The sequence below is a fragment of the Coregonus lavaretus genome (assembly GCF_964263955.1).
Source record: "Coregonus lavaretus genome assembly, chromosome: 2".
Lineage (NCBI taxonomy): Eukaryota > Metazoa > Chordata > Actinopteri > Salmoniformes > Salmonidae > Coregonus > Coregonus lavaretus.
Window position 1 is genome coordinate 74,566,540 of NC_139989.1, and position 72,089 is coordinate 74,638,628.

General features: G+C 43.0%; 1 protein-coding gene across 1 annotated transcript; it reads left to right on the forward strand.

Annotated features, from left to right (window-relative positions):
• The first annotated feature begins 17,493 nt into the window (after positions 1-17,493).
• On the forward strand, positions 17,494-46,686 carry LOC311140459 (NACHT, LRR and PYD domains-containing protein 3-like). Its single transcript, XM_084175527.1, has 13 exons — positions 17,494-17,962; positions 18,546-18,662; positions 25,504-25,620; positions 25,954-26,038; positions 26,168-26,396; positions 26,823-28,620; positions 28,907-29,075; positions 42,577-42,746; positions 43,572-43,743; positions 44,223-44,242; positions 45,160-45,333; positions 45,522-45,568; positions 46,015-46,686. Exons 1-13 carry the CDS (start codon positions 17,583-17,585, stop codon positions 46,569-46,571), a joined length of 4,035 nt encoding a protein of 1,344 aa, XP_084031653.1. The 5' UTR covers positions 17,494-17,582; the 3' UTR covers positions 46,572-46,686.
• The last annotated feature ends 25,403 nt before the right edge of the window (positions 46,687-72,089 follow it).

The following is a 72,089-nucleotide window of genomic DNA, read 5'->3' on the forward strand; positions in this document are numbered from 1 at the left end:
TTCACACAGAACAATGTCAATTTGGATGGATTATTTAGATTCAAGGCTCCAATTGTCGTTTATTCTGCACAGATTGGCAGAGTCAATATCATTTCCTTATATTCATAGTTTCCTACGTCATAACGTATGAGTGGGTGTGAATACTTGTTTCAATACCTTTTGGTTATTAACAAATGTACATTGTTGTATTTCTATGTAATCACCTGGAGGAGTAGATTCTCTTTGTGGAATTCCTGTGGTGCCTCAATAAGACCTTCCAGTCTTGCAGTGGCTGTTGCTCCAGTGTTGTGTGATCTTTTACAGTGGATCATCCGCTCAACACTGAGGCCATCTCCACAGGACAGGTACCAAGGCCCCTATCCACAACCAGAACATACAGGTGGAGAGGCTCCATTATCTTCTCTGCAGATCCTCTCAAGCTCTGTCAGGTTGGATGGGGAGCGTCGCTGCACAGCTATTTTCAGGTCTCTCCAGAGTTGTTCCATCGGGTTCAAGTCCGGTCTCTGGCTGGGCCATTCAAGGACATTCAGAGACTTGTCCTGAAGACACTCCTGTGTTGTCCTGGCTGTGTGCTTAGGGTCGTTGTCCTGTTGGAAGGTGAACCTTCACCCCAGTCTGAGGTCCTGAGCACTCTGGAGCAGTTTTTCATCATGGATCTCTCTGTACTTTGCTCCGTTTATCGTTCCCTTGATCCTGACTAGACTCCCAGTCCCTGCCGCTGAAAAACATCCCCACAGCATGATGCTACCACCACCATGCTTCACCGTAGGGATGGTGCCAGGTTTCCTCCAGACCTGACGCATGGCTTTCAGGCCAAATAGTTCAATCTTGGTTTCATCAGAGCAGAGAATCTTGTTTCTTATGGTCTGAGAGTCCTTTAGGTGCCTTTTGGCAAACTCCAAGCAGGTGTCATGTGCCTTTTACTGAGGAGTGGCTTCCGTCTGGCCATTCTACCATAAAGGCCTGATTGGTGGAGTGCTGCAGAGATGGTTGTCCTTCTGGAAGGTTCTTCCATCTCCACAGAGGAACTCTGGAGCTCTATCAGAGTGACAATCAGGTTTTTGGTCAACTCCCTGACCAAGGCCCTTCTCCCCTGATTGCTCAGTTTGGCTGGGTGGCCAGCTCTAGGAAGAGTCTTGGTGCATCCACTTGGTGCAACTTCTTCCATTTAAGAATGATGAAGGCCACTGTGTTCTTGGGGAACTTCAGTGCTGCAGAAATGTTTTGGTACCCTTCCCCAGATCTGTGCCTCGACACAATCCTGTCTCGGAGCTCAACAGACAATTCCTTCGACCTCATGGCTTGGTTTTTGCTCTGACATGCACTGTCAACTGTGGGACCTTATATAGACAGGTGTGTGTGTGCCTTTCCAAATCATGTCCAATCAATTGAATTTACGACAGGTGGACTCCAATCAAGTTGTAAAGACATCTCAAGGATGATCAATGGAAACAGGATGCACCTGAGCTCAATTCCGAGTCTCATAGCAAAGGGTCTGAATACTTATGTAAATAAGGCATTTCCGTTTTTTTTTTTTTTTTATACATTTGCAAACATTTCTAAACCTGTTTTTTCGCTTCATGATTATGGGGTATTGTGTGTGTATATTGAGTTTTTTTTTATTTAATTCATTTTAGAATAAGGCTGTAACTTAACTATGTGGAAAAAGGAGTCTGAATACTTTCCGACTGCACTTATTTTGGGAAATGCCATTTGGAAGATATATTGTTGTTTTTACTGAACTATCCCAATCATAAATAGAATGTTACTGTCACGGATCCCCCTGGTACTGCTGCTCATTCCGTTCACCAGCTCCGGAGGTCTACGTCACCGGCTTTCTAGACGCCACTGATATGGATCATTACCACCAACCCCGGACTGTCTTGTCTCATTACCACACCTGGTTCCCATTCCCCCTGATTAGTATGTGTATATATGGGCCCTCTGTTCCCCATTCCCCCTGATTAGTATGTGTATATATGGGCCCTCTGTTCCCCATTCCCCCTGATTAGTATGTGTATATATGGGCCCTCTGTTCCCCATTCCCCCTGATTAGTATGTGTATATATGGGCCCTCTGTTCCCCATTCCCCCTGATTAGTATGTGTATATATGGGCCCTCTGTTCCCCATTCCCCCTGATTAGTATGTGTATACATGGGCCCTCTGTTCCCCATTCCCCCTGATTAGTATGTGTATATATGGGCCCTCTGTTTCCCATTCCCCCTGATTAGTATGTGTATATATGGGCCCTCTGTTCCACATTCCCCCTGATTAGTATGTGTATATATGGGCCCTCTGTTCCACATTCCCCCTGATTAGTATGTGTATATATGGGCCCTCTGTTCCCCATTCCCCCTGATTAGTATGTGTATATATGGGCCCTCTGTTCCACATTCCCCCTGATTAGTATGTGTATATATGGGCCCTCTGTTCCCCATTCCCCCTGATTAGTATGTGTATATATGGGCCCTCTGTTCCCCATTCCCCCTGATTAGTATGTGTATATATGGGCCCTCTGTTCCCCATTCCCCCTGATTAGTATGTGTATATATGTCCCCTCTGTTCCCCATTACCCCTGGTTAGTATGTGTATATATGGGCCCTCTGTTCCCCATTCCCCCTGATTAGTATGTGTATATATGTCCCCTCTGTTCCCCATCCCCACTGATTAGTATGTGTATATATCTACCCTCTGTTCCCCATTCCCCCTGATTAGTATGTGTATATATGGGCCCTCTGTTCCCCATTCCCCCTGATTAGTATGTGTATATATGGGCCCTCTGTTCCCCATCCCCCCTGATTAGTATGTGTATATATGGGCCCTCTGTTCCCCATTCCCCCTGGTTAGTATGTGTATACAGTGGGGAAAAAAAGTATTTAGTCAGCCACCAATTGTGCAAGTTCTCCCACTTAAAAAGATGAGAGAGGCCTGTAATTTTCATCATACGTACACGTCAACTATGACAGACAAATTGAGAGAAAAAAATCCAGAAAATCACATTGTAGGATTTTTTATGAATTTATTTGCAATTTATGGTGGAAAATAAGTATTTGGTCACCTACAAACAAGCAAGATTTCAGGCTCTCACAGACCTGAAACTTCTTCTTTAAGAGGCTCCTCTGTCCTCCACTCGTTACCTGTATTAATGGCACCTGTTTGAACTTGTTATCAGTATAAAAGACACCTGTCCACAACCTCAAACAGTCACACTCCAAACTCCACTATGGCCAAGACCAAAGAGCTGTCAAAGGACACCAGAAACAAAATTGTAGACCTGCACCAGGCTGGGAAGACTGAATCTGCAATAGGTAAGCAGCTTGGTTTGAAGAAATCAACTGTGGGAGCAATTATTAGGAAATGGAAGACATACAAGACCACTGATAATCTCCCTCGATCTGGGGCTCCACGCAAGATCTCACCCCATGGGGTCAAAATGATCACAAGAACGGTGAGCAAAAATCCCAGAACCACACGGGGGGACCTAGTGAATGACCTGCAGAGAGCTGGGACCAAAGTAACAAAGCCTACCATCAGTAACACACTATGCCGCCAGGGGCTCAAATCCTGCAGTGCCAGACGTGTCCCCCTGCTTAAGCCAGTACATGTCCAGGCCCGTCTGAAGTTTGCTAGAGTGCATTTGGATAATCCAGAAGAGGATTGGGAGAATGTCATATGGTCAGATGAAACCAAAATATAACTTTTTGGTAAAAACTCAACTTGTCGTGTTTGGAGGACAAAGAATGCTGAGTTGCATCCAAAGAACACCATACCTACTGTGAAGCATGGGGGTGGAAACATCATGCTTTGGGGCTGTTTTTCTGCAAAGGGACCAGGACGACTGATCCATGTAAAGGAAAGATGAATGAGGCCATGTAACGTGAGATTTTGAGTGAAAACCTCCTTCCATCAGCAAGGGCATTGAAGATGAAACGTGGCTGGGTCTTTCAGCATGACAATGGTCCCAAACACACCGCCTGGGCAACGAAGGAGTGGCTTCGTAAGAAGCATTTCAAGGTCCTGGAGTGGCCTAGCCAGTCTCCAGATCTCAACCCCATAGAAAATATTTGGAGGGAGTTGAAAGTCTGTGATGCCCAGCAAATAAATTCATAAAAAATCCTACAATGTGATTTTCTGGATTTTTTTTCCTCATTTTGTCTGTCATAGTTGACGTTTACCTATGATGAAAATTACAGGCCTCTCTCATCTTTTTAAGTGGGAGAACTTGCACATTTGGTGGCTGACTAAATACTTTTTTTCCCCACTGTATATGGGCCCTCTGTTCCCCATTCCCCCTGATTAGTATGTGTATATATGGGCCCTCTTTTCCCCATTGTCCTTGTCCATTATTGTCCCATGTCCGTTGGTCTCCTGAGTATCGTGTATTACAGTTTACATACCGAGTATTGTGCATTCTCGTCCTGTGTAGAGGTTACACCTCGCTCTTTGTTTGGGTTACATCCCTTTTGTATATATATAAATGTGTTTGTGTTGGGTGGAGTAAATAAAGCCCCTAATACCCACAAAGCACCAGTCTAAACATCAACAGTGAAGAGGCGACTCCGGGATGCTGACCAAGGCAGAGTTACAAAGAAAAAAGTCCAGTGTCTTTGTTCTTTTGCCCATCTTAATCTTTTCTTTTTATTGGCCAGTCTGAGATATGGCTTTTTCTTTGCAACTCTGCGTAGAAGGTCAGCATCCCGGAGTCGCCTCTTCACTGTTGACGTTGAGACTAGTGTTTTGCGGGTACTATTTAATGAAGCTGCCAGTTGAGGACCTGTGAGGCGTCTGTTTTTCAAACTAGACACTCTAATGTATTTTGTCCTCTTGCTCAGTTGTGCACCGGGGCGTCCCACTCCTCTTTCTATTCTGGTTAGAGCCAGTTTGCGCTGTTCTGTGAAGGGAGTAGTACACAGCGTTGTACGAGATCTTCAGTTTCTTGGCAATTTCTCGCATGGAATAGCCTTCATTTCTCAGAACAAGAATAGACTGATGAGTTTCAGAAGAAAGTTATTTGTTTCTGGCCATTTTGAGCCTGTAATCGAACCCAGAATTGCTGATGCTCCAGACACTCAACTAGTGTCAAGAAGGCCAGTTTTATTGCTTCTTTAATCAGCACAACAGTTTTCAGCTGTGCTAACATAATTGCAAAATGGTTTTCTAATGATCAATTATCCTTTTAAAATGATAAACTTGGATTAGCAAACACAACGTGCCATTAGAACACAGGATTGATGGTTGCTGATAATGGGCCTCTGTACGCCTATGTAGATATTCCATTAGAAATAAGCCATTTCCAGCTACAATAGCCATTTACAACATGAACAATGTCTACACTGTATTTCTGATCAATTTGATGTCATTTTAATGGACAGAAAAAATGCTTTTCTTTCTTTCGAAAACAAGGACATTTCTAAGTGAGCCCAAACTTTTGAACGTTAGTGTATATATAATGTGTAAAACTAGCAGTGTAAATGTTAAAACAATAAAGGTTATAGAATAAGAGTTTACTGAAAATAATAAGTAATTAAGTTAATAATGGAACAAATGTAGTGAATGTGTCTGTTTGTAAATTAAATCTAGGCTATACAATTATTGTAATATGTAAAATAAACATATTGTCACGTTCGTTGAAGGACAGGCGCAGACATGTTTATTATAACGAATAAACAACAAACGAAACGAAACGTGAAGTCCAAGGTAGACACAAACAACATACCTCATACAGAACAAGATCCAACAACCCACTAGTGCCAATAGGCTGCCTAAGTATGGTTCCCAATCAGAGACAACGAACGACAGCTGCCTCTGATTGGGAACCACACCGACCAACATAGAACCATACATACTAGATCGTACAACATAGAACATACACAACAAGGAATATACACACCCTGACTCAACATATAAGCGTCCCCTGAGTCAGGGCGTGACACATATATTTCTATGATTTATCTTTCCTGGTTGTTATTTCTCAAAATCTCTGTCAATAAAGTTATGCACCAAATTTTGAGTTGTGAAATGTGTAAGGTTAAGCTGATATACAGGTCGGGTTCTGAATTGTGAAAAGGAAGCCACATCCCTACGTATAACAGTCTGTATAGTTTCTGACACTGACTCCAACTGAGGTTCCCAATGTGAGGGGTTTGGAAATAGTATATGAGGAAAATCTGTTTCATAATCAAAATGATCTAATAACTTCAATCTTCTATGATGGAAGTGTAGATTCCTCCGGAGCTCCCTGCAGTCCACCTGTTTAGGAGTTGGTATGAAAGTCAGTCCTCTTTCTAGAACCTCACTCTCGGCTTGGTTGAGCCCAATGGGACATTGCAGGTCAAGACCTCAAATCGGTTGTGAAGTAGCATGGACATATTGATGGAACAAGGTCACTAAACTGGTGGTTAGACAGGGTAGATCCAAGAGCAGGCCTCTGCTGTCATCTAGAGGGCGTTTCTCTGTACTGCTTGACACGTGGAGACTCAATGGAGGCACAGTGCAAAGTGCTCAAAGTAAGGCCCAAACAATTGTTTGTCAGGCTGGGATCTATAAAGCAGTATGTTCTTCAATTAGATGCCAACTAATATTCATAAAGGGACAATAGGTGGGGCAGGAGGAAGAAATGCATTTTTTAAAGCTTCAGATTGAGATTGTTGTTATTCTCCAATATGTTTTTCTTCAGTGAGCCACTCTGGATTCTCCAAGGGGAAAACTCCCTCTATTCTCCACTAGAGAGTTGTAGCTCCATGCTTTTGCTGGGAATTGTCCACTGTTGGTATACATTTATTTGGTCCCCAAAATACCAAAATAAAAAGGTGTATTTGTCTAGTTTTACCTGAGTACCCAGTTAGCATCCATGTGGCTCATTTAAAAGTTTCAACTAAAAAAAACGTACTCCTGACGTTTCACCACAATAGGCTTCTTCAGACAATGGTACAAAAAGTAGCCAAACAAAGCCAAAGGAGAGTGATGAGCAGCAGCAGCATCATCAAACCAGCGAGGCCGCCGGCAAGCCCAACAGTGATGATGCTGCCGAGCTCCAGTTAGCTCCGTGTGCAGAGCCTACCCACCCTTCCACAAGCACCGCCAGTAATCACTTTATTATCAGGGTGAGGAGACGGCTGAGCTGAAACTGAAAGTACAGCATCCATTTGGAGATGACAGAGCAGAAAACCCTATATGGAGAGAACTGAAAAATAAAGTAAGTATTTCTGAACAATAATCTGAACAATAATCTATTCTAAAGGACAGAGTAAGAGAATGAATACCTGGAATGAGATATTACTAGTTAGTAGAACTGCTACTTGTGCTTAGTTGCTGGCAGACAGCAGTTTTCAAAGTGGAAACTAATCAGTAGGTCTATGTGTTATCAGGTAGGCTATTATCATTGTCATTATGGAGACACCTATTTTACAACCCTTATTCCATAAAACATATTAACGCTGTAGAACTGATGCACATCAAGAAATAAGGTGACAAATCACAGGAAAACTACTTTAGGCGCTCTAGAGCACGTTACATACATTCTGTCGGAGGTGGTTTAAACTGCATTCTAATGTCGACTTTGCTTATGGAAAACCATATCATGCAAAGGTTTTTACTCATGCTCAGGTCTTAGGTTTTGTTCTTGGGTTTTGTTATCAGTGAAACGTCTGGTAAAGATGGTGGAGGAGCTTTTAAATGATATGGTTTGATGTTTATCTCAGGGTTTCTAAATCCTTTTGTTCTTGCACAGGACCTACACACCTGATTCAACTAATCATCAGATATGTTATGACAGTTTATTTGAGGACTGTTAACAATTATTATAGGCCTACAGTAAATCGTTTTTTGGAGAGAAAAAAACAGCTAAATCTGTAAATTATAAGTTTAGCTAAAATAATGTAAGAGATGTCTTGAAGAAGCACTATAAAAAAATTGAATCAAGATTTAGCACAATGTCAGGAGTTACTGCAATCACATGCAACTGACTGTTAGCGCCACCCTCTGGTTACTATTGGTATAATATGGGGTGAGGCCATGACTGCAGTTGAAACTGAAAATAACAAAGATTCTGTACAGGGGCCATTTTGAGATGACAGAGCAGCTCATAGTTTAATCTCTAAACTGCAACGCAGTTTCAAAGTAAAGTGAGTATTTCAGGTTAATAATCTAGAATGAAGGGAACATTTGGAATTCACCAAACTAGTGTTGGAGTGCTGCTGGGCCATTCCTACCATGCAGAGCCTTTTCTGACCCTAGGAAATATCACTTATTATTTAGTGTAAAATGTGGATTCCAAAAGGCTTTAAATATAAAGTCAGGTGTCCTTTACCTTAAACTGGAGGCGAAAGAAACGCACACCTGTTTAGGAGAGGTGCTGGGTAGCAGAGTAGAAACCTGTTTAGGAGAGGTGCTGGCTAACAGAGTAGAACACCTGTTTAGGAGAGGTGCTGGGTAGCAGAGTAGAACACCTGTTTAGGAGAGGTACTGGCTAACAGAGTAGAACACCTGTTTAGGAGAGGTGCTGGGTATCAGAGTAGAACACCTGTTTAGGAGAGGTGCTGGCTAACAGAGGAGAACACCTGTTTAGGAGAGGTGCTGGCTAGCAGAGTAGAACACCTGTTTAGGAGAGGTGCTGGGTAACAGAGGAGAACACCTGTTTAGGAGAGGTGCTGGCTAGCAGAGTAGAACACCTGTTTAGGAGAGGTGCTGGCTAACAGAGTAGAACACCTGTTTAGGAGAGGTGCTGGCTAACAGAGTAGAACACCTGTTTAGGAGAGGTGCTGGGAAGCAGAGTAGAACACCTGTTTAGGAGAGGTGCTGGCTAACAGAGTAGAACACCTGTTTAGGAGAGGTGCTGGGTAGCAGAGGAGAACACCTGTTTAGGAGAGGTGCTGGCTAACAGAGTAGAACACCTGTTTACGAGAGGTGCTGGCTAACAGAGTAGAACACCTGTTTAGGAGAGGTGCTGGGTAGCAGAGGAAAACACCTGTTTATGAGAGGTGCTGGCTAACAGAGTAGAACACCTGTTTAGGAGAGGTGCTGGCTAACAGAGTAGAACACCTGTTTAGGAGAGGTGCTGGGTAGCAGAGTAGAACACCTGTTTAGGAGAGGTGCTGGGTAGCAGAGGAGAACACCTGTTTAGGAGAGGTGCTGGGTAGCAGAGTAGAACACCTGTTTAGGAGAGGTGCTGGCTAACAGAGTAGAACACCTGTTTAGGAGAGGTGCTGGGTAACAGAGTAGAACACCTGTTTAGGAGAGGTGCTGGGTAACAGAGGAGAACACCTGTTTAGGAGAGGTGCTGGCTAACAGAGGAGAACACCTGTTTAGGAGAGGTGCTGGCTAACAGAGTAGAACACCTGTTTAGGAGAGGTGCTGGGTAGCAGAGTAGAACACCTGTTTAGGAGAGGTGCTGGCTAACAGAGGAGAACACTTGTAAAAGAAAAGGAGAGTCTCACTCTATGAGCTCAGATGAAATAATGTAATAACCTGATAACCAATGTTTCGATAGACAGCAGTCTTCATCATTTACCTTAAAAATACCAAAATATGGATCCTGAAAGGGAATTCGATGCATTTTCATATGGGTTAAATGGAATAGTAACTGAAATCTGGACACTGACTGTAGGCCTGTAACCTAATATAATATGAACTCCTGCAGAATTATGGATTTCTTGCATTTAAATGATACAACAAATGTTAATTTTGTCTGGGGAACAGGGGTGGATAAATGTTATTCATTTCAGTATCTCTTGAGATAATGTAAATGAGACTGTAAGGTGTTATTTTTGACACTATTATGCAAACAGTATTTTCAACCTTATCAACCTTATTAAACCGTTCAAACCGATTACATTTGGACATTTTGCACTGGATCTGGCTGACTGGAGGAAACTGCACAGGTGGCCTACTTTTTGAAGTGATTTGTTTGACAATCAGATGAAAACATAATCACACATGATATGTGAAACTGAGCCTGAGCAGACCTCAGAAACATCTGTAACAGGGATAAGATGTGTACATGCATCATCTCAAAAACAGAATACTGAAGTATCCTGAATAATAACGGGATATTGGTGTGCATGTCAACGTGGTTGCTGGTACAGCAGGGGTTTACTGCCCTCTAGTGGAAGATACTAATAAAACACTTTATTATCAGGGTGGGGAGGCGGCTGAGCTGTACAGGATCCATTTGGAGATGACAGAGCAGAAAACACTATATGGAGAGAACTGAAAAATAAAGTAAGTATTTCTGAACAATAATCTATTCTAATGGACAGAGTAAGAGAATGAATACCTGGAATGAGATATAAGGTAGACTATTATACATGTTTTTTAGATTGTCATTAAGGAGACACCTATTTTACAACCCTTATTCCATGAAACATATTAACGCTGTAGAACTGATGCACATCAAGAAATAAGGTGACAAATCACAGGAAAACTACTTTAGGCGCTCTAGAGCACGTTAGATACATTCTGTCGGAGGTGGTTTAAACTGCATTCTAATGTCGACTTTGCTTATGGAAAACCATATCATGGGAAGGTTTTTACACATGCTCAGGTCTTGGGTTTCATTCTTGGGTTTTGTTATCAGCAAAACGTCTGGTGAAGATGGTGCAGGAGCTTTTCAATGATATGGTTTGATGTTTATCTCAGGGTTTCTCAATCCTTTTGTTCTTGCCCAGGACTTACACACCTGATTCATCTAATCATCAAATATTTTAAGACAGTTTATTTGAGGACTGTTAACAATTATTATAGGCCTACAGTAAATCGTTTTTTGGAGAGAAAAAAACACAACTAAACCTGGTTTCGAGTAAATTATAAGTTTAGCTAAAATAATGTAAGAGATGTCTTGAAGAAGGACTATTAAAAAAAATTAAGCAAGATCTGGCACAATGTCAGGAGTTACTGCAATCACATGCAACTGACTGTTAGCGCCACCCTCTGGTTACTATTGGTATATAAATGGGTGAGGCCATGACTCCAGTTGAAACTGAAAATAACAAAGTATCTGTACAGGGGCCATTATGAGATGACAGAGCAGCTCATAGTTTAATCTCTAAACTGCAACGCAGTTTGAAAGTAAAGTGAGTATTTCAGGTTAATAATCTAGAATAAAGGGAACATTTGGAATTCACCAAACTAGTGTTGGAGTGCTGCTGGGCCATTCCTACCATGCAGAGCCTTTTCTGGCCCCAGGAAATATCAGTTCTTCTTTAGTGTAAAATGTGGATTCCAAAAGGCTTTAAATATAAAGTCAGGTGTCCTTTACCTTAAACTGGAGGCAAAAGAAACGCACACCTGTTTAGGACAGGTGCTGGGTAGCAGAGTAGAACACCTGTTTAGGAGAGGTGCAGGCTAACAGAGTAGAACACCTGTTTAGGGGAGGTGCTGGCTAACAGAGTAGAACACCTGTTTAGGAGAGGTGCTGGGTAGCAGAGTAGAACACCTGCTTAGGAGAGGTGCTGGCTAGCAGAGTAGAACACCTGTTTACGAGAGGTGCTGGCTAACAGAGGAGAACACCTGTTTAGGAGAGGTGCTGGCTAGCAGAGGAGAACACCTGTTTAGGAGAGGTGCTGGGTAACAGAGTAGAACACCTGTTTAGGAGAGGTGCTGGCTAACAGAGGAGAACACCTGTTTAGGAGAGGTGCTGGCTAACAGAGGAGAACACCTGTTTAGGAGAGGTGCTGGCTAACAGAGTAGAACACCTGTTTAGGAGAGGTACTGGGAAGCAGAGGAGAACACCTGTTTAGGAGAAGTGCTGGGTAGCAGAGGAAAACACCTGTTTATGAGAGGTGCTGGCTAACAGAGTAGAACACCTGTTTAGGAGAGGTGCTGGCTAACAGAGTAGAACACCTGTTTATGAGAGGTGCTGGGTAGCAGAGTAGAACACCTGTTTAGGAGAGGTGCTGGATAACAGAGGAGAACACCTGTTTAGGAGAGGTGCTGGCTAACAGAGTAGAGAGGTGCTGGGTAGCAGAGTAGAACACCTGTTTAGGAGAGGTGTTGGCTAACAGAGTAGAACACTTGTAAAAGAAAAGGAGAGTCTCACTCTATGAGCTCAGATGAAATAATGTAATAACCTGATGACCAACATTTCAATAGACAGCGGTCTTCATCATTTACCTTAAAAATACCAAAATATGGATCCTGAAAGGGAATTTGATGCATTTTCATATGGGTTAAATGGAATAGTAACTGAAATCTGGACACTGACTGTAGGCCTGTAACCTAATATAATATTAACTCCTGCAGAATTATGGATTTCTTGCATTTATATGATACAACAAATGTTCATTTTGTCTGGGGAACAGGGGTGGATAAATGTTATTCATTTCAGTATCTCTTGAGATAATGTGAATGAGACTGTAAGGTGTTATCTTTGACACTATTATGCAAACAGTATTTTCAACCTTATCAACGTTATTAAACCGTTCAAACCGATGACATTTGGACATTTTGCATAGTACCAATCTTTCCACTGTTTTGGAGTTATTGCGTTTTCTCCCGGTATCTAAACGAAACGCTGAACTTTAGCAGTTTTAACTAGATTATTAATGCATTCATTCTGTCAATGTATGACATTATTCTGCTGAACACTATTAGTTATTTATTTAGTCTTCTGGGGCAACACGTTATAACAGAAGAGAAGCTGCATGTATCAAACTATAGTTGACAAACAAATGGCTGACCAAATGTGGCTAATTATAAGCAGAAACGTGTCTAAATTAGGGGTGAAAGTAGCCAGTAGGCTATACGGTCCTGTACAGAGAATCAGCTAAATACATTATTACCGTGGATCAAACTGAACAGGTGGCCTACTTTTTGAAGTGATTTCTTTGACAATCAGATGAAAACATCATCACATATGATATGTGAAACTGAGCCTGAGCAGACCTCAGAAACATCTGTAACAGGGATAAGATGTGAACATGCATCAACTCAAAAACAGAATACTGAAGTATCACGAATAATAACGGGATATTGGTGTGCATGTAAACGTGGTGGCTGGTACAGCAGGGGTTTACTGCCATCTAGTGGAAGATACCAATAAAACACTTGATTATCAGGGTGGGGAGGCGGCTGAGCTGAAACTGAAAGTACAGGATCCATTTGGAGATGACAGAGCAGAAAACACTATATGGAGAGAACTGAAAAATAAAGTAAGTATTTCTGAACAATAATCTGAACAATAGTCTATTCTAATGGACAGAGTAAGAGAATGAATACCTGGAATGAGATATTACTAGTTAGTAGAACTGCTACTTGTGCTTAGTTGCTGGCAGACAGCAGTTTTCAAAGTGGAAACTAATCAGTAGGTCTATGTGTTATCAGGTAGGCTATTATCATTGTCATTATGGAGACACCTATTTTACAACCCTTATTCCATAAAACATATTAACACTGTAGAACTGATGCGCATCAAGAAATAAGGTGACAAATCACAGGAAAATTACTTTAGGCTCTCTAGAGCACGTTAGATACATTCTGTCGGAGGTGGTTTAAACTGAAATCTAATGTCGACTTTGCTTATGGAAAACCATATCATGCGAAGGTTTTTACACATGCTCAGTTCTTGGGTCTCGAGTGGAAATTTGAAATGGAAGTTATGGAACTCCATCATGTGCTTCTGTTATGAGAAAAACCTCCACAATGAAACAGACATTACATGTGGAGAATGATAGACCTGTTGGCCATCAAGTAGCCTATTCATTGTTATGCCTGTCTAGGCTACTGTAGCCTGCCGTTTTATACTATAAATATGTTGAAATGACTGGAGTCGTTGCAAATCATTTTGTGCCACTTGTGTAGCCAACCTGGAGCAGGCAAACAGATGTAATAAATAGCCTTTAACTTCAGTTTATTGTTGTTGTAGCCTTGTGTTATTATGCAATTAATAATGGCCGTGTTTAGTTAATTCAATTGGAAGTTATCAAGTGTCACCATGGTCACAGTTCTATCTCAATTGCTGATCAGATGTTAGAATGCATTAGATTGAAGGTAACAGTCAGCCAGATTAGGCTACAGGTATAAAAATAACCTGGCTGTTGTTGACAAGCATGGACCTATTCAGTTCATATCCATATTATTAATATTTTATTCATTGATTGAAATTACGACCCCATCCTCAGTAGCCTATTCCAGCAGGCTACTGGGCAACAGAAGCACTTCCTACCTCAACATCGTCTTGCTGTTCATGTTAAATAAATGAATCTGTCAATTTGAACTAAGCAAGCTGCTAAATCATTCAGCTTACATCTTGCCTACATCTTGCCCAGGCTACTGGAGGCTATCTGAAATAAGATGTTGGCCTATCAGGGGCTATGTTTTGGCCTAGTTTTCAGGCCTTGTGGGTGGGTTTTGCGTAGTCATTGGGCTAGAAAAGGTCATTGCATTAAATCACCTGACTGTTTGGATGTGTCTGTTAGTAAACTGTTTTATTTCTAAGAGATCATGAATAAAAGAGAACAATTGACATTCAATAATTAGTTGTCACTGTGTTAACCACAACCAACATGCTGCATCTCTGTTTAGGGGTCAGTGCTCTAAAATGAGTCTCTCTGGGGAGAGAGAGGAGGGGGGCCCTGCCTCTAAAATGAGTCTCTCTGGGGAGAGAGAGGAGGGGGTCCCTGCCTCTAAAATGAGTCTCTCTGGGGAACATGACACCAAAACTAAAAGGTGAGCTGACAATATTGTTTAAGAATTTATATTCAAAAACGCTATATAGGAGATTAGATTTTAGATGTGATTTAAAACCATTGTTTAGTTGGAATGTAATGTTCGTATCCTGTATATTTGACTGTGATACGTGGTTGTCTCACCTAGCTACCTTAAGATTAATGCATTTACAGATGCCATATCTTAATTTGACCCAGTTTCTCACAGCAGGAATATAATCCTGCAGCAATAGCAACTGTGCATTTTTATGTGGATTATAAATAAGGGATCTTTTCTTTAGGGGTTCATACATTTTTCATCAGGGCAAATCAAGTCTGACATTTGTAAGTGGAAATTACACTTCAGACACCTTTGTAAAGCCTTGTAGTGGTTTAATAATGTCTTTAAGCAATAAAAGCTAATTGACTAACATTTCTGAAAAGGGATATATAGCGTTTTGGAATGAAACTCTTGTTTCCCCATCTGAGCTCAGAGTAGATGAGAGATGTAATGTTTGACTCTGTTGTGTTGAAGCCCAATCAAGCAGGAGAGACCAGCCTCCCCTGTACCCAGCTGTGTGTCAATGAAGAGTTACCGGTCTATGGCTCCACCTCTAAAATTTAGGTAAGAAGAACTCATGGGTCATGGTCATTGAGTTAAACAACACTGTCTCCAGTCATTTCTCCTCTCCCATTTTACCATTTATTTTTGTTGTTTTCATAATCCATAGACTAATACTTTTTTCAATTTTCATAGTCCTGAAACAATATTAAACTAACACAACATTCCCTCCCTGTGTGTGTGTGTGTGTGTGTGTGTGTGTGTGTGCACTCCCTGGATGAGGAGATGTAATCTCTATTTTTTATTTTTTTTTATTTAACCTTTATTTAACCAGGAAGGGCTCATTGAGATTTAAAATCTCTTTTTCAAGAAAACTACAAGTAATCTAGTAAAAAACCATTCATGAATTCACAAGAGTATAACAATATCAAAAACAGCAAATTAAAAACATTGACAGGTCAGGGAATCCGCCTCAAAATCCTTCATCAGAGATTTAAAAACACCAATCGGGACAAGTTCTTCCAGTTTAAAATTATTTTGTAAGGTGTTCCAAGACGATGGCGCAGAGTACATAAAAGACCTTTTACCAAATTCAGTTCGGACATTTGGAACAGTTAGCAGGATAAAGTCCAGTGAACGAAGAGAGTACCCACCACATTTCTGAACAATAGAAATGGCCAAATAAAAAGGTAGTAAACCCAAAATGGCTTTGTAAATAAAAGTATACCAGTGACTGAGCCTACGAGTGACTAGAGAAGGCCAGCCAACCCTGGTATACAAAGTACAGTGGTGCGTAAGGGTTTTGCAGTTTAAAATAAATCTCAAAGTACCATGATAAAGAGTGTCAATTGATCTCAAACACTGAGCGGAAGCATTCATATATAAAATATCCCCATAATCTAGTAAAGGCATAAATGTAGCTGATACTAGCCTCCTTCTGGCTTCAAAAGAAAAACAGGCCTTATTCCTAAAATAAAATCCCAATTTCAGCTTAAATTTTTTTGTAAGTTGTTGAATATGCAATTTAAAAGAGAGGCCGTCCTGATTGCCGAGTCACTTTTACACCTACCTATATGTACATATTACCTCAACTACCTGGTACCCCTGCACATTGACTCAGTACTGGTACTCCTTGTATATAGTCTAGTTATTACCGCAACTACCTGGTACCCCTGGACATTGACTCAGTACTGGTACTCCTTGTATATTGTCTAGTTATTACCTCAACTACCTGGTACCCCTGCACATTGACTCAGTACTGGTACTCCTTGTATATAGTCTAGTTATTACCTCAACTACCTGGTACCCTGCACATTGACTCAGTACTGGTACTCCTTATAGCCTCATTATTATTATTTCATTGTGTTACTATTTACTTTTTCTTTGTTTTTAACTGCATTGTTGGGAAAGGGCTCGTTAGTAATCATTTCACGGTAAAGTGTACACCTGTTGTATTCAGCGCATGTGAGAAATACAATTTGATTTGAAGGTCATTGGCTCTAACGGTCGTCTCGTGCCGAACAGCGCATGTTCGGATGTTGAAGCACTGTGGCTAGGAAAAACTCCCTAGAAAGGCAGGAACCTAGGAAGAAACCTAGAGAGGAACCAGGCTCTGAGGGGTGGCCAGTCCTCTTCTGGCTGTGCTGGGGGGAGATTATAACAGTACATGGCCATTAAGGCCAGATCGTTCTTCAAAATATTTAAATGTTCATAGACGACCAGCAGGGTCAAATAATAATCACAGTGGTTATAGAGGGTGCAACAGGTCAGCATCTCCGGAGTAAATGTCAGTTGGCTTTTCATAGTCGAGCATTCAGAGGTTGAGACAGCAGGTGAGAGCGAGAGAGAGAGAGCGAGAGAGAGAGAGCGAGAGAGAGAGAGCGAGAGAGAGCGAGAGAGAGCGAGAGAGAGAGAGACGGAGAGGGAGAGAGAGCGAGGGTAACAGTCAGCCAGATTAGGCTACAGGTAAAGAAATTACCTGGCTGTTGTTGACAAGCATGGAACTATTCAGTTCATATCCATATTATTAATTTTCATTTCAGAGATTGAAATTACGACCCCATTCTCAGTAGCCTATTCCAGCAGGCTACTGGGCAACAGAAGCACTTCCTACCTCAACATCGTCTTGCTATTCATGTTAAATAAATGAATCTGTCAATTTGAACTAAGCAAGCTGCTAAATCATTCAGCTTACATCTTGCCTACATCTTGCCCAGGCTACTGGAATAAGACGTAGGCCTATCAGGGGCACATTTATGGGGATAGTTTTCAGGCCTTGTGGGTGGGTTTTGAGTAGTCATTGGGCTAGAAAAAGTCATTGCATTAAATCACCTGACTGTTTGGATGTGTCTGTTACTTAATGTTTTATTGCTGAGAGATAATGAATAAAAGAGAACACTGTGTTAACCGCAACCAACATGCTGGATCTCTGTTTAGGGGTCAGTGCTCTAAAAGGAGTCTCTCTGGGGAGAGAGAGGAGGGGGGCCCTGCCTCTAAAATGAGTCTCTCTGGGGAGAGAGAGGAGGGGGGCCCTGCCTCTAAAATGAGTCTCTCTGGGGAGAGAGAGGAGGGGGTCCCTGCCTCTAAAATGAGTCTCTCTGGGGAGAGAGAGGAGGGGGGCCCTGCCTCTAAAATGAGTCTCTCTGGGGAGAGAGAGGAGGGGGGCCCTGCCTCTAAAATGAGTCTCTCTGGGGAGAGAGAGGAGGGGGGCCCTGCCTCTAAAATGAGTCTCTTTGGGGGACATGACACCAAAACTAAGAGGTGAGCTGAAAATATTGTTTAAGAATTGATATTCCAAAATGCTATATAGGAGAAAGAAAATCACATTTGTGTTTTTTCATCAGAAATTATTACTAATGGGTACCTTCAATATAACTATTGTAGATTTGAGATGTGATTTAAAACCATTGTTTAGCTGGAATGTAATGTTCGTATCCTGTATATTTGACTGTGATACGTGGTCGTCTCACCTAGCTACCTTAAGATGAATGCATTTACAGATGCCATATCTTAATTTGACCCAGTTTCTCACAGCAGGAACATAATCATGGAGCAATAGCAAATGTGCATTTTTAGGTGGATTATAATTAAGGGATATTTTCTGTAGGGGTTCATACATTTTTCATCAGGGAAAATCAAGTCTGACATTTTAAAGTGGAAATTACACACGTTAGACACCTTTATAAAGCCTTGTAGTGGTTTAATAATTTATTTAAACAATAAAAGCTAATGGACCAACATTTCTGAAAATGGATATATAGCGTTTTGGAATGAAACTCTTATGTTTCCCCATCTGAACTCAGAGTAGATGAGAGATGTAATGTTTGTCTCTGTTGTGTTGAAGTCCAATCAAGCAGGAGAGACCAGCCTCCCCTGTACCCAGCTGTGTGTCCATGAAGAGTGACTGGTCTATGGATAAACCTATAAACTTCAGAGAGGGAGACTTTTCTAATGAACAAAGGTAAGAAGAACTCATGGGTCATGGTCAGTGAGTTAAACAACACTGTCTCTAGTCATTTCTCCCATTTTCCCATTTTCCCATTTATTTTTGTTGTTTTCATAATCCATAGACTAATACTTTTTTTTCATTTTCATAGTCCTGAAACATTATCAAACAAACACAACATTCCCTGTGTGTGTGTGTGTGTGTGTGTGTGTGTGTGTGTGTGTGTGTGTGTGTGTGTGTGTGTGTGTGTCAGTGAGTGTGTGTGTGTGCACTCCCTGGATGAGGAGATGTAATCTCTATCCTGATTGCCTAGTCACTTTTACCCCTACCTACATGTACATATTACCTCAACTACCTGGTACCCCTGCACGTTGACTCAGTACTGGTACTCCTTGTATATAGTCTAGTTATTACTTCAACTACCTGGTACCCTGCACATTGACTCAGTACTGGTACTCCTTGTATATAGTCTAGTTATCTCCTCAACTACCTGGTACCCCTGCACATTGACTCAGTACTGGTACTCCTTGTATATAGTCTAGTTATTACCTCAACTACCTGGTACCCTGCACATTGACTCAGTACTGGTACTCCTTGTATATAGTCTAGTTATTACCTCAACTACCTGGTACCCTGCACATTGACTCAGTACTGGTACTCCTTGTATATAGTCTAGTTATCTCCTCAACTACCTGGTACCCCTGCACATTGACTCAGTACTGCGACTCCTTGTATATAGTCTAGTTATTACCTCAACTACCTGGTACCCTGCACATTGACTCAGTACTGGTACTCCTTGTATATAGTCTAGTTATTACCTCAACTACCTGGTACCCCTGCACATTGACTCAGTAGTGGTACTCCTTGTATATAGTCTAGTTATTACCTCAACTACCTGGTACCCTGCACATTGACTCAGTACTGGTACTCCTTGTATATAGTCTAGTTATTACCTCAACTACCTGGTACCCCTGCACATTGACTCAGTAGTGGTACTCCTTGTATATAGTCTAGTTATTACCTCAACTACCTGGTACCCCTGCACATTGACTCAGTACTGGTACTCCTTATAGCCTCATTATTGTTATATCATTATGTTACTATTTCCTTTTTTTATTTAGCTAATTTTTCTTACGTTTTAACTGCATTGTTGGGAAAGGGCTCGTTAGTAAGCATTTCACGGTAAAGTGTGCACCTGTTGTATTCAGCGCATGTGAGAAATACAATTTGATTTGAAGGTCATTTGCTCTAACGGTCGTCTCGTGCCGAACAGCGCATGTTCGGATGTTGAAGCACTGTGGCTAGGAAAAACTCCCTAGAAAAGCAGGAACCTAGGAAGAAACCTAGAGAGGAACCAGGCTCTGAGGGGAGGCCAGTCCTCTTCTGGCTGTGCTGGGGGGAGATTATAACAGTACATGGCCATTAAGGCCAGATCATTCTTCAAGATGTTCAAATGTTCATAGATGACCAGCAGGGTCAAATAATAATCACAGTGGTTATAGAGGTTGCAACAGGTCAGCACCTCAGGAGTAAATGTCAGTTGCCTTTTCATAGTCGATCATTCAGAGGTTGAGACAGCAGGTGTGTGTGTGTGTGTGTGTGTGTGTGTGTGTGTGTGAGAGAGAGAGAGAGAGAGAGAGAGAGAGAGAGAGAGAGAGAGAGAGAGAGAGAGAGAGAGAGAGAGAGAGAGAGAGAGAGATAGATATTAGGCAACAGGTAAAAAAAGAAATTACCTGGCTGTTGTTGACAAGCATTGTCCTAATCAGTTCATATCCATATTATTAATATTTGATTCATTGATTGAAATTATGACCCCATTCTCAGTAGCCTATTCCAGCAGGTTACTTGGTAACAGAAGCACTTCCTACCTCAAAATTAGTTAAATAAATTAATCTGTCAATTTGAACTAAGCATCATTTTATACGTCGCTTGTTTGCATCAATTGCAAAGACATTTGCAACTTTGTATTTGTAGTCAACTTTGTTCTGAATTTATCTGCGGTCACAGAGAGACGGATAAACCATGTGATTCTATGTTTAGCGGAGATATTCTGTGTATAAAGTGACGCGGGAGGGCAAAAAAGCATCTAACGATGCACTTGGCTGTTCTACAAGTGGTCTGAGGCAGGTGTTAGGTTATGAGCGTTTTCAAGTGCAACGTTAATAACGATGGTTTTGGGAAACAGCTCAGAGATTTAACAATGCTCCTACGAAGGTTCTAACGATTAACTTAGCCTTAAGATGCTTTTGGGATACCAGGCCCTGGACAAAAACATCTGCTAAATGTTTTACATACAGATCTCATACTACTGGATTTATTTTTATAAACAATTTTTAATATTGATGTTACAAATGTATCATGTGTACAGTTCTTTATAAATTTTTTTGTTATTTGTTACATTTGACTGTGTACAACCTAGCAGTACTACTTATTTCTCTGAGAGTGAGGCAGATGTACATTCAAGAATTAGTTGTCACTGTGTTAACCACAACCAACATGCTGTATCTCTGTTTAGGGGTTAGTGGTCTAAAATGAGTCTGTCTGGGAGAGAGAGGACCAATTTTCTACTCTGAGACTCTTTGTGGATACGGGCCCAGATCTCAAAATATTGTTTTCAAAAACGATTAATTTTTGTTTTACATAATAAAAAATGAATATTACTAATGTACCTGACTTTAAAGACCTGGTTTAGTTTATTGTGTGGCAGTGCTCATGTCCGCGTTCTGGAACTGTCCGCGTCCACGTACAGAACTGTCCGCGTCCACGTAAGGTTTGGCGCCAAGCATATTGTCCAGTTACGCGCAGAGTGGGCTGAGGTGATGTTGGGAAATAACGACGGAGTTCGTTACAGTGTTGAGACACCGAAGTTTATTGTTCAATTAGCTTTTTTGCGTAATGGTCTGTCAGGTTTTGGCCATGACTGTTCGGGTTTTGGTCACTAGATGTCCCCATTGCACCTTTTTGTACCTTTTGTTTTTCTTGCTCTAATCATTGTTTGCACCTGTAGGTCATTCCCTTGTTAGTATTTAAACCCTGTGTGTTCCTCAGTTCCTTGCTCAGTGTTTGTAGTTAGCACCCAGCCCCAGCCCAAGCCTTGTTTTATATAGATATTTCTCTGGTGGGATTTTCCAGAGGTTCTCTGGTTTAGTTCTTGTGTTTTGTTTGAGTAGTCTTTTGAGGTTTGTTTTTTCCCTGCTGTTTTTACCACTTTGTGGAGTTTCTTTTGTTTTTTGGAGGTTTTCCTCTTTGTGCCTCTTGGCTTTATTTTTGGACATTGTGGATTTAGTTTCTTTGCCTGAAGATTTTGTTCTTTAATTAAACTACCATCGCCAGTACAGCTGTGTCTGCCTCATCTTCTGGGTTCTGACAATTATTAGTGACTGTTTCTCGCACCGGGTCGTGACAATGGTCAGTGACAGTATGAGTGTAGCCAGATCCTTTTCACTCGCTATCCTTGTTTCATCTTGTGGTTCACCGGATTCGTCATCATCCTCGAGGGACAGACGAACGACCTGCTAGTTAGCCAAGCTAGTCGGTACAGCTAGCTAAGCTAGCTACTCTACCATCAGCATCCTAGTTATCCTAGCTACCACTACATCATCACCGACTGCCTGCATTTCTTGTGGACCGATGGAGCTCCCGGGTTGTTTCTTCCACCTGTTAAATACGGTGGAGGGCTTCTCCCTCTCTCGTTGACGGATGCTGGCTACCTACCATCCCTCTGTCCGGTTCTCCTCTTCACTAGATGGACGGTAACTTTAGTGTTCAACCCCTCTGTGTCCAAGGACTGAACCTTTTGAATATTATTTTCGGGGCGCCTCAAGATACATTTTTTACAACGTTTATTTCTGATAAAATTAGTTCATTGCATCCGCCATGGAGCCCAGTTTCATAATATTACCTTCTATCCCTGGTTATGAAGTAATCGCGAAAAAACAGGCCTTATGTTTGGGCATTTTTCACCCTGCCAGCTCCTATTAGTTCTACTGCAGGTTTACCTCAGGTAACCCACTGGCTATAGGGTGAATGCACCAATTTGTAAGTCGCTCTGGATAAGAGCGTCTGCTAAATGACGTGAATGTAATGTAAATGTAACGTATTATTTACAAGGTTATGGATACTTGGTGAGCGTTAACCCTGTAGGTTTACCTCAGGTAACTAATTGTTAACAAGGTTACAGCTACTTGGTGAGCGCGCTCAATGTTAACCTGAGTACATGTTGTGGTGAGCCACAGTCTAAGAGGTGATGTCTGGCGCAAAGCCATCAAACATTAAACATTTTCTGGTCAAAATTAACCATATTTGTTTTAAGAAAAAAGTGTACAATCTAAACAAAACGCATGTCCCTGTCCTCTTTTTCAAGATGTGGCAGATTTAAACAGCCAGAAGACATTTTTTAATTAAGAAATAACATTTTTTTTTTACGACTTGTTGTTTCTAAGTGGCTGCTGGGTAATTTGATATGCATCGAACTCTTCCTTCGTAGGCATCAAATTGACCGAATGCTGCGCAGGTTCACTGAGTTGCAAACCAAATGGGTATAATGGGGTGATTGTTGTCTAATCGGGTGGTCTAGCTAATGGATTTGTAGATCTGACGCAGTTGCTACCTCAGATTATGAGCCTAGCAAGTGTCATATAGCTCAGTTGGTAGAGCATGGCGCTTGCAACGCCAGGGTTGTGGGTTCGTTTCCCACGGGGGGCCAGTATGAAAATGTATGCACTCACTAACTGTAAGTCGCTTTGGATAAGAGCGTCTGCTAAATATGTAAAATGTAAATGTAAAAAATGTAATGAATGAGTTATGTAGTACCCACAGATGGCCAAAGGGAGATGCAAGAGTGCCATAAACCCATACAGTTTTTTGCCATAAAAACCCTAAACCTAACAATCAATCAAAGGTATTAATAAAGCCCTTTTTACACCAGCAGATGTCACAAAGTGCTATACAGAAACTCTTACCCTACTTATAACCTATTTTAGCCGTAACCCCTAATTCTAGGGTAGGGTAGCCTAGAACACTAAGCTCCTGAGTGGCGCAGTGCTAACTGTGCCGCTAGAGATCCTTGTTCAATTCCAGTGTTCAGAAACATCTTCTATTCTTACTGACAATACAAGTGAAGTTACTCCAAAATGACAGGACATTAGCCGGCTGCGACCGGGAGACTCATGGGCGGCGCACAATTGGTCCAGGGTAGGGGAGGGAATGGCCGGCAGGGATGTAGCTCAGTTGATAGAGCATGGCTTTCGCAACGCCAGGGTTGTGGGTTTGATTCCCACGGGGGGCCAGTATAGAAAAAATAAAAAACAATATGTATTCAGTAACTGTAAATCGCTCTGGATAAGAATGTAGTGACCTCTGTGTGAAAGTCCAGCAATTGGCGTGGGGCAGGATTGAGACTGATCTAATACACTTTATTTCTCAGCTGCCTCACCAATGTCTGTACGTGAATTAATAGCTGAATATTTCCAATAGATGGCAGCATAAGACCACGAAGCATCAGTTATAGGCTACAAGCAGCAATATGATTGACATAAAATAGGATGCAACCAAATACTATATGTCCCATGATTTTCTAAAATGGTCACTCATTACTTTAGTTAGCTATATATCTCGTATTAGGCCTGTGATGCTTTTGGAAAAGCAATTAAATAGTGACTATAGCAGGTGTTGAACCCCTGGTAAATAATCACTAGTCAGATGCTCCAACCTCAACCCTAGTATACATGCATTTTTAAATATCTAATATTACGATTAAACAACCTCGGAATAGACTAAATTAATGTTCAGGCTTATTGATAATCGTTATAGTAATGAAGTATAATTTCAAAACATGAGCATAAAAAGCTAATAATAAACATGAATCATCATTATATTATTTCACAGTAATCTGTTAAATGCTTTTTCAGTCGTTCCTCTTGCGTTAGCAGTGTGGAAAGGGACAGTAAAAAGCGTGTGCAGTAGTTTTCCTGTGAGGGGAAGTGGTGGTGTATCCAGGGAGAAAACTAAACTAACCTTCTGAAATGTCATTCATGGTCTTATGCTGCCATCTATTGGAATTATTTAGTAACTGAAGTAGTACTGAATAAAGTATATCCTTACTAAAGTAGTAATTACACAGAATTGCAAAATATGACATTTTCTAGATCATTTTACCACTTAAAACCATAACATAACCATTTATAGTATAACAAACAATGAAACTGACATAAACCAAAAACACCATACATTTAGTTAACTATATATATATACTATTTATTTAGATGGGTGACATTATCTGCCAAAGTAATACCACTGTAGATAAAGAAGAGCTCTCCAGTAGGTGAACCAAAACATTCAAAGGTCATTTTCTCAAAATTGAGGTTACAAGTTTATCATCTTTCAAAGCAGAATTACTTTCCCATTGTTCCTCAACTGTAGTGTATGATATACTTTTTTCTATCTGAGTCTTTACTTTTATCCAATGTAAAAACACAATTTCAAATTTTGCTACATAAGACCGAATCGAGCCGGTCGGCACATTTGACTGTGTAAAACCTAGCAGTACTACTTATTTCTCTGAGAGTGAGGCAGATATATAGCATTTTGCAAAAAAAACATTATTATTTGTCTCTCTGAAATGAAACCATCAAGTGATAGATTTTAAACAAATATATGTCTGTCATTGAACAATCCCATGCCATGATTAGATAGTGAAAAAACACACCTATCTCTTTCATAATTTCTTTAAACCATAAAAGCTAATTTACGAACATTTCTGAAAATGGATATATAGCGTTTTGGAATGAAACTCTTGTTTTCCAATCTGAGCTCAGAGTATATGAGAGATGTAATGTTTGTCTCTGTTGTGTTGAAGCCCAATCAAGCAGGAGAGACCAGCCTCCCCTGTACCCAGCTGTGTGTCCATGAAGAGTGACTGGTCTATGGGTCAACCTATAAACTTCAGAGAGGAAGACTTTTCTACTGAACAAAGGTAAGAAGAACTCATGGGTCATGGTCAGTGAGTTAAACAACACTGTCTCTAGTCATTTCTCCTCTCCCATTTTCCCATTTCTTTTTGTTGTTTTCATAATCCATAGGCTAAACCTTTTTTCCATTTTCATAGTCCTGAAACAATATTAAACAAACACTACATTCCCTCCCTGTGTGTGTGTGTGTGTGAGTGTGTGTGTGTGTGTGTGTGTGTGTGTGTGTGTGTGTGTGTGTGTGTGTGTGTGTGTGTGTGTGTGTGTGTGTGTGTGTGTGTGTGTGTGTGTGTGTGTGCACTCCCTGGATGAGGAAATGTAATCTCATGTTTTGTCCCCAGAAACCAACAGGAGATATCAGAGTCAGAGATTCTCAGTGGTCAGTCTTCCCAGAGTCATCAAACAGACCTGGCCTCCATATTCAGTGTATGTGGTCCTGTTATGTACATTTGTTTTTGTTTACCTCAAGTAAAGTTGATCTGTCAATCATTCATTAATGTGTTAATGAGAAAGCATTTTGTCTCTTGCTTAACTTATTGACTTTATTTATTTCAGTTGCTTGAAGAGAATATTATGACATTTGTGAAGAATGAGCTGAAGATGTTCAAGAGGATTCTTAGTCCAGAACTCCCAGAAGGCTTTGAGAGTCAGAAGAAGGATAAGGAAGTGGTGGATGCTGAAGATGAGAAGCAGGAGAGCAGTGCCAGAGAGGGGGCTCTGAAGATCACACTGCACGTCCTGAGGAAAATGAACCAGAAGGAGCTTGCTGACACACTGGAGAAAAGTAAGAGCTGTCTGCCTCATGTTGAATGCTGTTTTATAACAAACATTTAAAAGTTGTAGCTAAAGTACAGCTAAAGTAGCTGTGTAACTAAATGATATTGTAGCAGCCTTAACACAACACCTAGTGACCTCATCAACTAGCAGCAGGGATGTGGGTTGGTGATTAATTTAGACAGAGAGAGAGAGAGAGAGAGAGAGAGAGAGAGAGAGAGAGAGAGAGAGAGAGAGAACATTATTAATACCATCAATAATACCAATAATGATATAAATCAGTCACACCAGTGTGTAATGCATTATGAAAACATTTACACATTTATACAAACAGTTAAGAGAATACATGATTACAATTTAAACTTTATAAGACAGTCTTACAATACTGTAGGCATTAAAACAGATGTAATATTAATATCCTCTGTGTTGTTTCTAGATTCAGATGAGCGTGCTGTGATTCTTCAACGTGAACTCAAATCTAATCTAAAGAAGAAGTTTCAGTGTGTATTTGAGGGGATTGCTAAACAAGGAAACCCAACACTTCTCAATAAGATCTACACAGAGCTCTACATCACAGAGGGTGGAACAGGAGAGGTCAATAATGAACATGAGCTGAGACAGATTGAGACAACAACCAGGAAACAAGCAAGACCAGAGACTGCAATCAAATGTAACGACATCTTCAAACCCTTAACTGGACAAGACAAACTTATCAGAACTGTGCTGACAAAGGGAGTCGCTGGCATTGGAAAAACAGTCTCTGTGCAGAAGTTCATTCTGGACTGGGCTGAAGGAAAAGCAAATCAGGATGTCCAATTTGTATTTTCATTCCCTTTTCGGGAGCTGAATTTGATGAACGGGGATAAACACACTTTGATTAAACTTCTCAATCACTTCTCAATGGAAACCAAAGAATCAAGAATCTCCAACTACGACAAGTACAAAGTTCTGTTCATCTTTGATGGTCTGGATGAGTGCCGACTGCCCCTAGACTTCCAGAAGAACAAGATTTGTTGTGACGTCACAGAGTCAACCTCAGTGGATGTTCTGCTGACAAATCTCATCAAGGGAAATCTGCTTCCCTCTGCTCTCCTCCGGATAACTACCCGACCTGCAGCAGCCAATACGATCCCTTCAGGGTGTGTTGACCAGGTAACAGAGGTACGAGGGTTCAATGACCCACAGAAGGAGGAGTACTTCAGGAAGAGATTCAGTGATGAGGACCTGGCCAGAAGAATCATCTCACACATAAAGACATCAAGGAGCCTCCACATCATGTGCCACATTCCAGTCTTCTGTTGGATTTCTGCAACAGTCCTTGAACACATGTTGAGTACAGACAAGACAGAAGAGATGCCCAAGACTCTGACTGAGATGTACTCACACCTTGTGGAGTTTCATACCAAACAGAAGAATGAAAAGTATCTTGGGAAAGAAGAGACAGGTCCACACTGGAATAAAGAGAGCATTCTGTCACTGGGAAAACTGGCTTTTCAACAGCTTATGAATGGCAATCTGATTTTCTATGAAAAAGACCTGAAAGAGGCTGGCATTGATGTCAATGAAGCCTCAGTGTACTCAGGATTGTGCACTCAGATCTTTAAAGAGGAATGTGGGCTGTACCAGGACAAGGTGTACTGCTTCGTGCATCTGAGCATTCAGGAGTTTCTGGCTGCTGTATATGTGTTCCTCTCATTCATCAACAACAATGAGAATCTAATGTCAAAACCTCAATCAACCAGGAACTTTTTTGTACTGTTCAGAGACAAGCCTGAAGTTACTTTCTACAAGAGTGCTGTGGATAAAGCCTTACAAAGTGAGACGGGAAACCTGGACCTGTTCCTCCGCTTCCTTCTGGGCCTCTCACTGGAGTCCAATCAGAAGCACTTACGAGGTCTACTGACAAAGACAAGAAGCAGCTCACAGAGCCATGAAGAAACAGTCAAGTACATCAAGGAGAAGATCAGGGAGAATCCCTCTCCAGAGAGGTGCATCAATCTGTTCCACTGTCTGAACGAACTGAATGACCATTCTCTAGTGGAGGAGATCCAAAGCTACCTGAGATCAGGAAGTCTCTCAGAAGCCAAACTGTCACCTGCACAGTGGTCAGCTCTGGTCTTTGTGTTGCTGACTTCAGAAAAGGAGCTGGATGTGTTTGACCTGAAGAAATACTCCAGATCAGAGGAAGGTCTTCTGAGGCTGCTGCCAGTGGTCAAAGCCTCCAGAGCTGCTCTGTGAGTACATAAAATGACATTTAAGTACTAATCATCAGGAATAAATATTAAGTTTAGAGTAAAATATGTATTATAATATGTATGTAATATTCTATTGAAAAACATATTGAATAAATGCATTGATGTTCACATTAGTATAACAATATGACCATACAATTCTAGGAGACGGAAGATGAATCTATATGTTGTTTAAGAGAATAAACTAAATGCATCTGCCATTGTCCTTCTACACTACTGGTGTTAAATTAACAGTGTGTTTGTGAAATCATGATGATCTCTCTGTCAGGCTGTCAGGCTGTGGAGTCACAGAGGAAGGCTGTGCTTCTCTGGTCTCAGCTCTGAAGTCAAACCCCTCACACCTGAGAGAGCTGGATCTGAGTAACAATGACCTGAAGGATTCAGGAGTGAAGCTGCTCTCTGCTGGACTGGGGAATCCCCACTGTAAACTGGAGACTCTGAGGTCAGTATTCCTGTAGTTGGTCAACAAGTGAGAACTGTTCACCAGATCCACATGTGTTTACCAGGCACACATAGTCCACACCATATGTGTTTGGACAGTGAAGCTTACAGTTTTACATTTGGTGCTATGCTCCAGCATTTTGGATTTGAGATAGAATGTTTCATATTAGGCAACAGTACAGAATGTCACCTTTTATTTAAAGGTATTCATAAATATATATTTTTTACCGTTTAGAAATGAAAGCACTTTACGTATCTAGTTCTCCCATTTTAAGTCGTAATTATTTGGACAATTTCAATTAGTCAAAAGTTTATTGGGCTCCCGAGTGGCGCAGCGGTCTAAGGCACTGCATCTCAGTGCTTGAGGCGTCACTACAGACCCCCTGGTTTGATTCCAGGCTGTATCACAACCGGCCGTGATTGGGAGTCCCATTGGGTGGCGCACAATTGGCCCAGCGTCGTCCGGGTTTGGCCGGTGTAGGCTGTCATTGTAAATAAGAATTTGTTCTTAACTGACTTGCCTAGTTAAATAAAATAAAAATACAATAAAAAAGTGTTTGGTCCAATATTCCATGCCTGCAGTGATTACATCAAGCTTGTGATTCTACAAACTGGTTGAATGCATTTGCAGTTTGTCTTGGTTGTGTTTTGGATGATGTTTTTCCCAATAGAAACTGAATGGTGAATAATGTCCTGTCATTTTGGAGTCACTTCACTTGTATTGTCATTAAGAATAGAAGATGTTTCTGAACACTTCTACATTCATGTGGATGCTACCATGATTATGAATAATCATGAATGAATCGTGAATGATGATGAATGAGAAAGTTACAGAGGAACAAGGATCATACCCCCTCTGTTATTGGTAATGGTGAGAGGTTAGCATGTTTTGTTGTAGCCTCTGTAACTTTCTCATTCATTATGATTCATGATTCATTCATGATTTCTTAATCATGTCATCATCAGGATTAATTCAGTAGTGTTTAGAAACATGTTATCTACTCACTTAGACAGAAAATTACTCCAGTCATCATCCACCATTCAGTTACTATCGGGCAAAACATAACCCAAAACACAACCAAAACAAACTGCAAATGCAACCAACGAGTTTGAGTCAGAAGCTTGATGTAGTCATTGTGTTCAAGGAATATCAGACGAAATACTCAACTTTTAACTACTTTAATACACTATAAGTGAATTGGTCAGAATACTTATGACTTCTTCAAATAGGGGGACTAGATACATAAAGTGCTTTCATTTCAAAATGTGAAACAGATATGTATTAAAATACCCTCAAATAAAAGGTGACATTATATACTGTCACCTCATATGAAACATTTGATCTCAATACCAAAATGCTGGAGTATAGAGCCACATTTAAAATGTTAGCTTCACTGTCAAAATAGATATGGTGTGGACTGTATACTCAATACAATCTAAATCTGATACCTCACTGTCTGTCTTTTGACTGATACTGTTTTTTAAACTGCTCTGGTCAGTCTACTCAAATATTTGTACTATACATGTTTCTCTCTGCAGGCAATACTTTCATAATTTGTCATTTCTAATAATGAAACATCTATTTATGAATAGATATGGAAGGTTTCAGGACACATTTAATCAATGAATTGATTTTCACATTAGTATAACATTATGACCATACAATTCTAGGAGACAGAAGATGAATCTATATGTTGTTTAAGAGAATAAACCAAATGCATCTGCCATTGTCCTTCTACACTACTGGTGTTAAATTAATAGTGTGTTTGTGAAATCATGATGATCTCTCTGTCAGGCTGTCAGGCTGTGGAGTCACAGAGGAAGGCTGTGCTTCTCTGGTCTCAGCTCTGAAGTCAAACCCCTCACACCTGAGAGAGCTGGACCTGAGTAACAATGACCTGAAGGATTCAGGAGTGAAGCTGCTCTCTGCTGGACTGGGGAATCCCCACTGTAAACTGGAGACTCTGAGGTCAGTATTCCTGTAGTTGGTCAACAAGTGATAACTGTTCACCAGATCCACATGTGTTTACCAGGAACACATAGTCCACACCATATGTGTTTGGACAGTGAAGCTAACAGTTTTAAATTTGGCGCTATGCTCCAGCATTTTGGATTTAATATAGAATGTTTCATATTAGGCGACAGTACAGAATCTCACCTTTTATTTGAGGGTATTCATACATATCTGTTTCACCATTTATAAATAAATTGTGAATTGTGAATAATGATGATTGAAAAAGTTAAAAATAAATAAAGATCATACCCCTAAAATGCCAACCTCTCCTGTTATTGGTAATGGTAACATGTTTTGTTGTAGCCTCTGTAACTTTCTCACTCATTATTATTCATCATTCATTCATGATTTTCTTAATCTTGGCATATTTATTAATTTAGTTGTGTTTAGAAACATGTTATCTACTCACTTAGAAATACAATTATTCCAGTCATCATCCACCATTCAGTTATTATTGGGCAAAACATAACCCAAAACACAACCAAAATATACTGCAAATGCATCAATGTCACATCATATGAAACATTTGATCTCAAATCTAAAATGCTGGATTATAGAGCCACATTTAAAATGTTGGCTTCACAGCCAAAATAGATATGGTGTGGACTGTATACTCAATACAATCTAAATCTGATACCCCACTGTCTGTTTTTTGACTGATACTGGTTTTTAAACTGGTCTGGTCAGTCTACTCAAATATTTGTACTATATATTTTTCTCTCTATAAGCAATACTTCGATAATTTGTCATTTTTAATAATGATACATTCATTTATGAATAGATATGGCAGGTTTCAGGTCATTGGTATATCTGAAAATATTTCCGTTGTATTTTCACCACCAAAGAATAGCAGTGTAATTTGAAATGATTTTACCCTTTGCAGCCTGTCATGGTCTAGTCACAGAGGAAGGCTGTGCTTATAATATAATTTGCCATTTAGCAGATGCTTTTATCCAAAGCGACTTACAGTCATGCGTGCATACATTCTTTTTTTTTCTTTTTTTGTATGGGTGGTCCCAGGGATTGAACCCACTACCTTGGCATTACAAGCGCTGTGCTCTACCAGCTGAGCTACAGAGAACATTCTCTGGTCTCAGCTCTGAGGTCAAACCCCACACTTTATTTGTGCACGGTAACAGTGTAAACAGGGAAAGCGTAACATTTTAATACAACCTGTCTGTAATTGTATTTCTTCTGTGTTGGCAGACTCACTGGCTGTGAACTCACAGACACATCCTGTGAACTGTTGGCCTCAGCTCTCAGTTCAAACCCCTCACACCTGAGAGAGCTGGATCTGAGTAACAATGACCTGAAGGATTCAGGAGTGAAGTTGCTCTCTGCTGGACTGGGGAATCCCCACTGTAAACTGGAGACTCTGAGGTCAGTATTCCTGTAGTTGGTCAACAAGTGATAACTGTTCACCAGATCCACATGTGTTTGCCAGGCACACATAGTCCAAACCATATGTGTTTGAACAGTGAAGCTTACAGTTTTAAATTTGGTGCTATGCTCCAGCATTTTGGATGTAACTGAGTCAGGTTTGTAGGCCTCCTTGCTCGCACACGCTTTTTCAGTTCTGCCCACACATTTTCTGTATGATTGAGGTCAGGGCTTTGTGATGGCCACTCCAATACCTTGACTTTGTTGTCCTTAAGCCATTTTGCCACAACTTTGGAAGTATGCTTGGGGTCATTGTCCATTTGGAGGACCCATTTGCGACCAAGCTTTAACTTCCTGACTGATGTCTTGAGATGTTGCTTCAATATATCCACATAATTTTCCTTCCTCATGATGCCATCTATTTTGTGAAGTGCACCAGACCCTCCTGCAGCAAAGCACCCCCACAGCATGATGCTGCCACCCCTGTGCTTCACGGTTGGGATGGTGTTCTTTGGCTTGCAAGCATCCCCCTTTTTCCTCCAAACATAACGATGGTCATTATGGCCAAACAGTTATATTTCTGTTTCATCAGACCAGAGGACATTTCTCCAAAAAGTACGATCTTTGTCCCCATGTGCAGTTGCAAACCGTAGTCTGGCTTTTTTATGGCAGTTTTTGAGCAGTGGCTTCTTCCTTGCTGAGCGGCCTTTCAGGGTTATGTTGATATAGGACTCGCTTTACTGTGGATATAGATCCTTTTGTACCTGTTTCCTCCAGCATCTTCACAAGGTCCTTTGCGGTTGTTCTGGGATTGATTTGCACCAAAGTATGTTCATCTCGAGGAGACAGAACGCGTCTCCTCCCTGAGCGGTATGACGGCTGCGTGGTCCCATGGTGTTTATACTTGCGTACTATTGTTTGTACAGATGAACGTGGTACCTTCAGGCATTTGGAAATTGCTCCCAAAGATGAACCAGACTTATGGAGGTCTACCATTTTTTTTCTGAGGTCTTGGCTGATTTCTTTTGATTTTCCCATGATGTCAAGCAAAGAGGCACTGAATTTGAAGATAGGCCTTGAAATACATTGTCACGACCGTCAAAAGGAGTAGACCAATGCGCAGCGTGGAATGCGAACATACTTTATTTATAGTTCACCACACGAACAAAAACAACAAAACGATACGTGAAGTCCTCGGTAACATACGCAAACCTACACGGAACAAGATCCCACAAACACTGTGGAAAAACAGACTGTTTAAATATGGTTCCCAATCAGAGACAACCAGCAACAGCTGACACTCGTTGCCTCTGATTGAGAACCACTCTGGCCAACATAGAAACACAATAACTAGAACTACATCCTAGAAACACAAAACTAGAACAACACAAAGAACACTCACACCCTGGCTCAACATACAAGCGTCCCCAGAGCCAGGGCGTGACAGGACCCCCCCCCAAAGGCGCGGACTCCGACCGCACCAACAGAACACCACAGGGGAGGGACCGGGTGGGCACTCCGCCTTGGCGGCGGATCCGGCTCCGGGCATGATCCCCACTCCCTCTCTAACCCCCCACAGTACCCCTGGTCCGGTCTGGCCCTGCTGGCCGGAGCTGGACTGAACACTGGTGGAGCAGATTGCTCTAGCTCCGGCGTGGAGCAGCTGACCGGTGCCGGACCAGGCACCGGTGGAACAGGAACAGGCCGAGCCGGGCTGGCGACGCGCACCATAGGCTTGGTGCGGGGAGCAGGAGCGGGCCGGACCGGGCTGACGAAGCGCAACCACTGACTTGGTGCGGAGAGCAGGAATGGACCAGGCCGGGCTGGCGACGCGCACTACTGACTTGGTGCGGGGAGCAGGAACAGGCCGGGCCGGGCTGGCGACGCGCACTATAGGCTTGGTGCGGGGAGCAGGAACAGGCCGGACTGGGCTGGCGACGCGCACCATAGGTTCGGTGCGAGGGACAGGAACAGGCCGGACCGTACTGGGGACACACACCACTGGCCCTACGCGGGGATCAGGAACGGGCCGGACCGGACTGGTAACACACCCCAGTACCTCTCGCCGTGCCTCTACACTTTCCTTCCCCTTTGTGACCAGTGGCCCCCGTAACCTGGCGGCCTCCTCTGCCAACCCGCTGGACCGCTCTATCGCGGCCTCCTGCTGCCCCGTCGTCCACGGCGTGAGCCCCCCCCCTAAAAAATTTCTGGATGTCTCTCCTCCCCGTGGACCAGGCCTCCCTAGTTCTCACCAGACTCTCACCCCACTGCTCCAAAGTCCAACCTCTCTGCTCTTCACTTGGCTTGGCCCAGTCGAGACTCTTAATCCACTGCTCCATAGTCCAACCTCTCTGCTCTTCACTTGGCTTGGCCCAGTCGAGACTCCTACTCAACTGATCCCAAGTCCATCCTCTCTCCTCTTCACGCTGCTTGGTCCTGTCTTGGTGGGATCTTCTGTCCCGATCGTCGGATACAGAGGACCAAGGTGCAGCGTGGAAAGTGAACATACTTATATTTATTAGAGTAATCACACGAACAAAATAACAAATCGATACGTGACGTCCTTAGTGCAAAACACAAACCTACACGGAACAAGATCCCACAAACACTGTGGACCTGAGAGAGCTGGATCTGAGTAACAATGACCTGAAGGATTCAGGAGTGAAGTTGCTCTCTGCTGTACTGGGGAATCCCCGCTGTAAACTGGAGACTCTGAGGTCAGTATTCCTGTAGTTGGTCAACAAGTGAGAACTGTTCACTAGATCCACATGTGTTTACCAGGCACACATAGTCCAAACCATATGTGTTTGGACAGTGAAGCTTACAGTTTTAAATTTGGCGCTATGCTCAAGCATTTTGGATGTAACTGAGTCAGGTTTGTAGGCCTCCTTGCTCGCACACGCTTTTTCAGTTCTGCCCACACATTTTCTGTATGATTGAGGTCAGGGCTTTGTTATGGCCACTCCAATACCTTGACTTTGTTGTCCTTAAGCCATTTTGCCACAACTTTGGAAGTATGCTTGGGGTCATTGTCCATTTGGAGGACCCAACACTCACACCCTGGCTCAACATACAAGCGTCCCCAGAGCCAGGGCGTGACATACATCCACAGGTACACCTCCAATTGACTCAAAAATGTAAATTAGCCTATCAGAATCTTCTAAAGCCATGACATCATTTTCTGGAATTTTCCAAGCTGTTTAAAGGCACAGTCAACTTAGTGTATGTAAACTTCTGACCCACTGGAATTGTGATACAGTGAATTATAAGTGAAATAATCTGTCTGTAAACAATTGTTGGAAAAATTACTTGTGTCATGCACAAAGTTGATGTCCTAACCGACTTGCCAAAACTATAGTTTGTTAACAAGAAATGTGTGGAGTGGTTGAAAAACAAGTTTTAATGACTCCAACCTAAGTATATGTAAACTTCCGACTTCAACTGTATCTGAAAATTTGGAAAAAATATACTGGAACTGTATTTTCACCACCAACGAATAACAGTGTAATTTGAAATGATTTTACTCTTTGTAGGCTGTCAGGCTGTCTAGTCACAGAGGAAGACTGTGCTTCTCTGGTCTCAGCTCTGAGGTCCAACCCCACACATTATTTGTGCACGGGAACAGTGTAAACAGGGAAAGCTAAGCGTAACATTTTAATACAACCTGTCTGTCATTGTATTTCTTCTGTGTTGGCAGACTTACTGGCTGTAAACTCACAGACACATCCTGTGAAGTGTTAGCCTCAGCTCTCAGTTCAAACCCCTCACACCTGAGAGAGCTGGATCTGAGTAACAATGACCTGAAGGATTTAGGAGTGAAGCTTCTCCCTGCTGGAATGGGGGATCCCCACTGTAAACTGGAGACTCTGAGGTCAGTATTCCTGTAGTTGGTCAACAAGTGAGAACTGTTCACCAGATCCACATGTGTTTACCAGGCACACATAGTCCACACCATGTGTGTTTGGACAGTGAAGCTTACAGTTTTAAATTTGGCACTATGCTCCAGCATTTTGGATTTAATATAGAATGTTTCATATTAGGTGACAGTATATAATCTCACCTTTTATTTGAGGGTATTCATACATATCTGTTTCACCATTTATAAATAAATTGTGAATTGTGAATAATGATGATTGAAAAAGTTAAAAAGAAATAAAGATCATACCCCTAAAATGCCAACCTCTCCTGTTATTGGTAATGGTAACATGTTTTGTTGTAGCCTCTGTAACTTTCTCACTCATTATTATTGATCATTCATTCATGATTTTCTTAATCATGGCATCATCAGGATATATTCAGTAGTGTTTAGAAACATGATATCTACTCATTTAGAAGGAAAATTACTCCAGTCATCATCCACCATTCAGTTACTATCGGGCAAAACATAACCCAAAACACAACCAAACAAACTGCAAATGCATCAATGTCAACTCATATGAAACATTTGATCTCAAATCTAAAATGCTGGAGTATAGAGCCAAATTTAACATGTTGGCTTCACTGTCAAAATATATATTGTGAACTGTAGACTCAATACAATCTAAATCAAATACCTCACTGTCTGTTTTTTGACTGATACTGCTTTTTAACCTCTACGGGATCAGTGTCCCGTATACGGGACGGTTGAGATAACGTGCACTAAAGTGATTATCATGACTGTTGTAAGTAACAGCAAACTTTCCAGGACATAGACATGTCTTATATGGGCAGAAAGCTTAAATTCCTGTTAATCTAACTGCACTGTCCAATTTACAGTAGCTATTACAGTGAGAAAATACCATGCTATTGTTTGAGGAGAGTGAACAACAACAAAATAATTTATCATGGAAAGTGGTTTGATACATTCACTTCTGAAGGTAAATAATGTACTTACATTCAGTAATCTTGCTCTGATTTGTCATCCTAAGTGTCCCAGAGATAAAATGTAGCATAGTCTTGTTTGAGAAAATCCATTTTATATTCAAATGTAGGAACTGGGTTCTACAGTTTGAACCCCTGCTGTCTCTGGCTCCACACCCACCCCGACCGGCCATCTAGATCAAATCAAATCAAATTGTATTTGTCACATACACGTGTTTAGCAGATGTTATAGCGGGTGTGTTGAAATGCTTGTGCTTCTAGCTCCGACAGTGCAGTAATATCTAACAATTTCACAACATATACCTAATACACACAAAACTAGTAAGGAATGGAATTTAAGAAAATATACATATAGGGACAAGCAATGACAGAGCGGCATGGACTAAAATACAGTAGAATATTATAGAATAAGATGCAGTATATACATATGAGATGAGTAGTGCAAGATATGTAAACATTATTAAAGTGACTGTAAACATTATTAAAGTGAATAGTGTTCCATTTCTTAAAGTGGCCAGTAATTTCAATAGGCAGCAGCAGCCTCTAATGTGTCTGTATGTGGGCAGCAGCCTCTCTGTGCTAGTGATGGCTATTTAACAGTCTGATGTCCTTGAGATAGAAGCTGTTTTTCATTCTCTTGGTCCCAGCTTTGATGCACCTGTACTGACTTTGCCTTCTGGATGATAGCGGGGTGAACAGGCAGTGGTTTGGGTGGTTGATGTCCTTGATGATCTTCTTGGCCTTCCTGTGACATTGGGTGCTGTATGTGTCATGGAGGGCGGGTGGTTTGCCCCCGATAATGCGTTCGGCAGACCACACCACCCTCTGGAGAGCCCTGCGGTTGTGGGCGGTGCAGTTGCCGTACCAGGTGATGATACAGCCCGACAGGATGCTCTTAATTGTGCATCTGTAAAAGCTTGTGAGGGTTTTAGGTGCCAAGCCAAATTTCTTCAGACTCCTGAGGTTGAAGAGGCTCTGTTGCGCCTTCTTCACCACACTGTCTGCGTGGGTGGACCATTTCAGTTTGTCGGTGATGTGTACGCAAAGGAACTTGAAGCTTTCCACCTTCTCCACTGCGGTCCCGTCGATGTGGATAGGGGGGTGCACCCTCTGCTGTTTCCTAAAGTCCACGATCATCTCCTTTGTTTTGTTGACATTGAGTGAGAGGTTATTTTCCTGGCACCACACTCCCAGAGCCCTCACCTCCTCCCTGTAGGCGGTCTCGTCATTGTTGGTAATCAAGCCTACTACTGTTGTGTCGTCTGCAAACTTGATGATTGAGTTGGAGGGGTGCTTGGCCACGCAGTCATGGGTGAACAGGGAGTACAGGAGGGAGCTGAGCACGCACCCTTGTGGGGCCCCAGTGTTGAGGATCAGCGAAGTGGAGATGTTGTTTCCTACCTTCACCAACTGGGGGCAGCCCGTCAGGAAGTCCAGGACCCAGTTGCACAGGGCAGGGTTCAGACCCAGGGCCTCAAGCTTGATGATGAGCTTGGAGGGTACTATGGTGTTGAATGCTGAGCTATAGTCAATGAACAGCATTCTTACATAGGTATTCCTCTTGTCCAGATGGGATAGGGCAGTGTGCAGTGTGATGGCGATTGCATCGTCTGTGGATCTATTGGGGCGGTAAGCAAATTGAAGTGGGTCTAGGGTGACAGGTAAGGTGATATGATCCTTGACTAGTCTCTCAAAGCACTTCATGATGACAGAGGTGAGTGCTACAGGGCGATAGTCATTTAGTTCAGTTACCTTTGCTTTCTTGGGTACAGGAACAATGGTGGCCATCTTGAAGCATGTGGGAACAGCAGACTGGGAAAGGGAGAGATTGAATATGTCCATAAACACACCAGCCAGCTGGTCTGCGCATGCTCTGAGGACACGGCTAGGGATGACTTCTGGGCCGGCAGCCTTGCGGGGGTTAACATGCTTAAATGTCTTAATCACGTCGGCCACGGAGAAGGAGAGGCCACAGTCCTTGGTAGTGGGCCTCGTCAGTGGCACTGTGTTATCCTCAAAGCGGGCGAAGAAGGTGTTTAGCTTGTCTGGACCGAGACGTCGGTGTCGGCGATGTGGCTGGTTTTCCTTTTGTAGTCCGTGATTGTTTGTAGACCCTGCCACATACATCTCGTGTCTGAGCCGTTGAATTGCGACTCCACTTTGTTTCTATACTGATGTTTTGCCAGTTTAATTGCGGAGTGAGTAGCTACACTGTTTGTATTCTGCCATATTCCCAGTCACCTTGCCATGGTTGAATGTGGTGGTTCGCGCTTTCAGATTGGCGCGAATGCTGCCATCTATCCACGGTTTCTGGTTAGGGTAGGTTTTGATAGTCACAGTGGGCACAACATCACCTATACACTTCCTGATAAACTCAGTCACCGGTTCAGTGTATTCGTCAAAAATTATTTTCGGAAGCTACCCGGAACATATCCCAGTCCGCGTGATCAAAACAATCTTGAAGCGTGGATTCCGATTGGTCAGACGAGCGTTGAATAGTCCTTAGCACGGGTATTTCCTGTTTGAGTTTCTGCCTATAGGACGGGAGGAGCAAAGTGGTGGTCAGATTTGCCGAATGGAGGGCGGGGGAGGGCCTTATAACCATCCCGGAAGTTCGAATAGCAATGGTCAAGGATTTTGGCAGCGCGAGTACAACAGTCAATATTTTGATAGAACTTTGGCAGCCTAGTCCTCAAATTTGCTTTGTTAAAATCCCCGGCTACAATAAATGCAGCCTCCGGATATGTGGTTTCCAGTTTGCATAAAGTCCAGTGAAGTTCTTTGAGGGCCGTCGTGGTATCGGCTTGAGGGGGGATATACACGGCTGTGACTTTCACCGAATAAAATTATCTTGGGAGATAATACGGTCGGCATTTGATTGTGAGATATTCTAGGTCAGGTGAACAAAAGGACTCAAGTTCCTGTATTTTACTACAATTACACCATGAGTCATTATTCATGAAAAACACACCTCCGCCCTTCTGCTTCCCGGAGAGATATTTATTCCTGTATGCGCGATGAATTGAGAACTCCTCTGGCTGCACCGATTTCGACAGAATATCCCAAGAGAGCCATGTTTCCGTTAAGGTTTCCGTTAGGGAAAGTCGTATTCCTGGTTGTAATGCTGGTGAGTTACCGCCACTCTGATATCCAATAGTTTTCCCCGGCTGTATGTAATGATACAAAACACTTTCTGAGCTAATAATGTAAAAAATAATACATAAAAAAACAAAATACTGCAAAGTCTCCTAAGAGCTAGTCGCGAGGCCGCCATCTTCGTCAGCGCCAGATGTGTGAAAGTTAGTGTATAAGCTAATGATCCATCATGTATGACATTCCTGGGAGTGTGTAAACTTACATTTTGTATTACCTTATCATTTTTGTATGTTCTCTATAGTTATGTACTTGAAAATGTATCAATTGACCAATTCGGCACATTTGGGCAGACTTGATACAAAATAGTCTGCCTCCCGAGTGGCGCAGTGGTCTAAGGCACTGCATCGCAGTGCTAGCTGTGCCACTAGAGATCCTGGTTTGAATCCAGGTTCTGTCGTAGCCGGCTGCAACCGGGAGACCCATGTAGGGGAGGGAATGGCTGGCAGGGATGTAGCTCAGTTGGTAGAGCATGGCGTTTGCAATGCCAGGGTTGTGGGTTCAATTCCCACGTGGGGCCAGTATGAAAAAAATAAAATAATGTATGCACTCACTAACTGTAAGTCGCTCTGGATAAGAGCGTCTGCTAAATGACTAAAATGTAAGGTAAATGTAGTCCAGTATTGCAATGCTTCACTGGATAAATCTGAAATGTTACACACTGCTTCCATCTAGTGGCCAGAATCTAAATTGCGCCTAAACTGCAATATTATGTTGTGGCCTTTCTCTTGCATTTCAAAGATGATGGAACAAAACAAAATATTAGACAACGCATGTCTAATGTGTTATATTGTCCTACATTAATTTCACATTTCCACAAACTTCAAAGTGTTTCCTTTCAAATGGTATCAAGAATATGCATATCCTTGCTTCAGGTCCTGAGCTACAGGCAGTTAGATTTGGGTATGTCATTTTAGGCGAAAATTGGAAAAAAAGGGTCCGATACTTAAGAGGTTAAACTGGTCTGGTCAGTCTACTCAAATATTTGTGCTTTACATTTTTCTCTCTACAAGCAATACTTTTATAATTTGTCCTTTTTAATAATGATAAGTCCATTTATGAATATACAGTGGGGGAAAAAAGTATTTAGTCAGCCACCAATTGTGCAAGTTCTCCCACTTAAAAAGATGAGAGAGGCCTGTAATTTTCATCATAGGTACACGTCAACTATGACAGACAAAATGAGAAAAAAAAATCCAGAAAATCACATTGTAGGATTTTTAATGAATTTATTAGCAAATTATGGTGGAAAATAAGTATTTGGTCACCTACAAACAAGCAAGATTTCTGGCTCTCACAGACCTGTAACTTCTTCTTTAAGAGGCTTCTCTGTCCTCCACTCATTACCTGTATTAATGGCACCTGTTTGAACTTGTTATCAGTATAAAAGACACTTGTCCACAACCTCAAACAGTCACACTCCAAACTCCACTATGGCCAAGACCAAAGAGCTGTCAAAGGACACCAGAAACAAAATTGTAGACCTGCACCAGGCTGAGAAGACTGAATCTGCAATAGGTAAGCAGCTTGGTTTGAAGAAATCAACTGTGGGAGCAATTATTAGGAAATGGAAGACATACAAGACCACTGATAATCTCCCTCGATCTGGGGCTCCACGCAAGATCTCACCCCGTGGGGTCAAAATGATCACAGGAACGGTGAGCAAAAATCCCAGAACCACATGGGGGGACCTAGTGAATGACCTGCAGAGAGCTGGAACCAAAGTACTACACACTACGCCGCCAGGGACTCAAATCCTGCAGTGCCAGACGTGTCCCCCTGCTTAAGCCAGTACATGTCCAGGCCCGTCTGATGTTTGCTAGAGTGCATTTGGATGATCCAGAAGAGGATTGGGAGAATGTCATATGGTCAGATGGTCTCATTTTGTCTGTCATAGTTGACGTGTACCTATGATGAAAATTACAGGCCTCTCTCATCTTTTTAAGTGGGAGAACTTGCACAATTGGTGGCTGACTAAATACTTTTTTCCCCCACTGTATATGGCAGGTTTCAGCACACTGATATATCTGAAAATGTGGAAAAAATATACTGCCAGTGTAATTTGAAATTATTTTACTCTTTGCAGGCTGTCAGGCTGTCTAGTCACAGAGGAAGGCTGTGCTTCTCTGGTCTCAGCTCTGAAGTCAAACCCCTCACACCTGAGAGAGCTGGATCTGAGTAACAATGACCTGAAGGATTCAGGAGTGAAGCTGCTCTCTGCTGGATTGGGGAATCCCCACTGTAAACTGGAGACTCTGAGGTCAGTATTCCTGTAGTTGGTCAACAAGTGATAACTGTTCACCAGATCCACATGTGTTTACCAGGCACACATAGTCCACACCATGTGTTTGGACAGTGAAGCTTACAGTTTTAAATTTGGCGCTGTGCTCCAGCATTTTGGATTTGAGATTGTTTCATATGAGGCGACAGTTCAGAATGTGACCTTTTATTTGAGGGTAATGGTGAGAGGTTAGCATCTTATATTGTAGCCTCTGTAACTTTCTCACTCATTATTATTCATGATTCATTCATGATCTTTCTCAATCATGGCACCATCAGGATTAATTTAGTAGTGTTTAGAAACATGTTATCTACTCACTTAGAAAGAAAATGACTCCAGTCATCATCCACCGTTCAGTTAGTATTGTGCAAAACATAACCCAAAACACAATCAAAACAAACTGCAAATGCATCAATTTCACCTCATATTAAACATTTGATCTCAAGTTGAAAATGCTGGATTATAGAGCAACATTTAAAATGTTGCCTTCACTGTCAAAATAGTTATGGTGTGGACTGTATACTCAATACAATCTAAATCTGATACCTCACTGTCTGTCTTTTGACTGATACTGCTTTTTAGACTGCTCTGGTCAGTCTACTCAAATATTTGTACTATACATTTTTCTATCTACAAGCAATACTTTGATAATTTGTCATTTGTAATCATGATAAATCCATTTATGAATATATATGGCATGTTTCAGCACACTGATATATCTGAAAATGTGGAAAAAATATACTGCCACTATTTTCACCACCAAAGAATAGCAGTGTGGTTTTGAAATGATCTTACTTTTTGCAGGCTGTCAGGCTGTCTAGTCACAGAGGAAGGCTGTGCTTCTCTGGCCTCAGCTCTGAAGTCAAACCCCTCACACCTGAGAGAGCTGGATCTGAGTAACAATGACCTGAAGGATTCAGGAGTGAAGCTGCTCTCTGCTGGACTGGGGAATCCCCACTGTAAACTGGAGACTCTGAGGTCAGTATTCCTGTAGTTGGTCAACAAGTGATAACTGTTCACCAGATCCACATGTGTTTACCAGGTACACATAGTCCACACCATATGTGTTTGGACAGTGAAGCTTACAGTTTTACATTTGGCTCTATGCTCCAGCATTTTTGATTGGAGATTGTTTCATATTAGGCTACAGTACATAATGTCACCTATTATTTGAGGGTATTTTCATACATATCTGTTTTACCGTTTAGAAATGAAAGCACTTCATATATCTAGTTCTCCCATTTGAAGAGCTCATACTTATTAGGACAAATTAACTTATAGTGTATTAAAGTAGTCAAAAGTGTAGTATTTGGTCCCATATTCCTTGCCTGTAGTGATTACATCAAGCTTGTGAATCTACAAACTTGTTGTTTGCATTTGCAGTTTGTTTTGGTTGTGTTTTAGATTTTCCCAATAGTAACTGAATGGTGAATAATCTCCTGCTTCATTTTGGAGTCGCTTTACTTGTATTGTCAGTAAGAATAGAAGATGTTTCTGAACACTTCTACATTCATTTGGATGCTACCATGATTATGAATAATCATGAATGAATCGTGAATGATGATGAATGAGAACGTTACAGAGGCACAAGGATCATACCCCCTCTGTTATTGGTAATGGTGAGAGGTTAGCATGTTTTGTTGTAGCCTCTAACTTTCTCACTCATTATTATTCATGATTCATTCATGATTTTTTATGAATCGTTGCATCATTAAACATAGAAACATGTTATATGCTCACTTAGACAGAAGATGAATCCAGTCGTCATCCACCATTCAGTTACTATTGGGCAAAACATAACCCAAAACACAACCAAAACAAGGTTGATGTAGTCATTATGAGCAACATGGGACCAAATACTAAACATTGACTATTTTAATGCATAATAAGTGAATTGGTCAGAATACTTCCATCAAATGGGGGGACTACATACATGAAGTGCTTTAATTGTTTTAAACAGTGAAACAGATATGTATGAAAATACCCTAAAATAAAAGGTGACATTATATTCTGTCACCTCATATGATCTCAAATCCAAAATGCTGGAGTATAGAGCCACATTTAAAATGTTATCTTCACTGTCAAAATAGAGATGGTGTGGACTGTATACTCAATACAATCTAAATCTGATACCTCACTGTCTGTCTTTTGACTGATACTGCTTTTTAAACTGCTCTGGTCAGTCTACTCAAATATTTGTACTATATATTTTTCTCTCTACAAGCAGTACTTTGATAATTTGTCATTTTTAATAATGATACATACATTTATGAATAGATATGCCAGGTTTCAGGACACTGATATAACTGAAAATGTGTAAAAAAAAGTATTGCCACTATTTTCACCACCAAAGAATAGCAGTGTGATTTTAATATGATTTTACTCTTTGCAGGCTGTCATGGTGTCTAGTCAAAGAGGAAGGCTGTGCTTCTCTGGTCTCAGCTCTGAAGTCAAACCCCTCACACCTGAGAGAGCTGGACCTGAGCTACAATCACCCAGGAGACTCAGGAGTCAGACTGCTCTCTGCTGGACTGGAGGATCCACACTGCAGACTGGAGAAACTCAAGTATGTAGAGGGTTTATGTCAATGTTCATATCAGACATGTTGGAGTTATCAGGCTAGTTAAGACAAACATTCTTATCACCCCTTGGACAAAGTTATATGTGTGTGTGTGTGTTTGTGTGTGTGTGTGTGTGTGTGTGAGTTCACGTGTATGACTCAATGACTGTCTGTTCTTCTGCTTACTGCTACAGTGTGGAACATGGTGGAGAGTACACAATGAAACCTGGACTTAGAAAATGTGAGTGTTGACTGCTGTGAAGAATATGACTAAGAATAAGTCTTAATTCAAGTGAAGTCAAAGTCAAAGACCACCATCATTACTTACTTGGTCATATTAAATATCAGCTGTAGTTCTACAGAAGCACAAATCAGGGACACCAAAGTTTACAAAGAGTTGCTTTGACAATGTGTGTGTCTGTGTATGTGGCGTGTTCCTGTTACATAAGAAATGTGAGTGTGTGTGTTCATGCATACAGGTGTGAGTGTGTGTGTAATTAATGGGAATAAGTGTGTTTTACATTACCATACAGTATAACATATGATCATTCAGCAAGTCTCAAGATACCTTAACTTCTCCTTTTGATACCTAGAAACATCTACATTAAATGAATTAGTGAAAAGTGAGTTAACATTCTAATGTGAATGATGATGATTTTTAATATTGTGTCTGGTTTCCTCCATCAGATGCCTGTGATCTCACACTGGACCCAAACACAGCAAACAGACACCTCTCTCTGTCTGAGGAGAACAGAAAGGTGACATGTAGGAGAGAGGAGCAGCCGTATCCTGATCACCCAGAGAGATTTGAGGGCTGTGGACAGGTGCTGTGTAGAGAGGGTCTGACTGGGCGCTGTTACTGGGAGGTAGAGTGGAGTGGGGGATGGGCTGATATAGGAGTGGCATATAAAGGAATCAGCAGGAGAGGAGGGGGTGATGACTGTGGGCTTGGATACAATGACAAGTCCTGGAGTCTGATCTGCTCTGACTACAGTTACGGAGCCAGGCACAATAATAAGTCCACTACCATAGATGTCTCCTCCTCCAGCTCCCACAGAGTAGGAGTGTATCTGGACTGGCCAGCCGGCACTCTGTCCTTCTACAGAGTCTCCTCTGACACACTGACCCACCTGAACACATTCCACTCCACATTCACTGAGCCCCTCTATCCAGGGTTTAGGTTTTGGTATGATGACACCTCAGTGTCCCTGTGTCAGGTGGTCCCTGTGTCAAACACAACATGATGTTTACCTCTAATCATGTGTTTTATGTTTGATCAGAATATGACATTTAAATACATGGAGTAACACACCAGTTTGGGCCAGTTTATTCCTGTAACTAATAACCATGGTAACTCTGTGTCTGTCTCTTTCCGTGATCCTGCGCCCTGTGAGAACGGTTCAGATGCACCACACACATACACACTGGACACACACTGGACACACACACACACACTGGACACCTACACACACTGGACACACACCTACACACACTGGACACACACTGGACACACACACACACACACACACTGGACACACACACACACACACACACACACTGGACACACACACACACTGGACACACACACTGGACACACACTCACACACACACACACTGGACACACACTCACACACACACACTGGACACACTGGAAACATACACACACTGGACACACACACACACACACTGGACACACACACACACACTTGACACACACAAACACAAACTGGACACACACACACACACTGGACACACACACACACACAGGACACACACTCAACACACACTGGAAACACACAAACACACACACACACACACACACACACACACAGACACACACACACTGGACACACACACACACACACTGGACACAGACTCACACACACTGGACACACACTCACACACACACACTGGACACACACACACACACACACACACACACACACACACTGGACACACACACACATACGAAAACTGGACACACAAACACACACTGGACACACACGCACACACAAACACTGGACACACACACACTGGACACACACACACACTGGACACACACACACACTGGACATACACACGCACACTGGATACACACACCGAACACACACACACACTGGACACACACACACACACTGTACACACACACGCACACTGGATACACACACTGAACACACACACACTGGACACACACACACACACACTGGACACACACACGCACACTGGATACACACACTGAACACACACACACTGGACACACACACACACACACACACACACACTGAACACACACACACACACACGCTGGACACACACACACACACACACACAGACATACACATACACACACACTGGACACAGACACAAACACACACTCTCCAGTGTGTGTGTGTGTGTGTCCAGTGTGTGTGTGTGTCCAGTGTGTGTGTGTGTGTGTGTGTCCAGTGTGTGTGTCTGTGTGTCCAGTGTGTCTGTGTGTGTGTGTGTGTGTCCAGTGTGTGTGTCCTGTGTGTCCAGTGTGTCTGTGTGTCCAGTGTGTGTGTGTCAAATGAAATGAAATCAAATGTTATTTGTCACATGCGCCAAATACAACAGGTGTAGACCTTACCGTGAAATGCTTACTTACAAGCCCTTAACCAACAATGCAGTTCAAGAAAGAGTTAAGAAAATATTTACCAAATAATAAATAGTCACACAATAAAATAACAATAATGAGGCTATATACAGGGGGTACCGGTACCGAGTCAATGTGCGGGGGTACAGGTTAGTCGAGGTAACGTACATGTAGGTAGGGGTAAAGTGACTATGCATAGATAATAAACAGCGAGTAGCAGCAGTGTAAAAACAAATGGAGGGGGGGTGGGGTGTCAATGTAAATAGTCTGGGTGGCCATATGAATGTCCAACAGAGCTGTTGCCAGAGAATTTAATGTTCATTTCTCTAAGCCGCCTTGAACGTTGTTTTAGAGAATTTGGCAGTACATCCAACCAGACAAAAACCGCAGACCACGTGTATGGTGTCATGTGGGCGGGGGGTTTGCTGATGTGAACGTTGTGAACAGAGTGCCCCATGGTGGCGGTGAGGTTATGGAATGGGCAGGCATAAGCTACGGACAACGAACACAAGTGCATTTTATCGATGGCAATTTGAATGCACAGAGATACTTGATGAGATCCCATAGTCGTGCCATTCATCCGCCGCCATCACCTCATGTTTCAGCATGATAATGCACGGCCCGATGTCGCAAGGATCTGTACACAATTCCTGGAAGCTGAAAAAACCCTGTTATTCCATGGCCTGAGTACTCACCAGACATGTCACACATTGAGCATGTTTGGGATGCTCTGGATAGACGTGTACGACAGCGTGTTCCAGTTCCCGCCAATATCCAGCAACTTTGCACAACCATTGAAGAGGAGTGGGACAACATTCCACAGGACACAATCAACAGCCTGATCAACTCTATGCGAAGGAGACGTGTCGCGCTGCATGAAGCAAATGGTGGTGACACCAGATACTGACTGGTTTTCTGATCCACTCCCCTACCTTTTTTTTAAAGGAATCTGCGACCAACAGATGCATATCTGTATTCCCATTCGTGAAATCCATTGATTAGGGCCTAATTAATTTATTTCAGTTGACTGATTTTCTTATATGAACTGTAACTCAGTAAAATCTTTGAAATTGTTGCATGTTGCGTTTATATTTTTGTTCAGTATAATAAAAAAGAGCAGTTCTAAATGTTTGATATGATGTTAGTCACACTAAGTCATTCCATCCTTTCACTAAAGCTCTAAAGTAACTTTTTATTGACAGATGCCTCATTTCCATGTGTTGGATTTTGATGAAAGGAAATCCCATATAGCCTACTGGACAGGACTTTGCTATGGCATCTTCTGTTTGGGTGTCTCAGGTCAGGTCTGAGCCATGATCAGAATGTGTCTCTGTGTCTATTTCCAGCCCTGCCATTTCTACCTGTCCTGATCTAGTGTTTCACCCCTGACCTCCTCACACAGTCTCACTGTCCATGTCTGCTTTTAGCTCCCACCTCTACTTCACTGTGTTATAATGGACCTTATGCTTGTTATGTCAGTTATCAAACATACTGACCTTTCTGACCCTATCCCATGGCCCTACTTTCTACAACTGAACATTTAAATTCCTCTATGAGTTTTGTTTAGTGTCCATTTACTTATTTATGTATTTGTTGTATATTGGGGTTGTGCCGCAGAGCATCATGGGGGTTTGTATGTGTTGAGATGATCACGTTCCAGATAAATGGTTGAACTGATTCCTGTTTCCTGTCTCATCATTATTGAATTGTTATACAGACGTGGTTATGAAACCCACGAGACATAACAACAGATTGGTGATGAGTAAGTCTGAATCTAGAAGAAGTCAGACAGAACAGGTAATAAGACGTATGTGGATATTGTGGAGATACTTAAAGGACATTTTTCACCAGAACCACTAGTTAATGCTGAACGGTTCAGGTTCCACAGGAGACATCAGGAAGAGGGAGAATCAGTAACAATGTTTGCTGCTGCATTAAAGAAACTATCAGAACACTGAGTTTAATGCTGTTCTAAATGACATCATTAGAGACAGACTAGTATCTGGGCTACGGAGTGAAGCTACACAAAAGAGACTGTTGACTGAAAGTCATCTGACCTTGGCAAAGGACATTGAAATCAGTGTGTCCATGGAACTAGCTGCTAAAGAGGCTCACCAGTTGAGTTCATCAGGAACTTAGTGGGTTCATCTAACAATCCTAATCACCAGTTGATACATTTGAATCTCATACACAGGGTATACCTTCCACCTAGAAAACATCATTTAATACAAATCATAACCTCTCCTCTGTGTGATCAATGTAATCAAGGTGCCGTTTGGCTCCTTTATGCATATACATATGTAGCCAAACAACAATTGACAGCTGGTTATCTGCAACTGAAACCATAAAATAACTACTGTAGTGGGTTGTTTACCCAACATATTGCCCGTTCGTCATCATTTTAGTGCAAATGTGTACCTTATTGATTTTATTATTTTAATTGTATTTACCTGCAATAACTGGTTTCCATAATATTCGAATATATATTGTAACAGTATTGTGTCTCTAGCTGTACAACCATTCCTGCTGCTATTTGTTCTGATATATATTTTAACAGTATTGTGTCTCCAGCTGTATAACCATTCCTGCTGCTATTTGTTCTGATATATATTTTAACAGTATTGTGTCTCGGCTGGGATCTTCGTTTCCCGGTGCAGGTTCACTGGAGGAACTACGGCGATGCCTGTAGTACTGGGCGATGAGACTTGGGCATTGGCTCCTCCTGTGTTGGGGTTGGACTTGAGGAAGTCGTTAAGTGCCCGGAGGGTCTCTGATATTTGGGAGAGTTGTTCTTGCAGTGCTCCTTGGTGGGTAATAACATTCATGATCTGGGTGATCTCTGCTGGGCCCATGTTGGAGGCAGAAGCTTGCTGTGACGTGGTTGGACCCAGGAGCAGAGAAGACACCAGATGAGGAATCAGTGGTTAAGGATAAATACAACTTTACTAAGAAACGGTAACAGGAGGATCACAGGAAAACAACTAACACTAAGTCTCGAAAACTCACTCAGGAGACAAAAGCACACAACAATTCAAGCTTCTGCAAAGGACAACAGAAAACACACCTCTCAACAGGGAAATCATAATGAGTAATAGGACACACCTGACTGTCATTAATGTCTCTAGGACGGTCTCTGGTGACAGGTGGAGTTTCTCCCACTCTTCTCTGCAGATCCTTTCAAGCTCTTGTCAGGTTGGATGGGGAGCGTTCTGCACAGCTATTGTCAGGTCTCTCCAGAGATGTTCGATTGGCTTCAAGTACGGGGCTCTGGCTGGGCTGCTCAAGGACATTCAGAGACTTGTCCCGAAGCCACTCCTGCGTTGTCTTGGCTGTGTGCTTAGGGTTGTTGTCTTGTTGGAAGGTGACCCTTCGCCCCAGTCTGAGGTCCTGAGCACTCTGGAGCAGGTTTTCATCAAGGAACTCTCTCTACTTTGCTCCGTTCATCTTTCCCTCAATCCTGACTAGTCTCCCAGTCCTTGCCGCTGAAAAACATCCCCACAGCATGATGCTGACACCACCATGCCTCACCGTAGGGATGGTGCCAGGTTTCCTCCAGACGTGACGCTTGGCCAAAGAGTTCAATCTTGGTTTCATCAGACCAGAGAATCTTGTTTCTCATGGCCTGAGTCCTTCAGGTGCCTTTTGGCAAACTCCAAGTGGGCTGTCAATTGCCTTTTACTGAGGAGTGGCTACCATAAAAGCTTGATTGGTGGAGTGTTGCAGAGATGGTTGTCCTTCTGGAAGGTTCTCTCATCTCCACAGAGGAACTCTGGAGCTCTGTCAGAGTGACCATCGGGTTCTTGGTCACCTCCCTGACCAAGGCCCTTCTCCCCCGATTGCTCAGTTTGGCCAGGCTGCCAGCTCTAGGAAGAGTCTTGGTGGTTCCAAACGTCTTCCATTTAAGATTGATGTTTTCCACTGTGATCTTTGGGACCTTCAGTGCAGCAGAGTTGTTTTGGTACCCTTACCCAGATCTGTGTCTTGACACAATCCTGTCTCGGAGCTCTATGGACAATTCCTTCGACATCATGGTTTTGTTTTTGCTCTTGTAGTATCTGAACATTCCAGAACTTGGCTCTGCTTGCGGAAACATCTGGAAAGTATTACTATAGGGGCCCCCTAAGACAGAGGAGATTCGGATGTGTAAAGGCCAGGGATTGGTCTATCTAAAACCACCCATATTATGTTACATAGGATATAAATACCATGTTTTTGAACAAAGGACGGGGAGAATAACATATTAGAGATTGGGTCAGTTGTTCTCCAGATGTCTGCAGGAATCTGTAAATTGATACTGTAATCTTTGATGTAATAAACCATTATAATCAAGGACAGTGTCAGCGGATTTCTTGTCATCACAGCATAACAGCATCGTTGTCTCGACACCACAGAATGGCGACGAGGATTTGGGACGTGTTGCGTCTTTTCTCAGCGTTCCATTCATGAGCTACGAAGTGACTCCCGCTCAAGATGCCGGCAAATAAGGTGAGATTTCTCACAGCTTTGGGCGCTGGTCGGTTCGTGTGCTTGTGTGTGTGTGTGCGTTGAGGAGATGTACCGTCAAAGGACTTGTGTGTGCGCTTTGCTGTTATTTGCTGTGTGATGAGAATCCGTTCTAAATTTCTAAATTTGTTTGCGTTGGGAACAACAGTGTCTATAAGAATTGTTAACACTGGGCACACGGATATTTGGCTTGAATAAAATTAAAAGGAGTGTCCAGGGATAGCATGAAGGAATAAGGCCAGGAAATAAGGAAAAAGTATACTTTTAGGACGTCGCTGATTTAAGGAAGCCCTCAAACGAGGCGATCATTAGGATGGGCCGAAAATCCTGAAAACTCACTAGGTTGATTTTTAAGGTCAGATCTGGGAACTGGAGTTTGTGGAAGATACATTCCATTGTAAGTTACCTCTCGACATATAGTTGACGAGGTATGTGTTCGAAGTAACCTCTCATTGAATATCTGCAACTCGAGGTAGCAGAAATTTAGGAAGGAACAATGAGAAATAAGGAGCGACGGTAGCATGCTTAGTGTATTGTATGAACGGATGCATTCCTCTTGAATTGTGTGTGTGTGAGAGGAAGAGGGCCTATGCGTGTGTGTAAAAGGGGAGGTCTCTGCTGTGTGTCGACTAAGGATATGACAACAGGGGTTTTAGTTTTTTGTAAGGAAATATGTTAGTTAAGGTTAAAATCTTATGAGTCTCCATTAGAGAGAACGTTAATAATTGTTAACTATATATGAGCCCCTGGGAGGACGTTAAGGTTAAAACCTTATATGAGTCTCTATAAAAGAGAACGTTTAATAATTGTTAAAAAACTATGAGCCCCTGGGAGGATGTTAGATGTAATGGATAAGAAAATAAGTCTACAGATTAGAGTAAAAGATGTGAAGATAGAGGAGAGAGAAAATAGATTGTGGTAAAGTTAAGAAACTTCGAAGTAGGATTTGTGTTCTATGTTCTGTGTTGGTTTGTGAGTTTTGTTAAGTGTTACTGTTTGTCTGTGTTGGAAATAACGGAGGGACAGCTGGTCTGTCTGCTTTCTGTTGTTTAGCTTGGAGAGAGCTGCTTGGGAGAGCTCCTCTCGCTCTGAAATTGCACTGGTGAATGAGCTGCGCATGCGTGGGATTTTATGAGTTTAGAGTTACGTAGACAAATATGCCACTCCCCTGCCTGCACTGAGCTGCTGTGACACGCAGACTTAGTGCAGCAGGGATGTGAAAAGTGGGGAGATTTTGAATACACACAGATAAAGTATTCTGTTTGATAAGTGGCTGTTGCTTAACTATGAAACTATTTGATTGAGATCTATTGAATTTATAAATGAGAGATATGTTGACGGATTAAAAATAAATAAATAAATAAATAAAATAAAATGTTATTGCGCTATATATAATATTCCTGAGTTAAGCTGTTTGCTTATGTCTTAGCGCGAATGTGAACATAGGTATGCATAAAATACTAAATTGTTGTCTGTTTCCTTTGTTCTTCTGTCATGTGAGAGACGAGAAGGAGGAGACAGAGAGAGAGAGGAGGTGCTGACGAGTGCATCATGCGACAGAGTGTGCTGCAACGGATTAAGTCAAATCAAGGCTAGTACTGTTCTATTTACAAAACGTACCTTCCCATAGAGGATATTTTGTGTGCCTAGCATATTTTATGTTGTGACAATTTAACAGGGACTTGGCAACAGACTGATCAATTGATGTAATTAAGAATTGCACATTGGAGTTTTTTGTGCATGGGTTGGTTTGATTAGAGTTGTGTTGGTTATCCAGCACTGACATTATTTTGTAAAATTAAGGTAATTGGGTGATTATTAAGCAATTGGTTTGTGAGTGCTGTAGTGTTGCTGGATTACAGGTCTTTCTTTTTTGGATTGCTCTGAAGTTGACTACTTTCCTTTACTTTTCCTAATCGGATGTGGTAAGATTGCCACTAATCAATAATTTGGTAAAATAAACATTAATTAATACATTAATAAATTAATAAAAATAAATAGATGTATTGATAAATTAATTAATTGATTTAATAAAAATAAAAAAAGGAGGGAAACATAAGCTACATAGTTTAAGTATTTTTTGGTTTACAAATTAATTGGTTTAAAATAATAATAATAATAAAATGATTCACAATAAAGGAATATAAAAGAGTTGTTACAATGGGGAAAAAGGACATAAAAACTACGAAAGTAATTACTCCTGTTGATGTAGTACAAAATAGTAATCCTCTAGTTAATGGTATTGCAAGGTTATCTGGAAAATGGAATAAACGTTGGCCTGACATTGAACAACCGTGGCCAGTGGAAGGGACTCTTAACCCAGACGTCATCGTGATAATGAAAGTGCTTGTGGCCACATATAAGGCAGATCAAAAGAAGGGGAAAAAAGGGGAACAACTTAAAGAAAAGAGACAAAGAGAGCTGGGTGTTCTTAAGCTGTTTGAAAATGAAGGACAAAAACTGATAAAAGATACAAAAGATAAAAGAGACAGAGGTATAGAGAAAATGGCAAAAGAGGTGAAGGTGACAGAAAAACTAATGGCAGAAGTCAATACACCTTTCTCACATACGGATTCAGCAAAAAGACCCCCACCTTACGAGGAAGAAGTAGAGTTTAAGGACGTCTATCCTCAGCTTCCAGTGATCATTCAGGAGGGTGATTATTGCATCAGAGATGAAGATGAACGAATAATAGAGAGAGGACAAGCCGAAACGACCACAAAGATGAATCCAAACTCCAAAAGTAAGAAGAAAACGAGATGTCTGGAAACTAAGGGTGGAGTGAGGTTCAGGAGAATTGAACTTGAAGATGATGATGATGATGATCAGAAAGATTCAGAAGATATCATGGGTGGATATGACCCTGTGATCAGATGGAGGTTGGCCAGAGCGGAAAGAAGGGGTGATGGAAGTTGGAAGAAGAAGAGTACAAGAGATTCGAGTTCTGATGAAAGTGAAGATGAAGACAGCGATAAAGATTTGGAGATTAAAGGTGCTTCATATTCAAGAGGATTTTATCCTACAATGACTAGCACAGAAGAAATACAAAAAGATATAGATCGATGCATATCATGCTTGGATAAGGCCAATAATTTAGAAGAAGTAAGAGAACTGGAAGAACAACTCAAGAAGCTGAAGATACAGAAGAAAAAAACTGCTGAAAAAAGGATCCCAAGAATTGGAGAAGAGGTATACATTGAGGCCAAGACAAGGGAGCACAAGTAAGAAGATGATGCCAGTGATAATTCGAGGACAGAACCTGGAGTATAAGCCTTTGCAGAATACCGATATGTCAGATACAGTGGGGAAAAAAGTATTTAGTCAGCCACCAATTGTGCAAGTTCTCCCACTTAAAAAGATGAGAGAGGCCTGTCATTTTCATCATAGGTACACGTCAACTATGACAGACAAAATGAGAATTTTTTTTCCTGAAAATCACATTGTAGGATTTTTTATGAATTTATTTGCAAATTATTGTGGAAAATAAGTATTTGGTCAATAACAAAAGTTTCTCAATACTTTGTTATATACCCTTTGTTGGCAATGACACAGGTCAAACGTTTTCTGTAAGTCTTCACAAGGTTTTCACACACTGTTGCTGGTATTTTGGCCCATTCCTCCATGCAGATCTCCTCTAGAGCAGTGATGTTTTGGGGCTGTCGCTGGGCAACACGGACTTTCAACTCCCTCTAAAGATTTTCTATGGGGTTGAGATCTGGAGACTGGCTAGGCCACTCCAGGACCTTGAAATGCTTCTTACAAAGCCACTCCTTCGTTGCCCGGGCGGCGTGTTTGGGATCATTGTCATGCTGAAAGACCCAGCCACGTTTCATCTTCAATGCCCTTGCTGATGGAAGGAGGTTTTCACTCAAAATCTCACGATACATGGCCCCATTCATTCTTTCCTTTACACGGATCAGTCGTCCTGGTCCCTTTGCAGAAAAACAGCCCCAAAGCATGATGTTTCCACCCCCATAATTCACAGTAGGTATAGTGTTCTTTGGATGCAACTCAGCATTCTTTGTCCTCCAAACACGACGAGTTGAGTTTTTACCAAAAAGTTCTATTTTGGTTTCATCTGACCATATGACATTCTCCCAATCCTCTTCTGGATCATCCAAATGCACTCTAGCAAACTTCAGACGGGCCTGGACATGTACTGGCTTACGCAGGGGGACACGTCTGTCACTGCAGCATTTGAGTCCCTGGCGGCGTAGTGTGTTACTGATGGTAGGCTTTGTTACTTTGGTCCCAGCTCTCTGCAGGTCATTCACTAGGTCCCCCCGTGTGGTTCTGGGATTTTTGCTCACCAATCTTGTGATCATTTTGACCCCACGGGGTGAGATCTTGCGTGGAGCCCCAGATCGAGGGAGATTATCAGTGGTCTTGTATGTCTTCCATTTCCTAATAATTGCTCCCACAGTTGATTTCTTCAAACCAAGCTGCTTACCTATTGCAGATTCAGTCTTCCCAGCCTGTTGCAGGTCTACAATTTTGTTTCTGGTGTCCTTTGACAGCTCTTTGGTCTTGGCCATAGTGGAGTTTGGAGTGTGACTGTTTGAGGTTGTGGACAGGTGTCTTTTATACTGATAACAAGTTCAAACAGGTGCCATTAATACAGGTAACGAGTGGAGGACAGAGGAGCCTCTTAAAGAAGAAGTTACAGGTCTGTGAGAGCCAGAAATCTTGCTTGTTTGTAGGTGACCAAATACTTATTTTCCACCATAATTTGCAAATAAATTCATTAAAAATCCTACAATGTGATTTTCTGGATTTCTTTTTCTCAATTTGTCTGTCATAGTTGACGTGTACCTATGATGAAAATTACAGGCCTCTCTCATCTTTTTAAGTGGGAGAACTTGCACAATTGGTGGCTGACTAAATACTTTTTTTAGAACAAGTATTTGATACACTGCCGATTTTGCAGGTTTTCCTACTTACAAAGCATGTAGAGGTCTGTAATTTTTATTATAGGTACATTTCAACTGTGAGACACGGAATCAAAAATCCAGAAAATCACATTGTATGATTTTTAAGTAATGAATTTACATTCTATTGCATGACATAAGTATTTGATACATCAGAAAAGCAGAACTTAATATTTGGTACAGAAACCTTTGTTTGCAATTACAGAGATCATACGTTTCCTGTAGGTCTTCACCAGGTTTGCACACACTGCAGCAGGGATTTTGGCCCACTCCTCCATACAGACCTTCTCCAGATCCTTCAGGTTTCGGGGCTGTCGTTGGGCAATACAGACTTTCAGCTCCCTCCAAAGATGTTCTATTGGGTTCAGGTCTGGAGACTGGCTAGGCCACTCCAGGACCTTGAGATGCTTCTTACGGAGCCACTACTTAGTTGCCCTGGCTGTGTGTTTCGGGTCGTTGTCATGCTGGAAGACCCAGCCACGACCCATCTTCAATGCTCTTACTGAGAGAAGGAGGTTGTTGGCCAAGATCAGTGCAGTCGTCCTGTCCCCTTTGCAGAAAAGCATCCCCAAAGAACGATGTTTCTACCTCCATGCTTCACGGTTGGGATGGTGTTCTTGGGGTTGTACTCATCCTTCTTCTTCCTCCAAACACGGCGAGTGGAGTTTAGACCAAAAAGCTCTATTTTTGTCTCATCAGACCACATGATCTTCTCCCATTCCTCCTCTGGATCATCCAGATGGTCATTGGCAAACTTCAGACGGGCCTGGACATGTGCTGGCTTGAGCAGGGGGACCTTGCGTGCGCTGCAGGATTTTAATCCATGACGGCGTAGTGTGTTACTAATGGTTTTCTTTGAGACTGTGGTTCCAGCTCTCTTCAGGTCATTGACCAGGTCCTGCCGTGTAGTTCTGGGCTGATCCCTCACCTTCCTCATGATCATTGATGCCCCACGAGGTGAGATCTTGCATGGAGCCCCAGACCGAGGGTGATTGACCGTCATCTTGAACTTCTTCCATTTTCTAATAATTGCGCCAACAGTTGTTGCCTTCTCACCAAGCTGCTTGCCTATTGTCCTGTAGCCCATCCCAGCCTTGTGCAGGTCTACAATTTTATCCCTGATGTCCTTACACAGCTGTCTGGTCTTGGCCTTTGTGGAGAGGTTGGAGTCTGTTTGATTGAGTGTGTGGACAGGTGTCTTTTATACAGGTAACAAGTTCAAACGTGCAGTTAATACAGGTAATGAGTGGAGAACAGGAGGGCTTCTTAAAGAAAAACTAATCGGTCTGTGAGAGCCGGAATTCTTTCTGGTTGGTAGGTGATCAAATACTTATGTCATGCAATAAAATGCAAATGAATTACTTAAAATCATACAATGTGATTTTCTGGATTTTTGTTTTAGATTCCGTCTCTCACAGTTGAAGTGTACCTATGATAAGAATTACAGACCTCTACATGCTTTGTAAGTAGGAAAACCTGCAAAATCGCAAAATCAAATACTTGTTCTCCCCACTGTACTTGAGAAGCTGCCTACTCTTCAAGATGGAGCATATCCTTGGATTTCAAAATTGGAAGAAATTACGGTGGGAACACAGTCTGCCATAGGAGACATTAAGAGACTTTTGGCTAATCTCCTTGGGATTCCAGGTATGGAATACATTTTTCAGAGAGCTGGACTTCATCGATATGTGGGGACTGCGGTGAATGACCCTGAATTGTTGGCTGCAAGTAAAAATCGGCAGTGGAGAGCACTGAAAGATACGTTTCCAACAAATGTGCATCCTGACAACATTCTGATTGACCCACTAGGACAACAAGAAAATCAGAGAGCCTATGTGTCAAGAGTTCATCAAGTGTGGAGAAATATTATGTCAATTTTGAGAGCTAAACTGCAGATGGGACTGCCCTCACCAGTAAGGAGCAAACTGGCAGAGGTGGTTGGACTTGGAAGCATGACAAAAGGTGTCTATACAGATCATATAGCCCATCAAGTGGATCTGTACCGGAAAAAGGAACACAACCAGAAAGAACAGGACCAAGAAACTCTCAGAAAACTCAATCAAATACAACTGGTGGAGAATAAGAAGGAGAAGAAACAAGCTTTGGTTATGCAGAATCAGTGTGCACCAAATCAACAATCACTGCCACAGCTTCAACCGAACCAGTTCCAACCGCAATTGTACCAGCCACCAATAGCGGTACCAGTTGCTTCATATCCACAGCCAGTTTCTGGACAGACACAGAATTGGAGAGGAAGAGGACGAGAAGGCTTAGGAAGAGGAAGAGGAGGAAGATTTAAGCCATACTTCCAGAAGTCTTCAGAAGTGTGTTATAATTGTGGACAGGTTGGTCACTTTGCCCGTGAGTGTAATGGGCCAGGAGGAAACACCAGAGGGAATTTCAGAGGAAGATACAGGGGCCAGTCAAGATCATCTGGAGGACCGGTGAACCCTTATAGGGGCCCGGAGCAAGGATTCTAGGGGTGCCCAGAAGATCCGAAAGGGGGGTGTCAGCTGGTAGCATCAGGACCGGAAAAAGATCCAACAATTGAGGTGAAAGTAAACAACCGACCATTGGAGGTGATGGCGGATAGCGGAGCTGCTTTTACCTGTGTTCAGCCTGAAGATGCTACACATCTCCCTATGTCCAATCAACTAATTAGGACAATCTGATTTGAGGGAGTGAAACAGCTAATTCCGCTTACGGAACCAATTGAGCTCTGCTATGAAAATCAGAAAATTACAATATCCATACTGGTATCAGAACATACACCTATTGCATTGTTGAGAAGAGATGCATTGTGTAAATTGAACTGTACAATAAAATGTACACCAGACGGCTGTCTGGTAGAAGTGCCAAAGGAAAAGGTTAACCAATTGTTGATGACGACAGAGATGGATTCTTCTTCAGTATTCTGGATTGGAAATCTCAGTGAAGATTTTTTGAAGCAGGCTAAGATATGGGAGAAATTCATTGTGGCAAACATGCCAGATGCGAGGCTTCCGGAATATCCATTTCATTGTATGCTCAAGTATTTCAAGAATGCTGCCCAGTCTAACTCAGAGGAATGGTTGAGTCATCAACCAAAGAAAGTTCAACTCAGCTCATGTTGCATAATTTTAGGACCACACGGAGCAGCTATGAAGATAAACACGGACGTTTATCTGGATAAAGAATTTGAGATTGAGAATAGTGTGCCACATGTGACCTTGTTGGTTTCTGAAGGCTATGAGCAGAAGCAAATAGGAGAAATTATGACAGAAGCAGAGAAAGCTGTTTTCGTACCGGTGAAAGAGAATTTGGTGATTTGGAGGAGTGAAGATCAGCGATTTCTCAAAATCATGATTTCGGCTCAAGGAAAAGGAGAGCCACAAGCTGTACGGATGACACATGAATCTATTTGCAGTGCGAAGATGGATTCAGACCCTATGAAAGAGGAGATGTTGCAACAAGTTCCAGAATGTTTGTGGTATCAACACAGTACCGATATTGGACTTGTGAAATCAGCCCAACCGGTGAAAGTTGAACTTCGACCAGGAGCCAGACCTCCTTGGAAGAATCAGTATCCATTGAAAGATGAAGCAATCCAAGGGATCGAACCACAAATTGAAGGACTTTCGAAAGCAGGTGTTTTGAAGACAATAAAAAATCCTCAGAGTAACAATCCTTTGTTGTCTTTGGAGAAGCCATGAGGGGTTGATAGTAGCGCCTCTAGACCTATTAGGTCTGATGATTTAGGAAGCACATGGGTTAGCTCATGTTGCAAGGGGGGAGGGAGGTTAGGAGAAAGATCACAAAGGAGTATGGTTTTTGGGAACCATATTTGCTTTAACAGGTTGACTATGTCATAGGCAGGTGCACAATCTGTCTGAAAAATAATGTTCGCAGGGGTGTGACTGTTTTTCTTGGTTACATTCCTATACCAAGAGGTGCATAATATGTCCAACTAAGCTAAAATATGCTCAGTCGGTTGCTAAGTTCTTGTGTAAAGAAGTGATAAGCAGGTGGGGATTTCCCGATCTAAATATCCTCAGATAGTGGGAAAGAGTTTTGTGGATAAATCAGTGAAATGGATTTAGAAAAAATTGGGGAAAAGTCAGACCAAAACGTTACGGAAACTAGGGTTGAAGTAACTCTAGGAAAGTCAGCTCAGCTTCCATGCCAGTGCACGAGAGAGAACAGTGGTGAAGGGAAATTTAGAGTTCAGTGGGAAGATGGCTATGGCAGGAGTTTAGATCTGTTAGGAGCAGTTGCATTGAGACAGTATGCGTTGCTGAATGATAAGAGAAGACTGAAGATTGGGCGGCAGGTAGCTTAGTGTTTAAGAGCATTGTGCCAGTAACCAAAAGGTTGCTGGTTCTAATCCCCGAGCTGACTAGGGGAAAAATCTGTCGATGTGCCCTTGAGCAAGGCACTTAACCCTAATTGCTCCTGTAAGTCGCTCTGGATAAGAGCGTCTGCTAAATGACTAAAATGTAAAATGATTGAGGGTGATTGCAGTCTCTATGTGTACAATTCCCAGCAGGAGGATCAAGGTGATTATAAATGTATTTTTTATAATCCACAGTTTGAAAGTGAGGGATTAGAGTCGGGACTGAGAGTTAATGTAGTGACACTAGTGGTGATAGATGGAAATACAATTAAAGAGCTCCAAGCAGTAGGGATAATAGATGAATCAACAACAATGACATCAACACTTCAGCCTAATACAACAACAGTGAGAAGCAATTCAACTCTTTCAACATTGACAGTTATTAAAGCTATAAATGTATCACATTTGATTACAATGGCGCCTCAGAAAATCGCTCCAACACCAATTTTAGAAGAAAATACTGTCATTAGGGTTAGGATGGGTGGTACAGCTCATCTTCCTTGTAGATGTGAGAGACGGAGTGGGGTTGGTGACATTCCTCCCACGTGGAGAGATAATTATGGAGAAGAAGTGTTGTTATCAGGACCAGAAGTAGAAGCTGTGCCACATAGTCAAAGGAAGTATATTTTGTACAACGATATGAAGTGGAAGAGGGTTATGAGTGATTGCTCACTTATTTTGCGTAATATTACATGGGAAGATCAGGGAGAATATACGTGTACTTATTTAGAGCCAGCGTTCAAATTTGTTCCGGTTAAGAATGATTGGTTAGAAGGCTATGTAACTCGTAAGGTGACGCTTATGATGGAATATTTAAAGTCTGTTGAAGTTTCCACAGTCACCAAAGGAGTTCAGGAGCAGTATATTACAGTAGCTACTCCAACAATAAATAATACACAGAGGACATCTATAACTTTGCAACTGGACCTAATTAAGAGTGTTAATATCAATTTCAATCAATTTTCAATCAATTTTATTTTATATAGCCCTTCTTACATCAGCTAATATCTCGAAGTGCTGTACAGAAACCCAGCCTAAAACCCCAAACAGCTAGTAATGCAGGTGTAGAAGCACGGTGGCTAGGAAAAACTCCCTAGAAAGGCGAAAACCTAGGAAGAAACCTAGAGAGGAACCAGGCTATGAGGGGTGGCCAGTCCTCTTCTGGCTGTGCCGGGTGGAGATTATAACAGAACCATGCCAAGATGTTCAAAAATGTTCATAAGTGACAAGCATGGTCAAATAATAATCAGGAATAAATCTCAGTTGGCTTTTCATAGTCCCGACGTATGGTCCTAGGGCTCAGGTCTCTCAGTTGGCTTTTCATAGCCGATCATTAAAGAGTTGAAAACAGCAGGTCTGGGACAGGTAGGGGTTTCGTAGCCGCAGGCAGAACAGTTGAAACTGGAATAGCAGCAAGGCCAGGCGGACTGGGGACAGCAAGGTGTCATCATGCCCGTTAGTCCTGACGTATGGTCCTAGGGCTCAGGTTCTCAGAGAGAAAGAGAGAACGAGAGAATTAGAGAGAGCATACTTAAATTCACACAGGACACTGGATAAGACAGGAGAAGTACTCCAGGTATAACCAACTAACCCCAGCCCCCCGACACATAAACTACTGCAGCATAAATACTGGAGGCTGAGACAGGAGCGGTCCGGAGACACTGTGGCCACATCCGAAGAAACCCCCGGACAGGGCCAAACAGGAAGGATATAACCCCACCCACTCCGCCAAAGCACAGCCCCCGCACCACTAGAGGGATATCCCCAACCACCAACTTACAATCCTGAGACAAGGCCGAGTATAGCCCATAGAGGTCTCCACCACAGCACAAACCAAGGGGGGGTCGCCAACCCAGACAGGAAGATCACGTCAGTAACTCAACCCACTCAAGTGACGCACCCCTCCCAGGGACGGCATGAAAGAGCACCAGCAAGCCAGTGACTCAGCCCCTGCAACAGGGTTAGAGGCAGAGAACCCCAGTGGAGAGGGGAACCGGCCCGGCAGAGACAGCAAGGGCTGTTCGTTGCTCCAGCCTTTCCGTTCACCTTCACACTCCTGGGCCAGACTACACTCAATCATATGACCTACTGAAGAGATAAGTCTTCAGTAAAGACTTAAAGGTTGAGACCGAGTCTGCGTCTCTCACATGGGTAGGCAGACTGTTCCATAAAAATGGAGATCTATAGGAGAAAGCCCTGCCTCCCGCTGTTTGCTTAGAAATTCTAGGGACAATTAGGAGGCCTGCGTCTTGTGACCGTAGCGTACGTATTGGTATGTACGGCAGGACCAACTCGGAAAGATAGGTAGGAGCAAGCCCATGTAACGCTTTATAGGTTAACAGTAAAACCTTGAAATCAGCCCTTGCCTTAACAGGAAGCCAGTGTAGGGAAGCTAGCACTGGAGTAATATGATCAAATTTCTTGGTTCTAGTCAGGATTCTAGCAGCCGTATTTAGCACTAACTGAAGTTTATTTAGTGCTTTATCCAGGTAGCCGGAAAATAGAGCATTGCAGTAGTCTAACCTAGAAGTAACAAATGCATGGATTAATTTTTCTGCATCATTTTTGGACAGAAAATTTCTGATTTTTGCAATGTTACGTAGATGGAAAAAAGCTGTCCTTGAAACAGTCTTGATATGTTCGTCAAAAGAGAGATCAGGGTCAAGAGTAACGCCGAGGTCCTTCACAGTTTTATTTGAGACGACTTTACAACCATCAAGATGAATTGTCAGATTTAACAGAAGATCTCTTTGTTTCTTGGGACCTAGAACAAGCATCTCTGTTTTGTCCGAGTTTAAAAGTAAAAAGTTTTCAGCCATCCACTTCCTTATGTTTGAAACACAGGCTTCTAGCGAGGGCAATTTTGGGGCTTCACCATGTTTCATTGAAATGTACAGCTGTGTGTCATCCGCATAGCAGTGAAAGTTAACATTATGTTTTCGAATAACATCCCCAAGAGGTAAAATATATAGTGAAAACAATAGTGGTCCTAAAACGGAACCTTGAGGAACACCGAAATGTACAGTTGATTTGTCGGAGGACAGACCATTCACAGAGACAAACTGATATCTTTCCGACAGGTAGGATCTAAACCAGGCCAGAACTTGTCCGTGTAGACCAATTTGGGTTTCCAGTCTCTCCAAAAGAATGTGGTGATCGATGGTGTCAAAGGCAGCACTAAGGTCTAGTAGCACGAGGACAGATGCAGAGCCTCGGTCTGATGCCATTAAAAGGTAATTTACCACCTTCACAAGTGCAGTCTCAGTGCTATGATGGGGTCTAAAACCAGACTGAAGCATTTCGTATACATTGTTTGTCTTCAGAAAGGCAGTGAGTTGCTAAGCAACAGCTTTTTCTAAAATTTTTGAGAGGAATGGAAGATTCGATATAGGCCGATAGTTTTTTATATTTTCCGGGTCAAGGTTTGGCTTTTTCAAGAGAGGCTTTATCACTGCCACTTTTAGTGAGTTTGGTACACATCCGGTGGATAGAGAGCTGTTTATTATGTTCAACATAGGAGGGCCAAGCACAGGAAGCAGCTCCTTCAGCAGTTTAGTAGGAATAGGATCCAGTATGCAGCTTGAAGGTTTAGAGGCCATGATTATTTTCATCATTGTGTCAAGAGATATAGTACTAAAACACTTAAGTGTCTCTCCCGATCCCAGGCCCTCGCAGAGCTGTGCAGATCCAGGACAGCTAAGCCCTGGAGGAATACGCAGATTCAAAGAGGAGTCCGTAATTTGCTTTCTAATGGTCATGATCTTTTCCTCAAAGAAGTTCATGAATTTATCACTGCTGAAGTGAAAGCCATCCTCTCTTGGGGAATGCTGCTTTTTAGTTAGCTTTGCAACAGTATCAAAAAGAAATTTTGGATTGTTCTTATTTTCCTCAATTAAGTTGGAAAAGTAGGATGATCGAGCAGCAGTGAGGGCTCTTCGGTACTGCACGGTACTGTCTTTCCAAGCTAGTCGGAAGACTTCCAGTTTGGTGTGGCGCCATTTCCGTTCCAATTTCCTGGAAGCTTGCTTCAAAGCTCGGGTATTTTCTGTATACCAGGGAGCTAGTTTCTTATGACAAATGTTTTTCGTTTTTAGGGGTGCAACTGCATCTAGGGTATTGCGCAAGGTTAAATTGAGTTCCTCAGTTAAGTGGTTAACTGATTTTTGTCCTCTGACGTCCTTGGGTAGGCAGAAGGAGTCTGGAAGGGCATCAATTAATTTTTGTGTTGTTTGAGAATTTATAGCACGACTTTTGATGCTCCTTGGTTGGGGTCTGAGCAGATTATTTGTTGCGATTGCAAATGTAATAAAATGGTGGTCCGATAGTCCAGGATTTTGTGGAAAAACATTAAGATCTACAACATTTATTCCATGGGACAAAACTAGGTCCAGAGTATGACTGTGGCAGTGAGTAGGTCCAGAGACATGTTGGACAAAACCCACTGAGTCGATAATGGCTCCGAAAGACTTTTGGAGTGGGTCTGTGGACTTCTCCATGTGAATATTAAAATCACCAAAAATTAGAATATGATCTGCTATGACTACAAGGTCTGATAGGAATTCAGGAAACTCAGAGAGGAACGCTGTATATGGCCCAGGAGGCCTGTAAACAGTAGCTATAAAAAGTGATTGAGTAGGCTGCATAGATTTCATGACTAGAAGCTCAAAAGATGCTTCTAGTCATGAATACATCAACTAACGCAACTATTTTAATAGTAACTTTGAAAGAGATGAATGTTACGACGGCGATAACAAATTTCGGAAATGTGACACAGAAGTCTATGATAAAGATGGAGATTGGTGTAAATGGTAGTAAGGATAGTGTTGAAATAGGAGAACAGATGGTAGCAGAGAATGATGTAGATTGATCTGAAATAGTGCAGAATACTCTCCCGGAGGTACAGGATGAGTTCTTTAATTTTGATGGAACACCAGAAGATATATCTGATCAATACCGCTCGTTTGTCACAAGCTGATGTGGATGCGGTGTTGGAGTCAGGCGCAGGACACAGAAGCTCAGTCAAACAAACTTTACTAGTCAAATATACAATACAAAAATAAACGGGCTTCAAACACTGGAGGCGAGCGATTACGCATACAATGTGTAAAAACACTATCAACAAGAGAACAAAACTCTGACATCAACGAACAGGCGGACAATCACACACAACTGCTAACAAAACAAAAGGAAACTTATAGGTGACCTAATCAATACATAACACAAAACAGGTGCACTAACAAGACAAGACCAAACAAACATCGAGACATCAAGCGGTAGTAGCTAGTACTCCGGGGACGACGAACGCCGAAGCCTGCCCGAGCAAGGAGGAGGAGCAGTCTCGGCGGAATTCGTGACAGTACCCCCCCCTTGACGTGCGGCTCCAGCCGTGCGCTGACCCCGGGCTCGGCGGCGGCCAGGAGGACGCGGAGCAGGGCGCGTGGGATGACTACGGTGGAACTCAGTCAGGAGGGATGGATCTAAAATGTCCCTCCTAGGCACCCAGCACCGTTCCTCCGGGCCGTACCCCTCCCACTCCACCAGATATTGTAGACCCCCATCCGACGTCTCGAATCCACGATGGACCGGACCGAGTACGCCGGAGCCCCCTCGATGTCCAGTGGGGGCGGAGGAGTCTCTCTTATCTCATTGTCCTGGAGTGGACCAGCTACCACCGGCCTGAGGAGAGACACATGGAACGAGGGGTTAATGTGATAATCATTAGGCAGTTGTAACTTGTAGCAAACCTCGTTCAATCTCCTCAGGACTTTGAATGGCCCCACAAACCGCCGACCCAGCTTCCGGCAGGGCAGGCGAAGGGGCAGGTTTCGAGTCGAGAGCCAGACTCGATCTCCAGGGGCGTATACTGGACCCTCACTGCGGTGGAGATCGGCGCTCGCCTTCTGCAGACGGATGGCCCGCTGCAGATGGACGTGTGCAGCGTTCCACGTCTCCTCCGAGCGCCGAAACCACTCATCCACCGCAGGAGCCTCGATCTGGCTCTGATGCCATGGTGCCAGAACCGGCTGATACCCTAACACACACTGGAAAGGGGTCAGGTTAGTAGAGGAGTGGCGAAGAGAGTTCTGAGCCATCTCTGCCCAGGGGATATACCCCGACCGCTCCTCCTGCCGGCCCTGGCAATATGATCTCAGAAACCTACCCACATCCTGGTTCACTCTCTCCACCTGCCCATTACTCTCAGGGTGGAACCCCGAGGTAAGGCTAACCGAGACCCCCAAGCGTTCCATGAACGCCCTCCAGATTCTAGAGGTGAATTGGGGACCCCGATCAGACACTATATCCTCTGGAACCCCGTAGTGCCGGAAGACGTGGGTAAACAAAGCCTCAGCAGTCTGTAGGGCAGTAGGGAGACCCGGCATTGGGATGAGACGACAGGCCTTAGAGAACCGATCCACAACGACCAGAATAGTGGTATTCCCCTGAGAGGGGGGAAGGTCTGTAACAAAGTCCACCAAGAGGTGAGACCACGGCCGTTGTGGAACGGGCAGGGGTTGTAACTTCCCCCTGGGCAGGTGTCTAGGCGCCTTACACTGAGCGCACACCGAGCAGGAGGAGACATAAACCCTCACGTCCCTAGCCAATGTTGGCCACCACTACTTAACACTAAGGCAGTGCACTGTCCGGCTAGTACCTGGATGTCCAGAGGAGGGTGACGTATGAGCCCAATAAATGAGACGATCACGGACCTCGAGCGGCACGTACGTCCGACCCACTGGACACTCTGGGGGAGTAGGGTCGGTGCGTAACGCCCGCTCAATTTCCGTATCGACCTCCCATACCACCGGTGCCACCAGACAAGACTCCGGCAGTATGGGAGTGGGCTCAATGGACCTCTCCTCTGTGTCATACCGCCTGGACAGGGCGTCTGCCTTACCGTTCTGGGACCCTGGGATGTAGGTTATCTTAAACACGAACCGGGTCAGGAACATGTTCCACCTAGCCTGACGAGGGTTCAATCTCCTAGCTGCCCAGATGTACTCCAGGTTACGGTGATCAGTCAGAATGAGAAAAGGGTGTTGAGCCCCCTCAAGCCAATGCCTCCACACCTTTAGAGCTTGAACCACGGCTAACAGCTCCCTGTCCCCTACGTCATAATTACGTTCCGCCGGGCTGAGCTTTTTAGAATAAAAAGCGCAGGGACGGAGCTTAGGAGGCGTGCCTGAGCGTTGCGACAGTACTTCCCCAATCCCGGCCTCTGACGCGTCCACCTCTACCTGGAACGCTAAAGCGGGGTCCGGGTGCGCGAGCACCGGAGCCGAAGTGAACAGGTCCTTCAGTTTACCAAACGCCCTGTCCGCTTCAGCCGACCACTGCAAACGCACCGGGCCCCCCTTCAGCAGGGAAGTATTGGGAGCTGCTACCTGTCCAAAACCCCGGATAAACCTCCGGTAGTAATTGGCAAACCCCAAAATCTGCTGCACCTCTTTAACAGTGGTTGGGGTTTGCCAGTTACGCACGGCTGACACACGGTCAATCTCCATCTTCACCCCTGACGCGGACAACCGATGACCCAAGAAGGAGATGGACTCCTGGAAAAACAGACATTTCTCTGCCTTGACATACAAGTCATGCTCCAACAGCCTACCCAACACTCGGCGCACCTGGGCTACATGCTCAGCTCGTGTAGAAGAGTACACTAGGATGTCGTCAATGTACACTACCACACCCTGCCCATGCAGGTCCCGGAAGATCTCATCCACAAATGATTGGAAGACTGAAGGAGCATTCATTAACCCGTATGGCATGACGAGATACTCATAATGACCTGAGGTGGTACTAAATGCCGTCTTCCATTCATCTCCCTCTCTAATGCGCACCAAGTTATAGGCGCTCCTGAGATCCAGTTTTGTGAAGAAACGCGCTCCGCATAATGATTCAGTCATACTCGCAATCAGAGGAAGAGGGTAACTGTATTTAACAGTGATCTGATTGAGACTACGATAATCAATACACGGGCGCAACCCTCCATCCTTCTTCTTCACAAAAAAGAAACTCGAGGACGCAGGGGATGTGGAGGACCGTATGTATCCTTGTCTCAGGGACTCGGCTATGTATGTCTCCATAGCCGCCGTCTCCTCTTGAGACAGAGGATACACATGGCTCCGCGGGAGTGCCGCACCTGTCTGGAGGTTTATCGCACAATCTCCCTGTCTATGAGGTGGCAATCGCGTCGCCCTAGTCTTGCTGAACACGAGTGCCAAATCCTCATACTCAGGGGGAATGTGCATTGCGGGCACTTGGTTCGGACTCTCCACCGTGGTCGCCCCAACGGAAACACCTAAACATCGCCCAACACACTGGTCAGACCACTCCTTGAGAGCCCTCTGTTGCCACGAAATGGTGGGGTCATGGGTGATTAACCAAGGAAGCCCCAGCACCACGGGATACGCAGGAGAGTCGATCAGGTACAACTGAATGATCTCCTCATGACCCCCCTGCGTCTTCATCTTTAGTGGCGCTGTGACCTCCCTAATCAACCCAGATCCCAACGGGCGGCTATCTAGGGCATGGACAGGGAAGGGTGCATCAACAGGCAGGAGGGGAATCCCTAACTTAATACAACATTTCCGATCAATAAAATTCCCAGCTGCGCCTGAATCGACTAGCGCCTTATGCTGGGAATGAGATGCAACCTGAGGAAATACCACAGGTAGACACAAGTGAACAACAGAGAGCTCTGGGTGAGTGGGGCGCCTACTCACCTGGAATGACTCCCCAGTGCGTGACCTGTTGCCCCAACTCCCTGGAGACCCTCCCCAGCACCTAGCCACAGTGTGTCCTCCACGGCCACAGTTGGTGCAGGGGACGGCCCCCCTCGGGCTCTCTCCTCCTCTCTCTAGCGCCAGCACCCCCGAGCTCCATAGTGCTAGGCTCGGAGATGCTGGGGGATGGAATGGACGGCCCCAACTCGGGACGTCCGCGGGTGGCCAGCAGGGTATCCAGACGGATGGACATGTCCACCAGCTGGTCGAAGGATAGAGTGGTGTCCCTGCAGGCCAGCTCTCGTCGAACGTCCTCACGTAGGCTACACCGATAGTGGTCGATGAGGGCCCTCTCATTCCACCCCGCATCCGCCACTAGAGTCCGGAAATCCAGGGCGAACTCCTGTGCGCTCCTCTTCCCCTGTCGGAGGTGGAACAGACGCTCCCCCGCCGCTTTACCCTCAGGAGGGTGATCGAACACAGCCCTGAAGCGGCGGGAGAACTCCGCGTAGCTGATGGTGGCGGCGTCTATTTCCCTCCATTCGGCGTTGGCCCACTCCAACGCCTTGCCGGAGAGACAGGAGATGAGGGCGGAAACGCTCTCGTATCCCGAGGGCGCCGGGTGTATGGTGGCCAGGTAGAGTTCTACCTGAAGGAGGAACCCCTGACACCCGGCTGCGGTGCCATCATACGCCCTTGGGAGCGAGAGCCGAATCCCACTGGACTCCGGAGCTGGTCTGGTGCGGCTGGCCGATGGTGGTGGTAAGGTAGGAGGAGGTGTGGGCACGCCTCCCCTTTCCCATAGGGTGTTCATCACCTCTTGCATGGCGGAGCCGAGTTGCTGGATCCTGGCGTCCTGGCAGCTGACCCGATCCTCCAGCGACTCGGTCGCCGCCGCTGCTCCTAATGACTCCATAGTAATGGTGTGTGATTCTGTCACAAGCTGATGTGGATGCGGTGTTGGAGTCAGGCGCAGGACACAGAAGCTCAGTCAAACAGACTTTACTAGTCAAATATACAATACAAAAATAAACGGGCCTCAAACACTGGAGGCAAGCGATTACGCATACAGTGCGTAAAAACACTATCAACAAGAGAACAAAACTCTGATATCAACGAACAGGCGGACAATCGCACACAACTGCTAACAAAACTAAAGGAAACTTATAGGTGACCTAATCAATACATAACACAAAACAGGTGCACTAACAAGACAAGACCAAACAAACATCGAGACATCAAGCGGTAGTAGCTAGTACTCCGGGGACGACGAACGCCGAAGCCTGCCCGAGCAAGGAGGAGGAGCAGTCTCGGCGGAATTCGTGACATCGTTAGGGAAGAGAGAAACTAAATGGAAGGCATATGGATTTGATTCTTCTGTTTTGCAAATTAAAGATGGATGGGCAGGTAGGAATCTATGGTTCCAGCAGTTAACTCATTCTGTAAGATCAGTGAGGAATCTTGAGGGTCCATGTCTGTTGAGAATTCCAGCACCAGGCACATGGGGTTCAATCTTAGAGACGGTGGCTCAACCTCTATCAACTGCGTGTCAATCTTATGCTTTATCATGGCTGTTGTATCAGCAACAATCATTAACAGATATAATGATGTCGTTGTCGAAG

Excerpts from the sequence above, each read along its gene's own strand:
- LOC311140459 (XM_084175527.1), top strand. The coding sequence starts at position 17,583 with ATGAATAAAAGAGAACACTGTGTTAACCGCAACCAACATGCTGGATCT. Across the intron at positions 18,663-25,503 it reads GACTTTTCTAATGAACAAAG|CCCAATCAAGCAGGAGAGAC; the intron begins GTAAGAAGAACT and ends GTTGTGTTGAAG. Across the intron at positions 26,397-26,822 it reads TGCTGACACACTGGAGAAAA|ATTCAGATGAGCGTGCTGTG; the intron begins GTAAGAGCTGTC and ends TGTTGTTTCTAG.